The following is a 72089-nucleotide window of genomic DNA, read 5'->3' on the forward strand; positions in this document are numbered from 1 at the left end:
GAATTGTTCGCTTTGATGGCTTTCGATCGCTGTGGTTGATTTGGAAGCCAAAACGAAAATGGTCATGCTCTGGTTCCCACATGATCGCCAGTGTTTTCAACGTTTCCTCGGGGTCGAATCGATACGTTGATTGGGTTCCAATCTGACCAGCAGGAAGCCCTTGTAGAACCTCTATCTTGTTAGAAGTCCACTTCCTCAAGGGAAATCCTCCTTTGGCTAACAACTCGGTCAAATCTTCACGCAGTACAATAGCTTTAGCAATAGAGTCTGCGCCACCAATGAAATCATCTACATAGAATGACTTCTTCACGATTGGAGCTGCAATTGGATGCATGCGAGCTTCATCTTCGGTCAGCTGCTGCACTGCCGTAATCTGGAAAAGTGACGTAACAGCCATTTTACAACATGCATGTTTTCCATTTTTCTGTTAAAGAGCTCGATGAGTAGTACTCGTTAACACCATTTTTGGAAAATGGCGTATACGTCACTTTTTCAGATTACGGCAGTGCAGGGCTCGAGTGGCAAGAAAAGACGAAGGTGCAAGCCCATAGGTTACGGTGAGAAGCTCGTAAGATTGGAGACGTTCGGTGGGATTGAATCGATACTTAATCTTTTGCAGAGGAGTATCTTTCGAATGTACCAGAACTTGGCGGTACATTTTCTCTACGTCTGCTGTCATGGCTACAGGAAATTTCCGATTCCGCACAACGAGATCCAGCAGCTCATCCTGCACAGTCGGTCCCACACATAGAGCTTGGTTTAAGGAGAATCCGGTTGAAGTTTTGCTGGATCCGTCGAAAACCACTCTGGTTTTAGTAGTACTACTAGATTCCCTTATAACAGGATGGTGGGGAAGAAAACATTCGATGGAGTTAGCGACAGTGTTTTCGGGAACGAGTTTCATGTGACCGAGCGACAAGTATTCCACCATGAACTTATCATAATCTTCCTTCAGCTTTGAGTCCTTAACAAATCTGCGTTCTAATAATTCAAAACGGCGAATTGCGGTAGCCTCGGATTCGCCAATCATTTTATCAATGTTTGGCTGCTTAGGCAGCTCAACAATGCACCTGCCATCTTTGGCGCGTGTTACGGTGGATTAAAAGAACTCCTCCCAAGCCTTTTCTTCCAACGACAATGCGGAACGAGTAGTTTTGCCAGTAGTGGTAGCAGTTTTGCAACAGACAGATTCCTGATTCGCCGGAAAAAGATGACTGTCGACCAATTCCGGAAGGTTTTCGGAAAGTTTGATTCGAGCTGCTGTTGGGAAGCAGTCGAATAAGTGTTGGGTTCCAATCACTAAATCGATCTTACTGGAGCGGTTGAAATTGGGATCAGCAAGGAATATATCGTTCGGTAACTGCTAGTCATCAATTGGTACATCCTCCGCAGGGAGGTTTGATATCATCCGCTTCAACACCAAGAAGGATACATCTTTGGAGAAGTTTCCCTTGCAAGAAACAATGTTTGTGGTAACTGAATCAGTGGCATGATCAGGTTTCTCACCGATTCCATGAACAAGCACGTTTACTTTCTCGCGTTTTTGTTTTAGGAGTTGGGCTAGCCTGTCCGTCATCAAGTTGGGTTGCGAAGCACTATCCAATAGGGCTCTGGCAAAATGTTCCTTTCCATAGGCGTCAACGATACGAAGCACGATTGTCAACATAAAAATTGTTGGTTGGGGATTTCGAAGAACGCTGCTGCACTGAACAATGGTCGGTTCATCCAAATTAGACACCGTTTGTACCGAAACTCTTGATTAGGTCCTACAACTTGATGCTTGTTGCAGAATTGGTCTAGATTGGGAAGCTATCTGGGAACTTTCGCCAGCGGGTTTACTGTAACTGGGAAGCTGAACAGGGTGGAGGAGGGTCTGGTGATTTTTTCTGCAAACTCGGCACGTGAATTTGGAGGGACAATCTCGCGCGAAATGATCTTGGCGGAAACAATTAAGGCACAATCGCTTAGAGTTCACGGTTCGCAGTCTATCGGCGAGGGACATCCGTTCGAAAGCTTGACATTTGACTAGCAGATGCTGCTTATCGCATGCATGACATTTGGGGGCAGAGCTTTCAGTAGTGGAATACGATGACATTTTGGTGGGCATCTGCCTACGATAGTTTGCATTAGGATATACTGGTGGTGTAGGATGGGCGGAATGGTTGACGGAAATAGATTCGAGCCCTCGGATGCGCTTCTCCAGAAACTCCACAAGGCATGAGTAGAATCGCTCGCTCGAATCGTGTCGTCGTGAAGTCGCATACATAAAAGGTGCTCCAGCAAAGTGCTCCATGACTCAGTTGGCTCTCCTAACTGCTGAAGGATCTTGATGTGCCTTTGGAAGTCGTCTACAGTTGAATGAAGAGAAGAAGCGGTCTCCTTCTTCATGCGAGGGATGTCCAATAGGTCCGGCAAGTGTCGCTTCTTGAGCAGGTACTCATTGGCATAGCGATTGATCAGTGCCTGCCATGCAAGTGGATAATTGGCAGCACTCATGGCGATGGTCTCGATAATCTGTGCGGCTTCTCCTTTAACTGCAGCACGTAAATAGTGGAATTTCTGAATCGGAGGAAGGTCCTAGTTGTCGTGGATCAATGCTTGGAAAGTATCGAAGAAGGTTAACCACTGCATGTAGTCACCATCAAATTCCGGTATTGAGATAGTCGGCAACTTCAAACCAGCCAAAGTGGACACAGCGCGAGTAGGGGGTTCATTAGGGACATACGTTTGGCTTTTAATCGGAACAGCCTTGGTTGAAAGGAAGGACGGAATTGCAAATTTAAAGCTTTATCTTCGTTGGTTTCCTCCAGGTCCTCCAAAGCTGTCTGCGCATTCTCGAGCGATTTCCACAACAGGTCCAGGTTTTCCAACCGTATTTGTACCTCGAGCCCATCCCGTTCGGCGTTGAAGTTCTCTGCGAACTGCTCAGACCGACCCAGTGATGCGATTAATGTCGTCCTCCGCGTCGTCAGTTGGTCTCTGGTGCGAGTATCAGCCATTACAGCTCGATGGGACGGTGGAAGCGTTTTGCTGAGAATGCCTGCCGAAATGAGAGACCAGATAGATCCAGACGAAAGATAATAAATGCATGGAAGGCTACTAACCTGGTCCAAGGCTTGGAAATGCCTTGTATTTTATCAAAACCGGAACACAGGAGCAATGTGTCTCACGCGACACAAGAAATCGGCTGGTGAGTAGGATTTCACCTACGGGAGTGGTGTTCCTCGATTATACAGGTGGGATTGAATTCGGAAACAGCTTGCAACGGAAAAAGCAACAGGCTAAATCGCATGCATTATTGCCGTCGATCGATCGGTAGTCTCATGCAGAACAAATGATGGATGACTGGATGGGTAGCCGCCACCTTGGTCGGCACACTGCTACTTGGGAACCTCTGAATACAGCTTCACCACCGATGATAGAGATGCATGCAAAATCGGAGAAAACAGTTCTAAAGGCACCCGTGGGGATATGTGTGCAGATTGGACAGGTACTTTACCTGGTGTTTGATTCAATGTGCCTTGAATCAATCAATGCAATATGTTGATGGTAGATTTCTTATCTCAAAAACGATGGCGTCGTATACAATAGGGAGATGGCATCACATAACGCGTGTGCAATTCGGCGGGATATTCTGCGTGGAAGATGGCGAAAGCGGTGGAGCCCACAATCCTGGTCACGGCACCAGAAAAATGTTGGGGCAGGTCTAGGCTCACCTTTATCTGTTTCTGCCAACGCACGAAAAATCGCTGAATTTTTAATGCCGGAAAACTGGTTTAATTCTTGACACTGTAGCAGTCTAGTCATACACTTTCACATTGCCCGGAGGAGTGATATGGCACTACAACAATTCTATAATGCAGTCAAAAGCACTTTATTAACCGACGATTCTCTAAAATGCGATGGTTTAAACGTGGGAAAGAAACTTCTATTATAGGTACGATTGGTTTATTGCGATACGTGCGGTCTGTTCGGTGGCTGATAGTATAACTAAAGAGCTCAGAGCAAGCGTGCACATATAAAGGTCCATTCGAAGATGGAATATTGAGATTTGAGTATGACTAATTAAGAGCAATCTCTACAGTTGCAGGGCTGCGAAATGGTGAGTTGACATCCGGGAAGGGGCGCCTAACATAGCTCACGCTTCCACGGGTCTTCCGATGACAATTGACCGCCAGCTAAGGGTTGCGTACTTAGCTGGAAGTGTAGCCTGGGCACTGTTGTCCTTCTGACATCAGCTAGAGTGAGAGAGTGCGTCCTGTGGGGTCTGCCTAGGATGTGGTGGGGTTCGACAGTGGGCTCTGTTGAACTCCTATAAAAAGCTGCATGTGTCCCCAAGCAGGCCCTATCAAAGCGACCGTGTGCCGCTCAAAGCGCACTAGCCTAGTCCTGGTGTTGGGTGGGACTTTAAACAAATTTGACCCGACTGATCGAGCGTCTGTCCACCAAGGAGGTGCGGCTCCAACAGCGTTTGTTCTAGCATCCTGCGGCTGAGTATGAAATGCTATTCCCGGAAGCTATACCTAAGATGGCAGCCCCATCCCGGTGGATAGGAACCTTGGGCCAACAACCTACTCTTCCCGGAACATCCATTTGTTCGAGAATCCCATAATGAAAGAATACGGACTGATTTTACGGCGACGACTCTTAGCGCGAAACAACGGACACGAATAGGAACATGGAACGTTTTAACCCTAGCCCAGCAGGGTAAATTGGCACAACTTGCCAATGAGGCACGCCGCATCAAGCTTGAGATCCTGGGACTGAGTGAAGTCCGTTGGCCAAACTTTGGAGAACACAGAACGCCGTCGGGACAAGTTCTGCTATACTCTGGTTTACGAGGTGAACACGCTCCCCGGCATCGCGGAGTTGGCTTCCTACTAAGCGCTCAGGCACACTCTGCGCTTATGAAGTGGGAACCTATAAGTGAAAGGATAATCGTTGCCAGATTTAGAACACGGGTCCGAAACCTTACTATAATCCAATGTTATGCGCCAACCGATGCTGCCGATCTGCAAGACAAAGAGAACTTCAATGCCGTCGTAGATAGAATTCCGAAGGGTGATATCAAGATCTGTTTGGGCGACTTCAATGCGAAGATCGGATCCGACAACTCGAACCATGAGCGCATTATGGGACGCCATGGTCTCGGAGAAATGAGCGAAAACGGAGAGCTGTTCGCAGAATTTTGTGGTAATAACGACATGGTGATCGGGGGGTCGCTCTTCCCTCATCGACCGGTTCACAAGGTCACGTGGGTCTCCCGTGACGACTTTACAGAAAATCAAATCGACCACATCTGCATCAGCCGAAAATGGAAACGGAACCTTCTTGATGTACGGAATAAACGTAGTGCCGATATCGCGTCTGATCATCACCTCCTCATCGGCGAAATACGCCTGCGCATTGCGCGGATTCGTCGGCAGGAGGAAAAAGTTGGACGAAGATTCAACACACGCCGACTAGAAGATGCCACGGTGAAACGGTCCTTCGTTGAAGAACTGGAGACGCGTGCTGCAGATATTCCGGAAGGTGGCAGCGTGGAAGACCAATGGACCGCCATCAAGAATGCCTTCATCACTACTAGCGAGAACAATCTGGGCGAACTACGCACCCAGAGAAAACAATGGATCACCGATGAGACCTGGAGAAAGATAGAGGAGCGAAAAGAAGCCAAAGCCGCGATAGAGCGATCGTAAACCAGAGGAGCCAAAGTCTTAGCCCGTCAACGATACGCGGCTCTTGAGAAGGAAGTAAAACGCTCACGTCGACGGGACAAGCGAGCGTGGGCAGACTCTCTGGCCGACGAAGGAGAGAGAGCCGCCGCAACCGGGGACATTCGCCTCCTCTACGACATCTCACGACGCTTAAGCGGGACGAAGATGAATGCAACGATGCCTGCGAAACACGCGAATGGTCAGCTTTTGACCGACCAATTGACCAGCTGAAACGCTGGTTCGAGCACTTCGAACAATTTTTTCAAGTGCCAGCCAGGCCACCACCACCTCGGCATGATCTGCCTAGGATCCGACGTATAACATACGTCAATACCGAAGCTCCATCACTGCTAGAGATTCAAACAGCCATCCAAAGCATGAAATCGAATAAAGCCCCAGGGGTCGATCGCATATCAGCCGAGATGCTCAAAGCAGACCCCATGACATCCGCTCAACTACTGCATCTTTTATTTCGTAATATCTGGAACACCGCAACTTTCCCGGTCGACTGGATGCAAGGTATCTTAGTGAAGGTGCCCAAAAAGGGTAACCTGACTGTATGCGATAACTGGCGAGGCATTATGTTGCTGTGTACCGTTCTCAAAGTTCTGTGCAAAATTATCCTAGTCCGGATTCAGGAGAAGATCGATGTGACTCTCCGGCGGCAGCAAGCCGGATTCCGTGCCGGAAGATCCTGTGTGGACCATATTGTCACGCTCCGCATCATTCTGGAGCAGGTCAACGAATTCCAAGAGTCCCTCTACTTGGTATTCATTGACTACGAATTGTCGACCGTCTCAATCACGAGAATATGTGGGGCGCCCTGAGACGCAAGGGAGTTCCTGAGAAAATCATCGGCCTCATCGAGGCACAGTACGAGGCCTTCTCGTGTAGAGTGCTGCACAATGGGGTCTTGTCCGACCCTATCCGGGTCGTAGCTGGTGTGAGGCAAGGATGTATTCTATCACCGTTACTGTTCCTCATTGTAATCGATGAGATTCTGGTAGATGCGATTGACCGTGAACCAAATCGCGGGCTGTTATGGCAGCCTATAACCATGGAGCACCTAAATGACTTCGAATTGGCGGATGATGTTGCACTCCTCGCGCAACGGCGCTCTGATATGCAGAGTAAGCCATATCAGGCAGGTTTAGTCATCAACGTCAACAAAACCAAATCGTTGGATGTAAACATGGTGACTCCTTCCAGCTTCACAGTAGCCGGGCAACCAGTGGAGAATGTTGAAAGCTTCCAATATCTTGGTAGCCAAATGGCGTCAGACGGCGGTACCAAGATCGACATAGGCGCACGGATCAAGAAGCAAGGGCTGCCTTTGCAAGTTTAAGAAATATCTGGAAAAACAGGCAGATAAGTGAACGCACCAAAATACGAATTTTCAACTCTAACGTGAAATCTTTGCTGTTATACGCTAGCGAAACATGGTGTGTATCAGTGGAGAACACTCAACGGCTGCAGGTGTTCATTAACAGATGCCTGCGGTATATAATTCGGGCCTGGTGGCCTCACAACTGGATCTCAAACAACGAGCTCCATCGTCGTTGTCACCAGAGGCCGATAGCAACAGAAATTCGGAATTGGAAGTGGGGCTGGGTCGGCCACACTCTACGTAGGGGCGGAAACTAAATCTGTAAACAAGCATTAGACTGAACCCAGCGGGACATCGCAGCAAAGGCAGACCCAGAGGCTCATGGCGGCGAAGCCTCAATAAAGAAATAAAAGAAGTCGACCAAAATCTAACCTGGCAACAGGTTAAAGTGATAGCCGGGCAACGCTCAGGATGGAGATCTTTCAAGTCGGTCCTTTGCACCACCGGAGGTGTACAGGATCCATAAGTAAGTAAGTCTACACTTGCAATTGTGTCCTCTCAATCCATACGAGAGAACTCTGTGTCCAACAATTGGTTATGATTTTTTTTCTGATTTCGGTAGTAGATTAATGTTCTTAGGTATTGTATAGTAGAGTAAATAATAATAATAATATTGTAATAGAGTAGACCAGAAGGAAGATGTAGGGACTGAGATGGGTATAATCAAATATATAGATTGAATTGAATAAGAGGGCATATACATTAGTCATGAGTACCAGATGCGAGAGTGACAGATGAACGGAGTCAGATTTCAGTTTTGTGATGTATTTCGCGGGAAGTAGTAGTGCTTCCGAGCTGCTGCGGATCGAGCAGCAGCTGGAAACGGGTTATTCGGATGCAGCCGTCTCTTCCGGATACGACAATGGCAACTACCTCAAATGATGATGATGATGATGGTCCCGCCACATACCCCTACAAGGGTTTGAGCTAGACGAGTTATCTTTAAGATAATTAGAAAAAAAATAACACCACCCAAAAAACAAATCTGACAATTATTGTATAAAATCTTTATAAAATTCTGTATGCTCCTCCTTAGCCGTGCGGTAAGACGCCCTCCTTAGCCGTGCGGTAAAACGCGCGGCTACGAAGCAAGACCATGCTGAGGGTGGCTGGGTTCGATTCCCGGTGCCGGTCTAGGCTGCGAGGCGGCTCTGTCCCAGTGTGGAGATGTAATGCCAATAAGAAGAAGAAGAAGATGCTTTTTATAAAGATATTGTTTTGAAATAATACAAATCTGTAAGATTTTAATACAACAATTGTATTAAAATCTGCCAAAAATTGTATATGCCAAATTATTATACAGTTTCTGTAAGGTTCTTATGCCGAACTGTATTAAAATCTGCCATCCACTAATTAGACACTGGTTAGGTAAACAGACCAATTTGGTTTGCTTTGTCATGTTAATCGAATTAAAAAATATTACGTAATTATTGAACGCTGCTTAAAGGAGGGGAGTGCTCGAAATTATATTTTCTTAGTATTATGACAAAATTCAGCTCAAACTAAGTGAAAAATTTCGTTAAAAGCAAAATTTAATTTTTGGTCCGCCTGTACATGGGAACTGTGACAAATACCTACCTACCTTCGATATTTAATTTTGTAATGGATCCTTTCATTTGCATGTTAGCGAAAAAAGCGACGAGATTAATGCTGTATTTCTTTCTGAATATATGAATATATGTTCAGTGAATTGAAGATGGGAACAGTACAATATATACACTAGGGCAGTTCAAATTTAAAAAATGTTCGAAAATTCCAACTCCTATATGTCTATTAGCATCATTTTGATAATATAGGAGCCCTGGCAAAATTTCAGGCAATTCGGTGGCCATTTAGGGGTGGCACGAAGTCAATTTATGTTTATATGGAAATTTGTATGGGAAAAACTTAAAATTTATTCAAATTTCCCTACAACTCTTAAATCGTGATGAATTCAAATAAACATCCCCAACCTCCATTTTTGGGATCTATTTGAGCTCGACCAGTGGGTGACTCATCAATTTTGGTTTATACTTCCCATGCTACGTTTAGGCTAATTACACAATTTTAGCCATTTATCCCATATTCACACTGTCAATAGAATCGTTCAATCCACTCATAACTAATGTGTTATCCGGAGGTCTCATTTATATGGATTCCAAAAAGGGAGGTTGGGGATGTTTATTTGAATTCATCTCGATTTGACAGCTGTAGGGATACTTGAATAAATTTTACTTTTTTCCCATACAAATTTTCATATAAACATAAATTGACTTCGCGCCACCCCTAAATGGCCACCGAATTGCCTGAAATTTTGCCAGGACTCCTATATTATCAAAATGATGCTAATAGACGTATGGGAGTTGGAATTTTCGAACATTTTTGAAATTTGAACTGCCCTAATATACACCTATACACAATACAAATAAACCAATTAACAACAAATATATCATATTCGTAGCTTGTACTATCAATATTGCCGTATTATTAATCATACCCCAAGTATTAATAACTTTGCAAACTGTGCGCCTAAATGTATCCCCTTCACACTAATAATAAAACTTTTTTACTTCTACTTCACACAGCATTCAGTCGCACCTCGCACCCAGCATAAAAAAGAGAACTTCAAAAGCTTAGCATCGGCCAAGCAATGAAGCTACATGTCGCTACGCAGCTTTTACATCCCTCATACCATGCCATATCATACCTACCGACAAATGAGCATTCCGCTTGGAATCAACTACAAAACTGCCAACCGACCGAAGTGTCCTTTCATGCTCTCTCACTGCTGCGGTAACTTTTCCCTTTTTCCGTTCAGCGAAATCTGCAAATCCAATTCATCGTCTTCACTCGATTACCGCTAGATTTCCGCATGATTGACCGCAAACTCCGCCCGGCGCGCGCGTTCGTTGACTGCTGATACGGCAGAGAGCGCCGCCATTTCCATTCATTTTTAATTTCCGTTTTATAATTAGTTTTCCACTTCGGAACACACTTTACAATCGCGTCTGAATCCCGGCTGGATATCGACGGGTACGCGGTAATCCTTTGATCAGAGCATGTATTCCAATTCTCGGGGACTCGTCGTAGTCACCATTATTGTTGGGAGTTTTTGTATCCGCCGGAGGGCCGGAATCACGCTCCAGCATCACATCTGCTTCGTAGTACAAAAGTTGTTGCGCTATGATGTTTCGAGGGATTATATGCCGTGGAAACTTATTAGATGTAAATTATGACGAATAATTGATAATGGTGTGTTATGATAATGAAATTTAATTTACGAAATTACTCTAATTAAAACTGAGTTTCCTGAGAGGTAAAATAAAAAAAATCCATTCGTATGTTGCATGGCGACATAGCGGACTATAGCAATGTTCGAATCTTGGTCCCAGTCTCAGAAATTTTAAGATGCGAAAAATAAAGCAAGTCAACATAAATCATCAATAAATATCTCGAATTTATTTTCCATTGATGCGAGAAGCTCTAAAGTTTTAATGCTCTCTTATTACCTATGAATTATTTCTGGCGATTCCTGTCCGAAATGCAAATTTTATCGCCAGCTGCATTGCGCCTCCCATTTCCTTCTTATTTTCGTTTCAAACATCAGCAGCAACGGAGCATTGGCCATAGTGCTTCTCAGTGATGTACTTTCCAGTTTCCACTCCAAGATGCAAAACGTCTAGAAGCCGTTAGCAGTTATCGATAATTTTTACAGCCGTCCTGAATGTACCGGGCCAGAGGAAAATAATCCGGAACTATTTGTTTGCATGTTTGCATTTCTTTCTGTCTTGTCTGGCTAGCAGCAACCCAACTGCGCATTTTCATCTGCACCAAGTCTGGACGTTACCCCGAATCGCATTGCCTCGACCCGAGTTTCATTGCACAAATTTTATTTCGGAAATATGATGAAATGATAAGAGATCGGAATAATGCGTATGCCTTCCGTATGAAGAGCGTTCGGCAGGATCGCTGTGGGGCGAGGAGTTAAACGTCATCGAAGTCGTTCAGGTGTTCCATGACTACAGGCCGTTGTGGTTGGGTACCAGAATCTCGTCTATCAAAATGAGGAACAGCAATGGTGATAGAATATATCTTTGTTTCATACTAGCTACGACCCGGATGGGATCGGACAAGACCCTGTTTTGCAGCCCTCTGTACGAGAAGGCGTAAATTCGAATTAGGGATGAAAAAATCAATGTCAGCTATGAATGAATCATTTTGTTTTTTGTTGCGAAAATCAGCTCAGTTCTGGAAAATGGAATGATCTCTTCTTTACCTTATAATACTTTCTACATATATTTCTTCCGACCTCAATTTCCTTTTTTCCTAATTTTATTTTATTACTACTTTTTTTTCGTCGATAACTTTTTTTTTCTTGATTTCAAGGGCTATGGTAGTCGGGTTAACGGAAATCGTGTTAAATGAACTCACCGAATGTCATTCCCACCTATCCCAAGCTGTAGAAGGGGCATTTCACTGAGAATGAAATGTTCGCAATCATACGCCATCAGGAACCATTGACGGCAAAGTAATGTGCAGGATTCGCATCGAAGCGACGACAATCTGATAAGTATCAGCATTGGAAATTATCTGGAGAATGAAAATATTGTGAAAAGGATGTATCGGAGACAGCTTTATAGATAATGAAACGGGTTTAATTTTCTTGCATAGGAAATCATTGCTGTTGCGTAGTTTTGCTAATGTGCAGCAATTATCGTTTTTATAATTTTGTAGATTAATTATTTTACAATTTGAGATAATGTTCGGAAATTTCAACACATAAAATAATGTTTTCAATTAAAATAGTAAAGACAAAAGAAATGTGGAAAACATTTTAACACAACTGTTTCTTTTTACAAGGCAATTTTTTTCAACTTCGGAAAAATAATCTAAAATCAAACGAAATTTTTCAAATTGATTTTTTATGAAGAAAATACAACACCTTTCGTGGCCATCGCTCTTCAGTACATCAGAAAGCAATGACAGCAATCGTTAGGCAATCCGAGCAGACACTCTCGAAACGGCATCGGAATGACACGGAATGCATTTTATGACGGCATTAAAGATGCGGCAGGCAGAGCGCTCTACGACAGCGAGCGCAAATAACGGTTGCATTTAATGTCACTGCCAAGTACCCAGAAGAGAGTGCCATTAGACAGTAGCGCCAGTAGTCCTTGGTACCCAGGCGGAAATGCGCAGATGTGTTTGTCTCTATGAATTCGAAGAAGCAAAGAAAAATCCTGCCGACGTGGCAAGTTCAACACTTTTTGCCATTCTTGTGCACATCGCGACTGAAACGCTGTAAGATCACAAGAAAAACGGAATTTTGCTGGACCATTTCCACTAATAAAGATGAAAAAGGATCGTAGTGTGCCGCGCGCGACGGATGTCAATTTTTTTCGCTGCTTGATTTTGTTTCGTTTCGGCTGATGCTAAGAAACTATTTAAAAATGAAAGCTAAATTGTATACGCTTTATGTTTTTCAATAGTCGTGGTATGCTGTTTAAGTGAAAAATCAAATTATTGCCGAGGACCATCCATCTACTTCGGCTGATTATTGGTGGGTATTCGTCATAAAGCGTCGCATTTGAATTCAAGATTCGCAGGCGCAACATCGAGCACAGTTCTTGCGTAGTGGAAAAATTTGGTGAAATTTTTTCATAATGGTTCTACTTCTTTTTCATTTTAACAAATGAAAAGTTTTATAATTATATAATTTTTTAACTAAATACGTGCTGGATTAGAGAATCCGGAAGTTTGTTTATGGATCCTTTATCCAATTGATAATGGTAGCAGGAACGGGGCTTATTGTGCGAAAAAGTGACCTCGGACTGGTCATGAAATACCAGGCCATCTGAAACGGGTCACTGGAGCTGCAATGGAGCTAGCACTTTCTAACTCCCGGATTAAATCTGACTGTTGAATCATGTAATACAGACAGTTTTCTTCCATAACATCACTGCCAGACAGTGGAGGTTCGATTGGACACACACACCATCTCCACTAATAAAGATGGTATTGTGCAAATTTTATAGACACCACTTTTGGAATATTGAATCTGTCTCATTTGCTTATTGTTTTATTGAAATTGATCCGATCGTCTATTCCGCTTATCATATAGATCTGGCCACGGTATGCAGAAAACAAGGTAGGCTCGTAAGAAAAATGACACCTCAAGAGTGATTTTATCAAATTTTATCACCGCATGTTGGAGTTCAAAAGTAGGCTTGCTGAAACCCTAGAGCGTCATCTCGTTTCAGCTTGTACGAAAATAGCAGTGACGTCGAATGTTTACATTCAAACTGAATGTTTACACACGTACTGAACCTGCCTTGTTTTTGTATGCCGTGGAACAGACATTAATGTTCGAATAAAAGTTTGAACACAATTTATCAGAATAAAAAAAAATAAGACCTTTTTGGTGGAACTGGTGACAACTAAGTTGAACGAACACGTTTGGGAAAATTGAAGTTTTCAGCGCAAACATTTTTTTCTCACCATTGTGCATTGCGTATTGTGGGAGACCAAAATCCGTCCACCTCGTGAGATATCAATAAATTAAAGAAGTTTTAAGGAAATTATGTAATAAATCACTTATCTTATTTTGATCTTATACTTGACAGTGAAGTTTTCGGGAAATTGAAATAGATAGGCTCTGAATAACATAACTAAATAACTAAATTCGCCACTCAGCAAACACGAAGGTGCAGGTGCCATTTGATCGCGTGTTGGACATAATTGTACCGAAAGTAACTGTGTTTAAAATGCAAATAAAATAACATCAACAGAATAACAATAAAAATGAGAAAGGTCGTTTGGCCGAATGCCATGTAGCCGAAGGCTACTAGGCCGAAAGCTGTTTGGCCGAACATACCATTTGGTCTAACAAACCATTCGGCCGAAAGGGTCATATAGCCGATTAAATCATTCGGCCGAACAGGCCATACAGTCGAATTAGTCATTTGGCCGAATAAGTCATTTGACCGAATCGGTCATTTGGCCCAAGGATGTTATCGATCATTTAATAATTTGCGTTCGATGATTTAGTAGTTTGCAAATAACTCATTCCAGAAGCTGAATTTCTAAATGTGTTGTATGGTTGACTTCTAGTGCGAAGGTTTTTCTACAACTCTGCCTAATGGTTCGTTGTTTGAATTCCACTAGTAGCGGAGTTATAGCTACAGTTTCAGTAACTTAGACTAAATGATAACAAAATTCCAATCATTTAGTTTAAGTTACTGCAACTAGCGCTATTACTCCGTTATTAGTTGAATTCTAACAACGAACCATTAGACAGAGTTGTAGAAAAACCTTCGCACTAGATGTTCACCATACAACACATTTTGAAATACAGCTTCTGGAATGAGTTATTGACAAACTACTAAATGATCGAACGCAAATTACTAAATGATCGGTTAAATCAGTGGTGCTCAGCATTTTGTGTGTTTTTTGCCTTAATTTGCTTATCACACAATAAAAATGAGCTTTCATCTTAAAAGTTAGTACTTGGACGAAAGCTTTCAAATATATCTATCAGCAGAGGATATTAAAACGAATATTGGTGGTAAAATCATTCCGTACGACTTGATCAAAGTAAAATTACCCTGCGGCCCGCGGGCCGCACTTTTGTTTTGCTTTGATCGTTTCGTACGGAGTGAATTTAACACCAACATCCGTTTTATTACCCTCAGCAGATAGATATATTTGAAAGCTTTCGACCAAGTGCTAATTTGTATGGGTTAAGCTCATTTTTATGGTGTGAGAAGTAAATTAAGGGAAAAAACGCCCAAAGTGCTGAGCACCACTGGGTTAAATCCTTGATTTGGCCGAATAGTTCATTTAATAGATTAGGACATTTAGCCGAATAGGTAATTTGGTCGAATAGGTCATTTGGCTGAACAGATCAATTGGCCGAATATGTTGTCCGGCAGAATGTGTCGGTTGTCGTTTCACATCTCACTTCTCACTGTGAAAAGTGAGAAATAAAAAGTAAGAAGTGATAAATAGGATACGCAGCGAGAAGTTATAAGTTAGAAGTGTGACGTCTCACTTCTCACTCATCATCTGCTAAGTGACTAAGGAAGAGATGTCCAACTTCTCGCTTCGTACTTCTCACTTAGCCGTGCGGTAAGACGCGCGGCTACAAAGCAAGACCATGCTGAGGGTGGCTGGGTTCGATTCCCGGTGCCGGTCTAGGCAATTTTCGGATTGGAAATTGTCTCGACTTCCCTGGGCATAAAAGTATCATCGTGTTAGCCTCATGATATACGAATGCAAAATGGTCACTTGGCTTAGAAACCTCGCAGTTAATAACTGTGGAAGTACTTAATGAACACTAAGCTGCGAGGCGGCTCTGTTCCAGTGTGGGGATGTAATGCCAGTAAGAAGAAAAGAAGAAGAAGAAGACTACTCACTTTTCATAGTGAGAAGTGAGAGATGAGGAGTACGAAGTGATTAGTGAGACGTCTCACTTTTCACGTCGCACAATCACTTTTCCCAGTGAGAAGTGGGAAATAATTAGTGAGAAATGAGACGTCTCACTTTTCCCACCTCATTTCTCCCTTTTTAAAAGACCTATTCGGCCCAATGATCAATTCGACCAAATGACCTAGTCAGCCAAATTTTTCACAATGTGACGTCACGCATATGAACCTTACGTTACGTTCTGATGAATTTGTTCCATATTTGACAGTTATCGGTGGTTTGTATATAAACAAAGGTTCATCAGTTTGCTGTGGGAGATAGGATGAACCTCGAGAACCTACCACCGATAACTGTCAAATGAAGTTCATTAAATTGACTTTTCGAGGTTGTGTTTATTTTATGTAAAACCTAATTCGGTCAAATGACCAATTCTTTTTTTCAAACTTTTCTAGTTTTTTTTTAATTCTAGATTAAGTTCAACACTGAAAATTCGGCCAAATGACCTGTTCGGGCGGATGACCAGTTCGGGCAACTGGCTTTCGGCCTAATGGTACGGCCTAGTTGCATTCTGTCAAATGGTTCTCAGCCGAATGGGTGACGGTCAAACGACCCATCGCTATTCTAGTATTTAGTTAGTTGTTATGATCCTATGATCCGAAATCCATCTACGGTGGACGGATTTAGATTCAGGAGGTGCTGATGTTGTTGTTGTAGCATCAAATTTGAACGTGTAACAAATCATTTGAGAATTACATTACATCATTTGTCAACAAATTACGGTCGCAAAAGCAACCGAAAGTCATGGACCTCTGTGCAGCTGGAACGGGCATTGAAATCTGTGAGGAATTGAACACCGGTGAGAACAGCAGCCGTAAATTATGCTGTTCCTCGGACGACGCTGATGGCACCTCACGAAACCCGATCTCTTGCCACGACTTGGACCTCTTGCTTCTGTGTTCAATCAACAACAAGAAGAGGAACTGGTGCGACATCTTTTGGATTTAGAAAAGAGGTTCTATGGGATTTCAAAGATCGTTGTTCGAAAGCTGGCTTTTGACTTGGCGGAAAAAATGGTTTGCAGCACCCACTCAACACGGTTAAGCAATTTCCTCAAGCGAAATCCTAAGTTGTCCTTCGAAAACCTGAAGCAACCTCAGCTGCTCGTGCCCCTAAATTCACGGCGGATCGAATATTCAACGCAGATGAAACTGGCGTCTGTACTGTGCGTTTTTACCTGCGTTTTGTATTTTGTAAGAAACAGAATATTAGTTTACCGATTCTTCACAGGTCCCACTTAAGAAAAGGATAAGATAAGGAAGATAAGGAAGTTCAAGCTTCCCCTGGAGATATCTTAGATACCTGCAACTCTGAAAATGAGAAGGATTCAATCGTCAAACCAGCACAGCGTTCCAAGTATCACCAGTGGCAATTCTTCCGTTGCCTAAGATGGTAGCCCCGAAAACCAGCAAACGAAAACGTGGAACAGAGAAAGCAGCTGACATAGCCTCTGATCTGTACGCCGGTATCTTGAAAAAGGCAAAAGCTTTAAAAGATATCCAAGCCATAAAAAAGGAACGAAAGCGGTCTTCGAAGTAAGACCAATCAAAAGCAATGTAAGACCGACACGTCGTGTGATAGCCTGTGTGATACATGTGGTTGCCAATTTTCGGACTCAGATGCAGGAACAGGATAGACTATGTGTTTGGAATGCTTTTCTTGGTTCCACACGGAATGTTACAACAGTCTGCCGGGACTGTTCCTAATTTCCACACATGTTTTTATGCTTTTATTTGCCATATAAATTGATTTTGTCAATGAATTTAATAACGATTGTTAAACATTTGAATTCCTTTTATGTTAAGCTCATGCCAATAAACAATATTTTTGAAATATAAAAACCTCTCTATTTATGTACCCGCAAATGGAGTACAATACATACTGTTAAAACATAGTCAACTTCTTGAACTTCCATTCTTTCAGCAAGTATCCATTTTACCCTTCATAGTGTCCATCTTACCCATACTTTATAGTGTCAATGCATCTTCTTCTTCTTATTGACATTACATCCCCTCACTGGGACAGAGCCGCCTCACAGCTTAGTGTTCATTAGGCACTTCCACATTTATTCACTGCGAGGTTTCTAAGCCAAGTTACCATTTTTGCATTCGTATATAATGAGGCTAACATGATGATACTTTTAAGCCCAGGGAAGTCGAGGTAATTTCCAATCCGAAAATTTTCTAGACCGGCACCGGGAATCGAACCCAGCCACCCTCAGCATGGTCTTGCTTTGTAGCCGCGCATCTTACCGCACGGTTAAGGAGTGTCAATGCATACTCTGATAAAATATGAATATAAAATAAGGCTTGCACATAGTTCATGGTCACTGCACTTATATATCAATTGATTTTCAAAGTTTTTTTAGGGTGTCCGTCTTTAAAGCCTAGATCATTTAGAAATGGGTCACTTTATTTTAGAGATAGTGGCGTTCCTAGTGGTCGAATATGCAAGTTTTTCACAGCGTTTCATAATTAGTAAACCATTCTTTTGGGTCTTTTTTTTCACAGTTTGAAACTAACATGGTTTCAAAATATTCACCATGCAGGAAGAGAAACGATAAATAATTCTGCACAGTCCTGCAAAATCCATCCATCAATGGTACTACAATAGTGGAGTCCAGATCAGCCCAAAAATCTGAATCTATAAAATTGTCCTCAATTAACATTTTATAAAATAAAAAATTGTCCTCAATACAACAGAATAATTTTGGGTGATTATTAATCAGAAACTGAAGATGAAGGGAGCAGTTACCACTGACATTGGCCGTATGAAGAATTGGTGGAATTAGCTAACCAAAATCATGACTGGAGAAGGTGTGCGCCGACTGACAAGCGGCATCGACAGGAAACTGCGAGAATTTCTTCGAAACAACGATGCATGATTCGTTTCAGTCATTGATATGAAATAAAATAATATAACTTTTGTTTCATTATTAGAAAGTTTTTTGATCAAACTGAAAGTTAAAAATAATACACACATTTTAAAGTGCCCCATTCCTAAATGATCTGGTCTTTACCTACTTTTCCCTACCTGTTTCAATGACGAATATTCATTCGATTCGTATTTTCTAGAGTCTTTTTTAAATACTGAAGTGCGTAGGGTGTACGGATTTCGGAACGCTACATGTACATAGCTTTTTCATAGGCATTAGGGCCATTAACCTTTTGTCTGTGCTCTGGGGTCAATATGACCCCAGGCCACTTTGAGTGGCTGCCATTTTTTTAGTTTTCAACCGATTCTCCTAATTTTTGGTAGTTTGGTAAAACTCGCCGAGATCTGTCTCCTAGGTGCAAATTCGCTTGAAAAATCTTGAAAATTTGCGCTACAGTGTACTTTTTTCAAAAAACTTACGTTGTCTGTGCTCTGGGGTCAAATTGACCCCAAATTGAAATTGCTATAACTTTTTTAATGTTTGGCCAATTTTGGATTTTTGGGGCTGTTTCGAAAGATAATTTAATCATCTTTTAGGTCGTTACCAAACATTGACTATAGGTGGGCGGGTACATCGCGGGGAGGGGTTTTCGTAAAAAAGGGTACAAAAACAGTGATTTTTCATGCTTATTTTACTTATATCTGAAAATCCTACCCATTTTGAACTGCATTTTTTCAAAAATGTTATGCAGGAAGGCGTGTCCTTTGACATGAGGCATTGATTAGTTTAGAGCTTGGTCTCTAGGTGGCGGTATATTTGAATTCGTTATTTTAGACTACTCAAGTAATTCCGATATATGGAATTCTCCTCAGTGTAAATATTCTTATCGCACAAATTTGAAATTTGTAAAGATGACGTCTTTAACAAAGTTCGTCTGGTGGGAATGGACTGTCATGTGACGGAATAAATAATTAGGAAATTTACAAATAGGCGGCGCTAGTGTACTTGCAATATTCTTGCATATTTGAAATATTGCTTTAGCTTGAGATCCCTCATACCTACAACCAAGTTGTATTCGGCAACATTGGTCAGGATGTCCAGGACTCCAAAGCGGTGCTCAATATAATGAGCACTTCTTCCTAGATACGGTGCTAATGAGCTGTTATATTTGAGTATTTTGTTGCATGTGAGATCTGATGTATTTTGGTTTGTAGCATTTTTGGCAATCATGAATGTTGTGGTAGAGTTCATCAAAAGTTTTCTTTGCATTCAACCTGCTCCAACGATGCTGCAAATAATAGAATGTGTTCACAGAATATGTTTTAGGTCATTCATGAAAACCCTGGAACTAAGGCCTTTGGGTCTACATGCGTAACCAAAGATTAGCCAATTTGCCGCCTATTTGTAAAATTCCCAATTATTACTTCCGTCACTAGACAGTCCATTCCCACTAGACAACCTTTGGTTAAGACGCCATTTTAACAAATTTTAAATTTGTACGATAAGAATATTTACACTGAGGAGAATTCTATATATCGGAATATCTTGAGTAGTCTAAAATAATAAATTCAAATATACCACCACCTGGCGGCCAAGTTCTTAACTTATCAACGCCTCATGCCAAAGCACACGCCGTCCTGCATAACCTTTTTAAAAAAGGGGCAGTTCATAATGGGTGAGATTTTCGGATATAAGTAAAACAATCATGAACAATCTCTGTTTTTGGTAATTCTTGTACACTAAAACCCCTCCCCGCGATGTACCCGCTCACCAATAGCCAATCTTTGGTTACGACCTGAAAGATGATTAAATTATGTTTCGAAACAGCCCCTAAAATCCAAAATCGGACAAACAATAAAAAAGTTATAGCAATTTCAATTTGGGGTCAATTTGACCCCAGAGCACAGACAACGTAAGTTTTTTTGAGCACAGACAGAAGGTTAAGTAAAAAGCGACAATTTTCCTTCAAGGATCGCAAAACATTAGCGTCGCTGAGCTTCAAATGACAAAGATTTCTTTTCGATTTAGATATTGATAAATTAAGATTTATAATTCTAATTGCTGTAACCAAATCTTAAATATATAAAGGTAGCACACACCAAATATTGAAAAATTTCAATAATGAAAAGCATGTCCACCAAACTCAACAATCAATCATCAAATTGATTCTAATCACAGAGGGTTTTCACATTTTTTTAATTCTTTGCATAGAGTGCAATTAAAATAAACTGAGAAGCTTCCTGCTACCAATTGAATAATTTTTGTCTTTCAACTAAGAGGACACAATATCAGCTCAACACTGCTAGGTTCATTAATCTTTTTATATTCTCTAGACCAAAATTTGCTTTTTCCCGATTGTACCTACAACAGAGGAAGGTGTTTCCACTGCGGATGATTAAGGCGTCTCTGGTTTGGTTTGTTTAGAAAGATGCCTTAAAGGACGCAATTAGCGTAACTGTTGAGATTGAATATAACTCACGTGCTAAGCACCATCATCTGAACGATTTTCCTCCGCTTTTCTTCCAATCACGATAGTTTCTCCCAGCCATTATTGAACACAATGACATCGTTAGTGGAAAAGCTTTCGCACGTGAGTGGAATATTTTATGTGTGCTGACTTTTGCAAAGAGATGTCATTCGCAGATACTGATGAGAAAGTGTCCATCAATTATTATTCATTGAAAGTCAAAAGAATATGTTTTTATTTTCTATTTCAAACTAACACTGCAAAAAAAATAATGGTTTGAATGTGAATCAACACTTTGCCCACATTACGAGTGAAACGGATCCCAACGAATCAATCATAATTAAGCAATAAATAAATACTGACTGCAAAAGTATTCCATTGCCAACCATTGCCAATAACCAATCTGGACAAACAATTAATCATGATATTGATTTCTCATGACATCAAGTCACTCATCCGTACTTTCATGATTGATCCGATAGGCTTTGAAATTGCAGCCAAGTTGCGAAAACAAAAAACACAATTAAAAAGGACATCAAATTTGCACTGGTCCACCCTCACGCAAACCCCGCTCCACCAACGCAGATAATTTCTATATCCCTCACAATCTATGCCCACCAGACCCGTGACATTACCTCATTAATCTGTCATTAAGTCGCTGATTGAAGGGCTCGAGTTACATTCCGGGAATCACACTAATTGCAAATAAAATCAATTTATGCGACGACGCACTCGGTAACGCAAAGTTAATTATATTCGTACCCAATTTGAGCGCCAGCCCAAATTAACTCAAAATTTTAATTATTTAAAACAAGGACCGGACTTTTTCCAGCTAAAATCAGAAAATATGATAATAATCCACGACTTGGATTGACTTCATCTTCTTATTGGTATTACATCCTCCCCTGGGACATTGCTGCCTCGCAATGTTCATTTAGCACTTACACAATTTTATTAACTGCCAGGTTTCTAAGCCAATGTACCATTTTTGCATTCGTATATCATAAGGCTAACACGATGATACTTTTATGCCCAGGGCATTCGAGACAATTTCCAAACCGAAAACTGCCTGGACCGGCACCGGGAATCGAACCCAGCCTACCTCAGCATGCTCTCGCTTTGTAGCCCGCGTCTTACCGCTAGGGCCGACTTGGATTGAATAGGCACGCTAGGGCCGTCTTACCGCTAGGGCCGACTTAAATTGGATTTGGATTGGATTTGGATTGGATTTGGATTGGATTTGGATTGGAATTGGATTGGATTTGGATTGGATTTGGATTGGATTTGGATTGGATTTGGATTGGATTTGGATTGGATTTGGATTGGATTTGGATTGATTTGACTGGATTTGGATTGATTTGGACTGGATTTGGACTGGACCTGACTGATTGACTGATTTGGATTGGATTTGATTGATTTGATTGGACTGGATTTGGATCGATTTGACTGGACCTGACTTGGACTTGACTGGATTTGACTGGATCTGGACTGACCTGACTGGATTTGACTGGACTGACTGATCTGACCGATCTGGACTGGATCTTGACTGACTTGGACTGGATCTGGACTGGATCTGACTGACTTGGACTGGATCTTGACTGGACCTGGACTGATCCTGGACTGACCTGACTGGATCTGGACTGGACCTGACTGGACTTGGACTGATCTGGACTGGATCTGGACTGGATCTGGACTGATCTGGACTGGACTTGACTGATCTGGACTGACTGGACTGACCTGACTGACCTGGACTGACCTGACTGGATCTGGACTGACTGGACTGACCTGGACTGGACCTGGATTGATCGACCTGACTGGACTGACCTGGACTGGATCTGGACTGGATCTGGATCTGACCTGGACTGACTTGGACCGATCTGGACTGACCTGGACTGGATCTGGACTGACTTGGACTGACTGGGACTGACCTGGACTGATCTGGACTTGACTCTGACTGGATCTTGGACGACCTGACTGGATCGATCTGGATCGACCTGGACTGATCTTGGGACTGACCTGGACCGATCTGGACTGATCTGGACTGACCTGACTCGGACTGGATCTGGACTGGACCTGACTGACCTGGACTGGACCTGACTGGATCTGGACTGGATCTGGATCGATCTTGACTGACCTGGACTGACCTGACTGGATCTGGACTGATCTGACTGACCTGACTGGACTGGACTTGACTGGACTGACCTGGACTGGATCTTGACTGGATCCTGACTGACTGGACTGACTGGATCTGGACTGGATCTGGACTGACCTGGACTGACCTGGACTGGATCTGGACTGACTTGACCTGATCTGGACTGGATCTTGACTGACCTGGACTGACCTGACTGACCTGGACTGGATCTTGACTGGACCTGACTGGACCTGGACTGACCTGATCGATCTGGACTGACTTGGACTGATCTGGACTGGATCTGGACTGACTTGACTGGATCTGGACTGACCTGACTCGACTCTGACCGACCTGACCTGACTGGATCTGGACTGATCTGGACTGACCTGACTGACTGGATCTGGACTGGATCTGGACTGACCTGACCGATCTGGACCGACTGGACTGACTTGGACCGACCTGGACTGGATCTGGACTGGATCTGGACTGGATCTGACCGATCTGACTGACCTGACTGATCTGGACTGACCTGGACTGGATCTGGACCTGATCGATCTGGACTGGATCTGGACTGGATCTGACCGATCCTGACTGACCTGGACTGGATCTGACTGACCTGGACTGACTCTGGACTGACCTGACTGACCTGACTCCTGGACTGACCTGGACTGACCTGGACTGGATCTGGACTGACCGACTGGACTGGATCTGGACTGATCTTGACTGGATCTGGACTGACCTGGATCGATCTGGACTGACTGGACTGACTTGACTGGATCTGGACTGATCTGGACTTGATCTGACTGACTGGACTGGATCTGACTGGATCTGACTGACCTGGACTGATCTGGACTGACCTGGATCTGGACTGACCTGGACTGATCTGACCGATCTGGACTGGGATCTGACTTGACCTTGACTGGATCTGGACTGATCTGGATCTGACTTGATCTGGACTGACTGGACTGACCTGACCGACTGGACTGATCTGGACTGGATCTGGACTGACCTGGACTGATCTGGACTGATCTGGACTCGATCTGGACTGACTCCGACTGGACTGGACTGACCGACCTGGACTGGACTGGACCTGACCGACTGACCGACTTGACCTGACCGACTGACTGACCTGGACTGACCTGGACTGGATCTGACCGACCTGGATCTGGACTTGACTGACCTGGACTGGATCTTGACTGGATCGGACTGGATCTGGACTGGATCCTGACTGGACCTGACTGGATCTGGACTGACCTGACTGGACTCTGACTGGATCCTGACTGATCTGACTGACCTGACCGATCTGGACTGGATCTGGACCTGACCTGACTGATCTGGACTGACCTGACTGACCGGACTGATCTGACTGACCTGACTGACCTGGACTGGATCTGGACTGGATCTGGACTGACCTGACTGGATCTGGACTGGATCTGGACTGGATCTGGACTGGATCTGGACTGACCTGGACTGGATCTGACTGATCTGACTGGATCTGGACTGGATCTGACTGACCTGGACTGGATCTGACTGGATCTGGACTGGATCTGGACTGACCTGGATCGATCGACTGGACCTGACTGACCTGGACTGGATCTGGACTGACTTGGACCGGGATCTGGACCGATCTGGACTGACCTGGACTGACCTGGACTGGATCTGGACTGGATCTGGACTGACCTGGACTCGATCTGGACTGGATCTGACTGGACTTGGACTGACTGGACTGATCTGACTGACCTGGACTGATCTGACTGGATCGGACTGGACTGACCTGGACTGGATCTGACTGACTCTGACTGATCTGACTGACCTGGACTGGATCTGGACTGACCTGGACTGACCTGGACTGGATCTGACTGACTGACCTGGACTGACCTGGATCGATCTGACTGGATCTGGACTGACCTGGACTGGATCTGGACTGGATCTGGACTGGATCGACTGGACTGACCTGGACTGATCTGGACTGACCTGACTGACTGACTTGACTGATCTGGACTGACTTGGACTGGATCTGGACTGGATCTGGACTGGACTTGACTGGATCTTGACTGACCTGACTGGATCTGGACTGATCTGACTGATTGACTGGACTGACTGGATCTGGACCTGACTGACTGGATCTGGACTGATCTGATTGATCTGACTGACTGGATTGACTGACTTGGACTGACTTGACGACTTGACTGATGGACTGGATTGACTGGATCTGGACTTGATTGACCTGGACTGATTTGGACTGGATCTGGACTGGATCTGGACTGGATCTGGACTGACCTGACTGACTGACTGGACTGACTGATCTGACTGACTGACTGGATCTGGACTGGATCTGGACTGGATCTGATTGACCTGGACTGGATCTGGACTGACCTGGACTGACTTGGACCGATGACCTGGACTGGATCTGTGGATCTGACTGACCTGACTGGATCTGGATTTGGATCTGGACTGATCTGGACTGGATCCTGGACTGATCTGACTGACCTGACTGACTGACTGGACTGATCTTGACTGACTTGACTGGATCTGGACTTGATCGGACTGACTGGACTGACTGACTGGATTGACTGACCTGGATTGACCTTGACTGGATCTGGACTGGATCTGGACTGATCTGGACTGGATCTGACTGGATCTGACTGGATCTGGACTGGATCTGGATTGACCTGACTTGACTGACTGATTGGACTTGGATTGGATTGACCTGATTTGACTGGATTTGGACTGGACCTGATTGATCTGGATTTGATTTGATTGACTGGATCTTGATTTGGATTGATTTGGATCTGACTGATCTGGATTTGATTGGATTTGGACCTGACTGACTGGATTCTGGACTGACCGATTGGATTTGATTGGATTTGATTGATTTGACTGGATTTGATTGATTTGATTGGACTTTGGATTGGACTGGATTTGACTGACTCTGGACCGACTGGACTGACCTGACCGACCTGGATCGATTTGACCGACCTGGACTGATCTGGACTGGATCTGACTTGATCTGGACTGATCGACTGACCTGGATCTGGACTTGACCTGACTGGATCTGGACTGACTCTGGACTGGATCTGGACCGACCTGGACTGACCTGACTGGATCTGGACTGACCTGACTGGATCTGGACTGACCTGGACCGATCTGGACTGGATCTGGACTGGATCTTGACTGATCTGGACTGACTTGACTGGACTGGATCTGGACTGACCTTGGACTGATCTGGACTGGATCTGGACTGGATCTGGACTGGACTTGGACTGACCTGACCGACCTGACTGGATCTGGACTGGATCTGGACTGACCTGACTGATCTTGACTGATCTGGACTGATCTGACTGACCTGACTGGATCTGGACTGGATCTTGACTGATCTGACTGGATCTGGACTGGATCTGGACTGACCTGATCTGGACTGATCTGGACTGGATCTGGACTGACCTGGACTGACCTGGACTGACTCGACTGGATCTGACTGGATCCTGGACTCGACCTGACTGACCTGGACTGACCGATCTTGACTGACCTGGACTGGATCTGGACTCGATCTTGACTGGATCTGCCACTGACCTGGACTGGATCTGGACTGGATCTGACCGACCTGATCTTGGACTGATCTGGACTGATCTGGACTGGATCTGACTGACTGGATCTGGACTGACCTGACTGACTGGATCGACTTGGACTGACCTGGACTGATCTGACTGGACCTGACTGATCTGGACTGGATCTGGACTGATCTGGATCTGACTGGACCTGGACTGACTTGACTGATCTGGACTGACCTGGACTGGATCTGGACTGATTGATTTGGATTGATTTGATTGATTTGACTGGATTTGACTGATTTGGATTGATTTGATTGACTGGATCTTGATTGGATTGGATTTGATTGATTTGGATTGGATTTGGATTGATTTGGATTGATTTGGATTGATTTGGATTGGTTGGATTTGGATTGGATTGATTTGGATTGATTTGATTGGATTTGGATTGATTTGGATTGATTGGATTGGTTGGATTGGATTTGGATTGGATTTGGATTGATTGATTGATTGATTTGGATTGATTTGATTGATTTGGATTGGATTTGGATTGATTTGACTGGATTTGGATTGATTTGGATTGATTTGGATTGATTTGGATTGGATTCGGATTGGATTTGGATTGGATTTGGATTGGATTTGGATTGGATTTGGATTGGATTTGGATTGAATTTGGATTTGGTTAGGATTGGTTTTGGATTAGATTTGGATTGATTTTGGTTTGATTTTGGATTGGATTTGGATTGGGGTTGGTTTGGATTTGGATTGAATTTGGATTGAATTTGGATTGGATTTGGATTGGATTCGATTTTGATTGAATTTCTCGATAAATTTGTCGGAATACCAAAAAAAAATGTTTACAGCATCAAGACACCTCCTCGCGTTTAATTCCCAATTTTTCTTTCTATGAAAAGTACATTCGTAAGTATTTATCAGTTTTTATTTAAATTCCACCTAATGCTATTCTATGTTTGTCTTATTATTTTAGCTTATGGTACATATAAATAACAGAAAACACGTCAACTTATAGTTCTTCGCTACTAATTATAGTAGTTCGAATTTAATGCGCTGATTGCAAATCAGTGTTCTCGTATTTCGTGTTATCCATTTAAATAGACTCTTAACTAATGTGGGGTATTGTTAACCTAAATTCAGCATTTTGTCAAACACACCTTCTTTTGGGAGAAACCTCGATAGGCGTCATCTGTTGATCATCGCGCTTGTTCAATATGTCCACAAGCAAGTAACAACAATGTGCAAGGTTACGGGGCCAACATATGCAGCCGACGCATTGAGTGACGTTGCCCATTCATATTCCAAAAGAGCTTGCGTTCTTTGCTCAATACTTATCGCGGTATTTTGGTCGACAGATCATTTCTCACATCTCTTTTCATTCATTCACCTTCGACTATTCGTTTCCATTCATCCTCTCCGTTCCACCACCACCGCGCCACGACTAGAGCGCTTTCTGCTTCACTCGCAGATCGGCAAACCAAGGCCCCCGTAGAATCAGGTACTTCAGCAGACGCTTGCCGATGTAGGCAATCAAGGTGACGATCACCAGAGCTGCGGTCAGCAGGGCGCCCACCACGTCGTAGTAGTGATACTGCCAGATTGGCATTTGGGCCGGCTTGTACCGCAGGTGGGACGCCCCCTGGTTCCGGATGATGTACTCCGTCCACCAGATGGCTTTGTCTAGCGGGTGCATCGGTTGATCTCGCACCAGCTTGGATAGCCGTTCGATGTTTCGTTTATATCTGCGGGTATAGCAATAATTATTAGCAGCGTGTTTGAAATTTGAAATTATTGCGATCAATGTAATGCTATCGAAAGAAGGAAAGGAATTGTGCTCATGTTGAAATGAAAATGTTTGCTGTTCTGAAAAGATTTCAGAAGTTTTAAAAGTATTTAATGAGATGCTATATAAACTTTGTAAATGTAAGAAGATTCTGAATTAAATTCATAAAATTGTATGAATGTCACCCAAAGTACATTCAGTTTATATTTAGAGCTCCATGTTTTAGTTAAATTGAAAATATGGGTGTGAAGAAATATTTCACGGTTATCGAACTAACTTCATGAATCTGTTTGGATAGTGAAGCATTTTAAATAACTTCAAAAATCCTCATCTGATTCCTGACAAGTTTTCCTTCCAAATATTTGTTCACATAAGAGCTAGAATTATGAAGCTCCTCTATTATATTATTTCTCCTTCAATTCAATAACTGTGGACTTCAAAGCTGATCGAAATGTGTTGATCAAAATGTTAATCACTTCAACTTCCAGTGAACACCACTTTGATCGCCTTTATGTTGTTTACGTTTAAAGCACTCTTAAGCGAGGGGAAAAGCGCTCCAAAGCGAAGTAAAATCACTAACAGTCTTAATGATTGGGATGATGTACAGTCTATTAATTAACAGTACTATAAAGCGTGCTGTTTTTGCTCTTCAATGAAACGAAAATAAAGCCATCCTTTCTTCACCCAATACCCTTATTTCGAAAAATCACACTTACGTTTTGCTTCCTATCACCTCCACAATCGCGGAGCGTAGGTTCTCCGTCGTGAGGTGTTCCATCCAGATCGACTTTCCGATGCCACGTTCGACCACTTTGTCTCCGTTGCCAAACTGGTCGAAGTTGAACGGTATCACCACCATCGGAACCTTTCGATCCACCGCTTCCTCCATCGATTGCTGTCCCCCTTGAGTCACGAACAGCTTCACGTTCGGGTGGGCTGTGGAAGAATGATAAACGCTCAATGAATTAAATATTTTGGGTGGAGGTTTGTGATGAAAAACACAACAATTTAGGAATTCTGTCGTCACTCTGCTTGGGGGTTTGTCTCCGCGATGTCTAGCAAGACCATGCCGTTAAACCGTGGCTATGATTAGCCGAATGTGACATAACAACTAGTTATGCAATGTTTTGACGGCGTGTAATACATAAATGCAGCGAACCGAAAATATCCACCACACTGATCACACATCAGACCACAGCATTATTAGTGCATGGAAGGAAGGCACATGTTGCTTGACAATGGAATTTTAAAGTTGAGGCCGATCCAACTAGGTTACAACTAATAGAATATCTAATAAATAAAATTCGAAAGATATTGCGGATAGAATTTCCACAGCGCGCTACGTGACTCACTAATTGTGGTCTGGTCCGAATCAGAATCCGGTTGAACGGTTCGATTTTCTTCATTTTACAGAAATAGGTACTTATGGCAAGAGGAATGCTTTTAAAAATATCCTATCTCCTCATATGGTGTGACGAGAGGCTGCATTTCCATACCGTCATTATGGTCACTGAAGAAGGCACGAATAGTGAGTGACACAAGCAGGTCAAATCCCACATACAAAAAAGACATAGGTGAAACTACAAGATTAAGTGGGTGTGATCTTCGTCCGTCGCTTAGTGTTGTGGTGGCCTTTGACATAATTGCCCTGCAATATACTTCGGCAGTAAACAACGGCACTATGGATTTTTTGTTTTGTGATTACAAATTGTTCCATTTAGTAGTTCCTAATACATAATGCTCGATTTCATACTTGGGTGTAGAAATGGGCTAAATTGCTAGAAAATTTGAGGCAGATTACACTGAAATGCATTTTTACTGTACCAATTAGTAGCAAACATTTCTTAATTAAGTAGAACACGCCATTTATCAATAACCGAATTTGTTTCCCCACATTTTCTTTTAGTAGGTCAACTTGAATTACGAATCAAAGAAAGTCGATTTTTGATTTTCGGACGCCTGATTTCCCATAGCGCACACGTTTGTGATGGCAACAATCTCAAGACAGAAGCAACGGTCAACTGGTCGGGGATTTGATACAGTGATAAACATCTATCTATCATATGGTGCTCGAAAAGGAACAAAATAATATATTCATATCTTTTTGTTAGAAGTTATCTATATACATAAAAATGAATTTCTGTCTGTCTGAACCTTATAGACTCGGAAACTAATGAACCGATCGGCGTGAAAATTTTTATGCAGAGGTTTTTGGGGCCGGGGAAGGTTCTTAAGATGGTTCGAGACCCCGCCCCGCTTTGGGAAGGGGGGCTCCCATACAAATGAAACACCAATTTATTCATAACTCGAGATCTAATCAGAGAATAAACCAATTTTAGGCGAAACGAAGTTCGTCGGGTCTGCTAGTAATCAAATAAAGATTGTAAACATTTGATCCGATTTGTAATCATTTGAAGCTGTTTTACGTGAAATGGTATGAAAATGTGTACAAGACACGACCGCCCGACGTAACCTACGAAAAACCTTTTGGGTGCAATGATAATTCTACACACCTAGTGTTATTCGGACGTTAAACGCTACAGACACCATCCATGCGATGCGATGCAGCGTCTCCCTCCACTTTGCTCTTGTGATTCCGCTGATGAAGAGGCAATCAATAAACAGTAATAAAACAATATAAAAATCTCGCGAAAAAAAATTAAATCTCGCGCATAGGATCATAGGGGCGTAACTGCATTGCGATTTCTCTTAATCGATTTTTCCTAATAATAATTCAACTAGATTCAAAGTTACGACCGTAATTAATGCTTCTGGAGCAAGAGACAACCATAATCTATCATCCCGATCCTTAAAATCTACGGCAAACTGTGCTAAAACTCGCTGCATTGATGAAAAGAAAACAACGACGATCGATCAATACAGTTACGCCCCTGTGATACTAATCCTATAAAAAAGCAATAAAATTGAGCATTTTTTCATAAATGACCACTTCTTTAAAAGCGTTTATACCCAGTTCATGGAAAATTTTATCAACTTTATTGTTTTTTTTTGTGTTTTTTGGAAATTTTCTTATTTTTTATTGTTTTCAATAAATTATTTTATAAACAATTTTCAATTTTTCATGGATTTTTTTAAGAAAATTATTTTGAGCTTTTTAGTGGAATGTTTTCACCTGTCATAAGACGAGTTTATACAATCCCATTGAATTCCACCACTTAATTGTATCTGTATTGTCTAAGTCGAGTCAAGTACGAGACACTGAAGACGGCCTTACCTTTGAGGTCGAAATACGTATCTGTCAAGATACAATTAAGTGGTGGAATTCAATGGGATTGTATAAACTCGTCTTATGACAGATGGATTTTTTTTTATTTCATGGAAAATTTTGTAATTGTTTATTGCTAATGTTGATTTATTTATGGAAATTTTGTTTTTTTTGTGGAATATTTTGATTTGTCTATGGATTTTTTTTTTCAATTACAATTTTTGCTTTCAAAAGTGCTAATTTATTTTTGTTTAGTGGAAAATTCTTAATTGTTCTAGGAAATTTTGCATTATTTGTGGAAATTTTATATTTATTTACTGCTCATACCCTGATTCCTTTATTGACAATTTCCTATTTTTGTACAAGATTCATTTTTTTTCTTACAAGATTCAGACTTTGGTGTTGTTGCTATAAGTGATTCAAAATGTACATTATTGAAAATAAATCGATTCTTCTCAGGGCCATATCTTGTTAAAGAGAAAGATGCCCCACGACAAATATAATATAGAGCTAGATCGCTTGGCGACGACAGACATTTCGTCGGAGAGAGACAATGCGATACATTTATTAGCAGACGGCGGCTGAAAATTTCACCATGGTGCGTCTTCATCGCTTTGGCCGGTGAAAAGTGAAATATTTCCACAATAATCTGAGTTTGTTTGTTATTTGTGGTTGAAAATGTAAACTATTGGAAATGAATCGAGTAAAATGATGACGATGTTTCTTCATATTTAAAAGCTTCAAAGCACAATCGCTTGGCAATGGCAGACAGTTCAATTGTATCGATGCCATCGGTAGCAGCATCACAAGCGTGTCGCAGAGAAACGCTGCAATAATTTCAATCGCATATTGACTGAACAATATTTGGATACGAATCGTCCGCAAAAAATGAAATTCGCTCCGAAGTCGCTTACTTCGGTTTTATTGCTATTAGTGATTGTTTGGAAATGCCACAATAAATTCAGAATCACAATTCCCTCCAAGAAAATAAAATGATCGGAAATCTGGCGTCGTTAGCGGAATCAAAAGCGCGCATCGGTGGGGAAGCTATATCAAATGTATTCGCACTGATGATGTCAGTAGTATTTAGCAACCTAATAGTTACCTGGCACTACTATGATCATTGCACCAAAAGGTTTTTCGTGGTTTACGTCGGTCGTGTCTTGTACACAATCCTACTGATTTTCAAAAAAAATTACCCTCTGCCAAACTTACTTTCTACCATTTAAAATGTATGGCCCTGAGAAGGACCGTCTAACTATATATCATGCGGCTTCCAATCACTAGCTCAACAGTAGTTAAACGATAGTAAGAATCTTGCAAGAAAATTGCACTCTAGTGCTGCTGATGCTGACGACGGTGACCACACGACGATTTCCATTGTAACCGCAGCTCACGCCATCGTTAATGTTTATTTCTCTGCCGCAGCCTTTCCGCTCAAGAACGGAGAATGCAGCAAGAACGCCGATGACCATCACTTATGCTGATGACTAACTGCTGGAACCACTCTCCACGAAAACTCATCCAAATGACGCGCACTAATACCGATGCTGGGACCGCGGCTTTCATGTAATCAATAAAGTAAAACCTGTGCTCCGCTTCTTCGAAGAGTAAATGGTTGCAAATAATATTTCCACCCATACCGATAGCGGGCTTATTTTGTCGATTACAAGAAAGCTGCTTTCCCACGCACGAGCCATTGTATCCGAGATATCACGGAGGACGAAGAGCGGTCCCAGCATCGGGATCGGTGAGGGTCGTCGGCAGATTGCTGCAGAAAATTTATGCAAACGAATCTAAGGTTTGGATTTTCACCAGCATTAAATAACCCTTTTCAAGATTGCTAGTCTTGGTAAGAACTGATTGTGTGCTATTTGTGACTTTAGACTCAACGTCAACCAAAGTCAAAATCTAGCGAGAAAATTCCACTTTTCGCCGACGGCAGGCAAAGCGATAATTTGCCGCTGAAACGCTACGGACGCCATCCATGCCAAACGAAAATTTATTGCAGCGTCTCCCTCCGGCATCGTTACGGCTGAACTTTACTGCCGCTAACCGCAAGTCGAGCACATCTGTATATACAGATCTGCTCGACTTGCGGTTAGCGGCAGTATATGCCGTTGCCATGCAATAGTGCTTTGCATTGTAAAGAAAATTCATTTCGGATCAACTTCCTTTAAAACAAATGGTTGGCATGGCAGCAAAAATCTCGGATAAAGTAGACAAAAGACCTCTTTTCTCACCGCGCACGCAGTTCACAGTGGCAGTCCATTCAGTTCACTCGCTGGTGCATTAAAGTGAGAGCTCTATGTAAATGCGATGTGACTGGAAAATACATTCACCTGAAAGAAAAAGACAAGAAATTTGTACCGAGCGATTATCAGCTTCAGCACTAAGGGGAGATAAGTGTGGGAATCGCTTACGGCTATTTTGACGAGCTATCGAGCCACCATCTTGCATGTACAAGAAATCACTTGGAAAATGGGGAACGCCCGCTGAATGTACGCAAGACTTACCTCTGTCGAAATACGTTGTCAACTGATGCGGACCGAAGAAGTCCGCTGTGCAGCGCTCCCAAATTCATACAAGAGATGGCGCCATACCTAAGGCCAATATACACCTCACAATGCATTTTCTTACGCTCCATATTAATTAAAAATAGTATGCGTGATAAAAATCTTACATGGGGTGAAGCGGGGGTCGGAAAACCTAAATAACTTATTCGGCCAAATGTCATAACGGCTAAATCTCTTATTCGACCAAATGTCCAATTCGGCCTAATGTCCTATTCGGCCTTATGTCCTATTCGACCAAATGTCCTATTCGGCCAAATGTCTTATTCAGCCAAATTTCCTATTCGACCAAATGGTCGGGATTCAGCGAAATCGCACCAAGCGCCTTTTAAACTGACTCGTGATATTTTGTTCATAGAATTTAAACGGAAACGAATTCATATCATTTGTTGTTGAATATCCTCAGATGTAGGGTGGAAGAATATCCTATAAGATTTGTGATCAATTAGATTTGCTACATGAACACTTGTGCAAGAAAACGGGTAATTTTTAATTGGCGCTTAGTGCGATTTGGCAGAACCCCGACCAAATCTCCTATTCGGCCAAATGACCAATTCGGCCGGATGACTTATTCGGCCAAATGGCTTTCGGCCAGATGGGCTTCAGCCTAATGGTTTGTTCGGCCTAGTGGCATTTGGCCAAATGGATTTCGGTCGAATGGGTTTCAGCCAAACGACTCTTTCCTGATTGAAACACGTACGGAAAACATTAAGAGCAGTGGCCACCAAAAGAGTTGTACTTTCATAGTTCCAGGAACTGATCACTAACAAGTACGACTCCTATGAGAAAATCTACACCGATGGCTCAGAAGATGGCAGCTGTTGTAGTGGCGGAGCAGTCATGGCTTATGAGCATGTGAGCCACTGAATACTTAGCAATCAAGCATGTTCTGCGTATAATGCTCCTATAACCGCCATATCAAACTTGGCATCATATTCGTTGATCCTGCTAGCTGTTTTGCTGCGCTACAAAGTGTGAGATCCAAACATTCCTTTAAAGTATCTTGCTAAAAATTAAAGGCAGAAATAGAACAGTTGGCTGGATACTAGGCCATTCTGATGATATTGTTAAAAAACAGGGAACAGACTCGCGAGAGACAGCAAGAATGAACACCTCATCAATGTCCCCATAAGCGCAAGATGTCGTGCGCACTATTGAAAACGATATATGGAATACGTGACAAACGAAATGGTTTCATATTCAAGAACAACTAAGCTTAGTCGAACAATCTTATACAAAGGTTCCAGATCGTGCTATTGCATCCAAGCAACGGGTTCTCACTTGATTAAGAATAGGACCTACTTGGCTTACCCATTCGTACATCCTTACCCATAACAGCTGTCCAATATGCAACTGGCATGGAGTTCAAATAACGATTCATCACATTCTGGTCGTATACAGACAGAGGATACCTCTACAGAGGTCTGCTCATACAAATAATATCAACCAATCAATGACTGACACACTCACACAATTTCATGAAATTTTACTAACCTCTTTATTGGCCAGATTCGAATATCACTTTTAATTCATATGACCCAAACCGTCCCTTCTTCGTTGCATACACATGATGTAAAAGCTGCACAGACATACATTGAATAAATGATTTAGTATACCGATTTAAACTGTCTGGAGAACAATCATGCAAACTAAGTGTGACATAATGCGTTGCCGACTAATTCCAGCAAAAATCTTAAACGTTCATTCGCCATTAGTTAATCTGTCCGCTAGGAAAGCCTATTGCATTTAAATCTGTAAATAACCTTCCTACACAAAAATGTGGTACCTCGGGCGAGAGCTACGAACTGCAAAACAAAACATTATATTGATCAAATTAATATGAAGGGAGTTAAGGTACAGGCACGATATCAGTACGATATTGATTTGATCAAACAATTAGTTGATAATATTGATAAGCGTTTATAAAAAAAAGTTTTGGGCTTGTTTAGTAAAAATGTCTTACGACAATGGTGTGATTAGGCTCATACATGTAACACTGTGCTATCAAGATCATGATTTGTCGCTGTTCAGCTATTTTTGACCGCTCGGGATCATATAAGCGCTACATGTAATCTCTAGAAAAAGGCATATTTCTGTGTCATTCAGTTGAGTACACTTCTCATTCATATCAAACGTAAGCAATTAAACGCATTACAAGGTTATTTGCCGGTCACTCTTATTTTTGGTGCAGCACTAGTTTTAGTACCCGTTTAAAACGTTATTAATGGGTATTGCCAGTCATAAACTCCTTGACACATAATAAAGTTAATAACCTTAAACTCGCAATTATAACTGTTTTATTTGTTTACCTTCTAAAGTGTCATTTTTTACACGAGAATTTGGCTTATGGGCGCTTTCGAACCTTTGATAGCTGTTCACCCCTAATGTAAAGTATTACCGTCACGAGTTCAATACCTGCCATAGGATTCAAACCCACTGGGAACACAATTCATATGCTAGAGCTTCATCGTAACTGAACGTGAACACGCCCTCTGAGCCACATAGTGGAACCGTTGTGTTCGTAGTTGCTATTCCATGGCTGACCTAGCGCCATTGCACGAGGAAGCAACAGATAAGAACTCAATCCTCAGTGATCGTGTTTGTATTTTTATTGAGTTGGTGCCAGCCGTGTTCTTTAGTAATTGGGGAGTATCATCCGTTGTCATACAGACCGTCAAATGAATTGTTTAACGGGATGTGACAGTCAGTAGGATCGAGATTCGCTCTGGTAAATGATGTTATAAAAAGAAACCAAAATTTTAATTGTTATTGATTTATCTCTGAGAAAATGATCTCAGCGATAGCGATTTCGGTTATCTGAATGGGTAAAGGGCCATAATCTCATAATTTCAGAAAAGCTAGCCAATGTTGATAATATATTCATTTAACAAAACTGATGATGTGCTGTTGCCTACTCGAAAAAAAGGCCCACGTGCCAGCAACATATTTCGTGCGTTGATGCGTTTGGAAGCGCGTGGTACAAGGTTATATTTTATTTTAAAGCAGCGAAACATAAAGACGGCCCTTGAATTAGTCGATAGGCTCGTTTTGACGTAGGGCTACGTCTTTGTTTACGATACGGGTATTAAGGTCCAATTCAGATATAGAAAATATAAGACCGTCACGAAATAATGCATGGTGTTGAAAGCTAATAATTCAATTATTTCTCAAAAGATTTTAATGATTTTGTCATCAATCCATTGCAAATTTATCTAAGATTCAAAATCATCAGAGAAATCTCATAATTTTCCATAGTAAACTTTTGATTTGTGCCCTGTACTCAAATACTGTTTGTTCTCAAAATCTTTCAAATGTCATATGACTGGAATCATCTCTTCTATCCACCGATTTGTTCGGTCCATACATTACATATGTTCAATTACGGAGTAAATTGGTTGGGTAAATAAGGTAGGAGCGTATGGTCTTCAACGCACTTACAAGGTCAAATGACTCAACACAAAGGATCTGTCATAAATCGTTTTACTACATTTTTAAGCGAATATTTCCAATAAAAATCAAAATTACTAATTACTAATTTTCACTATTATTGGCCGTATTGGAATGATGTTTTGGCGATTGCTGTTTGACAAAATAGGTAGGTATCTTCTATCGACAGCTACATCAACTTTGTCAACGCGTTGTCGCTTCCCCTATATTCAACTGTCGTCCACAACATTGTTCGACGACGTAATCGGTGTAAATGAGCCATTAATCAACCGTTGCACTAGTTTCAATAGCTTGCCTCGCATAGATGTCTTCTAGCTTCTCACGGTTTAGGTGTTCAGCTATGAAGCATCCATTAGTACGGTCACGGGTAAATAGGCTCCATTATTGTCATTTTGACACTATTATCATCGCTCGTACCATGACGCAGTTTATGAACGTTATTTAAATGTCAGCTCTCTCATGCTCTTGATTGTTGATAAATTAATTCCCTCAAAACAAACCTGCACTGAAGTTGCCGGCTTCAAAATGGTAACCAACATCAAACATTGTGCAAACCGATTGATTTACAATGATAATAATTTGTTTGAGTCGTCCTCCGTTTGTATGAACCGCGTAAGTGTGGGCTGTTATCGTGTGAACAGGCAATCACTAGGATTGGTTTATTTATTTTTGCCTCACCCTGGTTCTTCACAAACACGTTGGGATTATCCGTGGTATCAATATTTGTTGTCAACGAATTCATTTTCGGTAGGGTGACATTCTGCATCACATGGAGAATGAGTAAAAATTGTAATTCAAAGTGACAGGCCTGTGTCAGAATATTTTAGACGCATGGACCAAAGTGTCGTATAATCGTACATTTGAATCATTGCATGGGTTGTGTTTATGTTTCCTATTATTATATTCTTGGGGATAAATAATAATGGTTCCCCCAAACACACGTGGTTCTAGCGCTTGGCGACTGCGATTCTGTCACCGTTGGTATTGAAGCGTACATAGAATATTGACTGCAGTGACCCAACGATAGAATCGCGACGACTAGTTGTCGCCATCGTGATGATGAAATCGCTTAGGTCTAGGGGAGCCTTAAAACGTCTCCAACGTATGAATATTGATTCATTGACAAGTACTGAAGCGGAATAATAATCAAGTTCCTAAGTATATGTTGCAAACAAAATGCAATAATTTATGACACGTGTAGCATATAAAAATTGCATTAATTTACTATTTAGTGGGTATCAAGGAGGATTCCCAATATCGGATTGAATCTTTTTTTTATTAAACTTTGTTGATCTTGAAATACTAAGCATATGCGGTATTCGGAAAAATTTCGTTTCAGGTAGTTCGAAACTAAATTTCGCGGAATTTCTTCATGGCGAAATCTGATTTCTCGATTTCGTTTTGTTTCGCCATCAAAAACTAGCTTTGAATGAAATTTAACGGAATTCCGCGGAATTTCTAAACTAATTTAAACTAATATCGTATTTAAAATTTCGGTTGCCCTGCTTAAAAAAATCATAGAGGCTTATTTTAAATTTTGTTACCTATATATTGAGGCTTACTATTTACGTAACCCCATTCCGAGTCGACAAATACGTATTGAATTTTCTTCGTCCTCAGTGTTTTGTTGTGTAAGAGTGAGCACCGTTCAGAAGTTAAGCGAGCATGAAGAAGGCCCTAAGGAAAACAAAAGGTGCAACATTTCACATTCAAACTACAAACTATTTGCAAAATATTTATATAACATTGCAGGCGTCGCTGGGTATTTCTAGAGCTTTGTATGGAATTCGCCAAAGTCCAGAACGGATTGAAAGATCAGTAGAATTGCTGAAAGTAAAGACTCATGATTGCCTTCAGGTTCAGCTCATATTGCCCATAGCAGCTGTTTCTTGCACCTAATGAGGAAGTTAAATTGGGAACCAACAACCAAGTGTTTCAAGTTAGTGTTTGTGCTGCCGCTCGGTAATGAACTACCACAGTTCCGAGTCGAGCTTGAACCTTAATTGAAGAAATCGACGTACTTTATAGTACATCGCGGAAAAAAGGGATAAAACACATGACAAATCGTGACAATTCATATCTCACGCATAGTTTCATAAGAACATAACTTCATTGATCAATTTCTCTTCATCGATTTTTTCTTTCGTGAATATCGCAAAAGATTCAAAGCTACAACCATGATTGTTGCTTCTGAAGCAAGATGCAACCATCCTTTACCACCTCAAACCATAAAATCTATGACAAACTGTTTAAATTCGCTGCATTGTTAAAAAGAAAGCATCGACGAAGAGAAGTCCAAAAATAATATTCGGGTAATTTTGAGGAATTTCAAAACATTCTTCAATAAACCCGAGAAGTTTTTTGATTTTTTTTATTATCTCCCGCTACTCCCACCCACTCTCGACCAGTAGAACATAATAGATAATAAATATTTGTTAAGGCCTTATTGGACTTACAAAAAAATAATTTAAATTGCGTGCATGAGCATTCCACAAAATTTCCGCGGAAAAAAATTGAAAATTCGTTTCGAAAAATTTCGAATTGAATGGAGCTTGATTTCATATCGTCTCGAGGTCTCGGAAATAAATCTGTATTTTGTTTCGTTTTGTATTGAATCAACATAGACATTTTAAATTTAGTTTCGTTTCGTGTATTATAGCATACCCTTATGAAATACATTCTTTCCTACGTCAAGTTCACAGGAGATATTTTTCAACATCAAATACCCTTTAAGTTGAAATAATATTCCTCGTGCTTAGAATTTTGTAACATCTCATGTTTCAAGCAAACCACAAGTTTGAGAAGTATTTTTCCAGATAATCCAGACAGGTTATCAAAAAAAAAATTGATGGATTTCTGTGGTGGGTAACATTAACATACAGTAAGGCAGACCGTTAATATATTCGAGTTCTTTGTAGCACATACTGGATACGCTGTCCAAATGTGGTCAAGATCAGAAAACTAGTAGTTTTATTTATTCTTGCCACACAAGTAAACAAGTTGCGGAATATAGAAAAAAATCAATATTTGTTGATCACACATGAATTTTCGGTAGTGCCTTTGTCGGCTCACAATATTATCGATTTCGTCAGTAGAGAGAAAGTAGCTAATAGTGTTAACCGGATAGGCCACACTTTTTCAATCTGCCGATTTCCTGTATAATGTTAGTTCTGAAGTGAAGTAATAAAGAAATAAAAAAATAAAAATTAGGTTCAAATGATCTGGTGATACGTCATATTTGCAGTTATAGTGGACTGAACTTCATTTGTCATTAGACAAGTTAGTACAATCCCATATAATGTTTGAACTTGATTGTTACCCCACAGATATGTGTTTTGGCCTTAACGGTAAAGTCGTCCTCAGTGTCTCCTGTTTGACATATGCATAGTTTTATGGACTACACTTATAAAATCTGTTAAATCTCCAGGATTTGCATCTGATTTCTCGAGCCAATCCCGAAACTCAGTAACCCAGATTGATCTTTGCAGAAGTGTCGATTTTTTTCTTTCCCGAATGAAATAAGTATAGTGGAATGGAAGAAAAAATACCATTGAACATTTACAAGCTAAACATCAAAACAGTATAAAACCAAATGAGCATGGCATCACGATTACAGTCCAAGCAACCCCAGCACACTGACTGTTTCCTTTCAAGGAAAAACGTGATCGAAAATATTTTGGCTTATTAAAAGCATTTCAAATCTATAAGGTCTTCAGCAAGGTGATTCCACTAATTATTCTTGATTTTTTAGGCTGTTTCTTTCCTGTGATTAATTCACCTAGAAGTGGGAATCAAAATTTTTTTTTTATATTAATTTTTAAAAATCACTCTTTTCGACAATGTGTGGAAAAAGTCATAAGGAAAAACTTTTCTGAAGACACTATATGTCTATCTCTGAATTTTAAAGGTCAAAACTGATTTTTCAATAAAAACACACTAAAAAACACTTTTCTTCAAATAACTTTTTCTTTCGATTTGCCACAATATTCAAATGTTCTACAATTTTGATCACTATGAAAAAAATACATGTTTTGCTAGAAGCATAACTGTTAACTTTTCTGTATGGGTAACAAATGGCATTTTTCCGTGCTAAAAATTACTAAACCTGCGCAGAAATTCGCACCAAAAACACCCCCATTTGAAGGTAAGTATAAAGTAAGCACTAATGAATCATATACAAACCAAATGTTGAGCGTTGTCTCAACTGTGAACGCAATAATAAGAAAAAGAAGGAGAAGAAGATGACGAATGGTTCATATAAAATTTATTTCTTGTTCAGGAGGAGTTAAACATTAAATGTCAAGTTTCTACTCATTTGGGAAAAAAACATTGAGAAATTGATGATTTTTTTTGACTACGCGTTAATCTCGAAAACCGCGTGAATTCTTAAAGTCGTGTAGAAGACGTCTCGCGTAAAAAGCGACTCAAGCGTATTGGGGTGAAGGACAGGAGCTTTTCCGTTCATTTTCAATTCTAACAGAAGGCCGCAATAGTTGAGTTGAAGGTAATGGGTAGAAGGTGAAAATGGAATGGACCTAATTCCCAGTTCTAGCGATTGTTAGAACATAAGAAGCATAGAGAAAGAATCAAAGTTGGTGAATGGTACGGGTCTGTGATTGAACCAACGACCAGCGAAAGAAGCAGAAACGGTAGCCATATGACCATCAATCCTATTCAATTGATAAATAAACTGGAAAACAAAATTCAAAACATAAACAAAAATGTTGGGTCTTAAAGGGTCAACAACTATTTGGGGCGGTCCAGAAACCACGTAGTCATTTTTCAGATTTTCAATTCCTAAGGTTTAAAAATAAACGAAGGTTTTATAAATTTTCTTTAGATCCGTTTAGGCCTCATATCAGCTGTGAGCAAAATGTTGTTGTCAAAAAAAAATGTCTACAGCAATAATAAATCATTTATTGTAGACTAGCGTAAGAAACCCAGCTTTGCCCGTGTGTTGCAAATGTCACAATGTACTAGGGTAAAAGACCCAATAGTGGAGGAACTAAGCATGTTCCACCACTATTTGTTGGTTCACACCAAGCCCATACTTTATTTCACTTACCTCAAGGGTGCACATGGAAGATTATTAATTACATTTGATGCGAAAGGGGTTCTGATTGCAGTAGCATACATCATTGTTACCTAAAATGGTACCTCCAATTATTGGTGCAGTGTTCCAATAGTTGCGGTATTTTTTAATTCGTGTTCCTATAGTTGCGAATCCCATTGTTTTCATATGGGACTCGCAACTATAGGAACACTACCGCAACTATTGGTGCAAAGCAGATGAAAAGATAAGGTATTTTATTGATACTTTACCAATTTTGATGCAAAATCTTAACCTGTTTAGCGAATTAGCGAATCACAATGTACTATTTGCAGCACCGCACTCTAGATCAATTTCCGTGCGTTTGTTTTGTTTTCCTCAACAACTGACCCTAAATTGTATTCTAATGTTTTTTTACATTTCTCCGTCAAATTTACCAACTTTTTTTTAAATACAAACCTTGCGGATCCCAAAACGAATCGATCAGGGAAAATATCTTGCAAATCGGTCAACCCGTTCGCGAGTTAAATCGTCAGGAAGGAAATCTCAACTCATTTTTATTATATAGAAAGATGGCAGAAATTCTCAGGATTTCTCAGGATTTCTAAACCTCATGAAATGTTATTCTACTAAACATTCGTAAATTTCCGGGACAATGATTTCTACAGATTCCCAGAGCTTTCATTCTTCGTTGTTGGTCGAAGATTCTTAATTCTATTGGCATTGAGATGATTGAACTGATGAAAAATCAAGAATGCTCGAATTTTCATTTCATCATTCTCATTTTAAAATTTACAGTTCAAGAGTTTTTTATGAATTTTGAAATTATCTACTTTGTAGAACAGATTGCTTCTGAATCCCCGAAGTAAGCGAAGAATAAATTTTAAATTTTTAGAACATTTGAGCGGAAGTCATTTGGCTAATAAAAGTCATTTGACCGCATGCTACTTGGTCGAATAACACGTTAGACCGTTGCTTCCCAAAGTTGGTGGGTCGCGAATTTTACAGGTTGGGGGTCGTAACCCACCACTTTGGGAAACTATGAGTTAGGCGAAAAGTTATCTAGCCAAGCTCCATTTGATCGAAATGGTTATTAGACCATAAACTTAATTAATATTTGTCTTTATTCCAGACGTTTGAATTCTTAGAGTCGTTCACGTCGTCATCATCAGACGTTTGACCGATGAAGCCATTTAGCGGAACATGTAATTTAGTCGAACTGGCTTCATGGTGCTATTAGTCATACGGCTGAAAACGTCATTGGGCCGAACCGGTCATATCACCTCAAATGTAATTTTGCCAGACAGGACTTACAGCCGAAAATTTTGTTTAAGGAACTGGGCATTTGACCGCACAGGAAATTTGGCCGAAAATGCAGAAAGGCCAGTCACAGCCAAAAATATGAAAAGGGAGAATGAACAGTGATAAGTAAGAAGACACAAATGAGAAATGAGAAGTTAAAAGTAACAAGAGAGCAGTAAAAAGTGATAAATAAGTGAAGAAGTGTGAAATAGGATACAAACCAAATCAAACCAAACCAAATAAATGGAACATCCCATTTTTAATTTCTCATTTCTTATGAAAAGTAAAAAATGAGAAGCGAAAGGTTAGAGGTTACACTTATTCATTTCTCACATCTCACTTTCTACACTTTGGGAAGATCCAATAATTACGCAACGCGAATATTTTGTTTGAGTCGTCACACTTCAGGCAACTCTCATTCCCCCTTTTATCGTTACGTAACTTATGGGTGTTACCTTTGCAAAGTGAGAAATGAAAAATGAGGACGGAGAAGGGGGACGTCTCACTTTTCGCTTCTCATTTCTCGTTTGTCTTTGGGAGTTACACTTTTTATTCACTATCAGCCACGCGACATTTTCTACCAAAAGACTCTTTCGATCAAATAACTTGTTTGGTCAATCGGCATTTTCAGACAAACGACCATTCCGGTCTTATGTTTCGGCCAAACGGCATTTCGAATAAATAACTTTCGGCTCATTGATTTGTTTGTTCAGCCGATTCACCAAAAGTTGGATCCAACTTTCCAACCTAACTTGAAAGAGAAATTAATGAATTCCAACCATGTATAACATATTAGGTATCGAATGTATTCTCTACTTGATGGCTACCAAAAAACATAGAAGTAATTAGCTGCAATCGGTTTTAAATTATAGATGCCTGATACATTTTTCAGGGATAAACGACCAGTTCCCACAATTTCTGACGAACAAAAATTGCACCATTTATTTATTTTTAAGGAAAGGTATATTTCTAGTACAGCTATCAGCCACAATAAAAAGGTACTTTTTTGATTTGGTTTGTCCGCACTGTTCTACGGATCATGTGACGTCAAATTCATATGGTGATGAATATATAATGAAACGACAGAACATACTAAATACAGATGATATGACAAAAATATCTTGCGATTTGCTTCATAAGGGCGTAACTTTTTGTTTCGGTAAAATACTTTTTCTTCCTTTACTTTAATTAAGTGATTTTTTAAGGTAATTAACTCAACTTAATTAGGACTGACAACCGTGATTGTTGTTTCTGGTGCATGATCAAACCATCCCCTATCATCCCGAACCATAAAATATACGACAAACAGCCCTAATTCATTGCATTGCAGTACTCATCGACGAACAGAATCGATCAATGCCCCAATGGTGCTTGGCACACGAAATCATATTATCGTATAGTACATATTACAAACATTCATATGCCGCTGTTTCCATTCAGGTTAAAACGGTGTCAAAATTGATTTGCCCCGAAAATCAATTTTTGATCCACTTTTCAGTTTTGGATTACTTCTCCCAAAAACAGAAACAAAAATACCTTTTTTCAATTTTTGGTTAAAAAAATCCGTTTAATTCCCAAAGTTGCAGAAACTCTCCACATTTATGCGAGCAAAACCAACCGCATAATAATATTAAGGCATGTATTGTTTAATTTCGATAAAACCGTTTGTCGCTCGTAGTCCCTTCTATGCAAAAATATGTATTTAAATGCTCATGAAAACTATGGAAAACATACTTTACGGACATTATTTATCCAGACCATAGATACCATAAACGTTTGCCGCAGCATTTTAATAAAGTTAATAAACGTTTTCATAAAATTAATTGAATCTCGAAAACACAAAGAGCAAAAGTTATAATTGTTTTTTTGTCAAAATTACATTTTTTTCATAAGTCGATATCTCTTGTTGGGGCAGAGCAAAAACATATGTTCACACAGCATTTGAAAGATCAATTCATATTTTTTACCATGTCAAAAAATTGAAGATATATTATTTTTACATCTCAAGTTTTACCAATTTTACTAAAATCATGTTTTTTTCAAGGAAATTGATATAACTCGACAACTGAAGAAGATACAGACGATGTTATTATAGCAAAACACGCGTTTTGAAAAGCATCAAAAGTCTTCAGAAGATGTCATTCGTGAAAAAAAATTTAAATGAGCAGATCATAAATCATGTTTTTTGAAGGCCACCCTAATTCTGGTAAGTAAAATTGCTTTAAACAAGTGAGCTTAACTGCCTATGATCGCATATTTGTAACAATCGACAAAAGTAGGCATGGGAGAAATGGAACGATGAAGTTTGTAATATGCATAAGTATACAAATTTCAAGTAGTAAGATAAGTACCTAGATAAATTATTATACCTACGCATAGTATAAATAGTGTAAGCTGCGATCATTTTCTTCAAGTCGAGTCAAGTACGAGACACTGAAGACGGCCTTACTGTTGAGGTCGAAATACGTATCTGTCAAGATACAATTAAGTGGTGGAATTCAATGGGATTGTATAAACTCGTCTTATGACAGGTGAAAACATTCCACTAAAAAGCTCAAAATAATTTTCTTATCAAATTTCAAAGATTTTCTAAAAATTCCCAAAAATTGCACAAAAATATTATCTAGTTGGAATCTTCGGTAGAAACATTTCCATTACTTAGTATTTGAAAGCCATCTATTATCGAAATTTTTTGTACACAGCGCATGGCGTACCGGCAATAAAGTTTTCCAGTGTTACGGTTATGCGGTCACTTTGCTTAATGTTACAAAACAACTTGGTAGTTTTTTCGAGTTTTTCGGAACAAACTTTCTTATTTCACCTGGTCAGCTGGAAGAACTAGCAATTTGGAGATGATTCATGAGCTTATCTCAAAATTGACAAAAATGCAAATGTTACAAATATGCGATCATGGGCAGTTAAGAGCTACATGAAAAAAGTTTATAAAGTTAATTGGAAAAAGCCGCGCTACAATTTTGTAAAACATTTTATGTCAATATTCCGCAAAACAAAAAAAATATCTTTTTACATTTTTATAAAATGGTCAGCCCTATTTTTGATAGCTCTATAATAAGTATCCAGAACAACTTTGTAGAACAAGTTTTTTTTCTTAAATTATAATTTAGGCCGAAAATGCATGTTTTTTCGTTAATCTTGCAATACGGTGATAATGATAAAACTTATAAAAAGTGCTAAAGCAGTAGATTTTTTATTTTTCACTTTTCACGAATGTCACCTTCTGAAGTCACTTTTCAAAACGCGTGTTTTGCTCTGCTATAATAACATCGTCTGTATCTTCTTCCGTTGTCGAGTTATATCAATTTCCTTGAAAAAACATGATTTTAGTAAAATTGGTAAAACTTGAGATATAAAAATAGTAGGGGTAATGACGGCTTTGGCAGGTTTTGTTTTATTATTGGCAGGGGTTTTTTTCTGACTGATTATGCTCAAATTTGGCCCAAACATTCTTTGCATATCAAAGAATATTGTGGCCAAATTTCATAAAATTCGATCGACAAAAACCCCCCTGCCAATAATAGAACAAAACCTTTTTTTTTTTTTTTTTTGTGACTTTATTAAGGAGACTTTCAGCCCGAGGCTGGCTCGTCTCCGCGAACAGAACAAAACCTGCCAAAGCCGTCATTTCCCCTATCTCCAATTTTTTGACATAATAAATGTCATGTAAACATATTTTTTGGTCTGCCCTAACCGGAGAGATCAACTTATGAAAAAAAATGTAATTTTGACAGAAAAACGATTATAACTTTTGTTCGGAAAAAGATATTAAGCATATTTACTCATCAAAAGTTGCATTATTTTAGCTCTAAAAGTCACCCGAAGACGACTTTTTCAAGAAATCTAAGATCAAGAATAAGCATATGCGGTATTTCGAAAAATTTCGTTTCAGGTGGTTCGAAACGAAATTCCGCGGAATTTCGCGGAATTTGAGCATGGCGAAATCTGATTTCTTGATTTCGTTTCGTTTCGAAAAATTGCAAAAATTTCGCTAGAAAAAACTAGCTTCTAACGAAATTTTACGGAATTCCGCGGAATTTCGAAACAAATTTAAACTTAAACCAGACTTCATATTATCAAAAATATGTGCCGCTGAACAAAATCTTAAAAGTGTTTTCAAAACTTTAGATTATACAAATTTGTCTATTAACGCTTAGTACATAACCCCATTCTCAGTTGACAAATACGTATGCAGTTTTCTTCTATAAAACGTCTTCAGTGGAATACTGATTCAAATTTAAATTTGGTGATATTTTTTTACTATTTGCACAATATGAATGGGGAATCGATCGTGGGACGGCAGCTAGTCCGGGAGAACGCGAAGAGAAAAAAATCTCCCTCGAGTAGCAGAAATTTGTTTAACTAGTGTGCAATCGATCGTGTTGATGCTTATCATGCCAGATAGTGTTGGAGAACGCGAAGTGATAAAACTAAAGTCTGCATCGAAGAGCACAACATTATTTAATGCGGAATCGATAGTGTTGTAAAAGTTTATTAAACGAAGCACATTGGTCATGCGTTAGATTGATTTATAACACAGTTTTCGTCTTCTTGTTTTCAAAATAACTTCGTTTACAATAAATAGTTATTTATTTATTTATCTTTATCTTCAGTATTAACTGTGCAGACTGGTTTAAAACTTATATACTAACTAAAAATTGGCCTTAATCTAGTTTTGAATATCGTTCTGCTACAATTAAAATCGAACCAATCATTGTCGTTGAGGAGGTTGAAGCAACGTCCAAGCGGATGATTTTGCCCAAACATTGTGAAGTGTCAGACAGGCTGGAAGAGCTGACATTGGCGAAACATGAAATTTAACTTGCTGCAAGAGCTCAGGACAGTCCACGTGGTTGTTTATAATGTCAAATGCAAAAACCCTCTGCAAATCTCCACATCGTTGTTGAAGGGTTTCAAGTCGAATCAGTTGGCATCGTTCTTCGTAGTGCGGTAACCTCAAAGGATTATTCTACGGCAATCGACTAAGGGCAATGAACGAACGAAACTGCGTTGGACCCTTTCAATTCGCGTCATCTGGATTTCGTGATAGGGCGCCCACATTTGCACAGCATATTCGAGTACACTTCGCACGAGGCAGCAATACAGGCTTTTTAAGGGGTAAACGTCATCAAAATCTGCAGCGTTCCGGCGCATGAAGCCTAGTACGGCGAAAGTCTTGGCAGTAACTCGTTGCAATATGTTCATTAAAATTCGGCTTGCGGTCAAACGTAACTCCCAGGTCTTTCATGGAGCTCACACTTTTCAGTTCTTTTCCGCATGACGAGTAACGAAAGTTTATCTGCGTTCTGCATCTGGTAAAACTTATTGAGTTGCATTTCGTCGCATTTATCTCCATACCATTTAAACAACACCAGTTGGCTATGACATCTAGATCTTGTTGCAGCGCAAGGCAATCGGTCAATGGTCGAATAATTTGAAATATTTTCAAATCATCGGCGTACATGAGGCGATGAGATCGAAGTTTACAGCATAAGTCGTTCACGAAAATGATGAAAATCAGCGGCCCTAGGTGACTGCCTTGTGGCACTCCGGATGGCGTAGGATATGTATTGGATGAGACAGTGCCTAATTTAACGAAGGATGGCCTACCAATCAGGTAAGAACGCAGCCAAGTGACAATCCAGTCAGGAAAACCCAAACGTTCTAATTTATTTAAAGTTAATCCGTGAGGAACTTTATCGAAAGTCTCCGAAAAGTCGATGTAAATGATGTCAACTTGACATCTCTTCTCCAGGTTAGAATTCAGCATGCTAGTGTAGGTCATCAGGTTTGTTACAGTTGAGCGATTTCGTACAAAGCCTTGTTGGTACTCAGAGATAACAGGTTTAGCAGCCACATACATACGTTCATGAATCAGCAGTTCGAGTGTTTTGGCCAGACAATTAAGAATCGAGATTGGACGATAGTTCTCAACATTATGGGAGCTACCCGCCTTATGAATTGGAGTAACTGCTGATATTTTCCACTCATCTGGGAAGACTCCTAGCGCAGATTTAGTCACAATCAAGTTGCTGCAACCTGTTTTGTCCAACTTGTGCTGCTTGGGAAGACTTCCGTTCGAATTTGATACATTGCAGATTTGCTTCAGGCCACTAGCAATCAAAGTTTCAGTTAGAGTTAACTCCTGCTCGGAAGAAGCGTTGGTTGGCAAGTATCCTTCCACTTCGTCATCATATAACCATTTGAGCCTAGAATGGTCATCGTCAACTACGATTACGGTGTCACATGGGGTAGCTATGTTGGCGATTTGATTTACACAGTCGGAATGCGCAACAAATTTGTCAGGGTCACTGTTCGGCCTCAAGCAAATGCCATAGATGTAAACGGATCTATGGGTGAGCATAACCTACACAACAATCTGCTCAAGTGTTTCACTCTCCGGTAGATGAACCGACAAACTTGTCACAGAGCATTTAACTGCAATGAGAGTTCCTCCACCTCGTTTAGGGCTTCACATGAATCACCATCTCAACTAACCAATGATTTCTTTCCCGTAGGGACAGAGCATTCCTCGGTTTCTTATAACAATGAGTGTTAAACTAATTTTCCGCTCCTAATCCTAAATTGACAGTAAGGAGCATCGTTAGGTATTGGTCATGAATTGGAAGCTCTGAAGAAAGTATACAATAAGAATAACTTTTTTAATTGATAATTAATAAATTAATAATTTAATTTCATTTATCAAGAATATTATTTAATTGGTGAGCTGTACATATTTGCTGTTTCTCGGCCAATCATGATTAGAAACTACGCTATTTGATTATTTGCACAATATGTAAGGAACATTGCTTGATTTGTTGGCATTTCTAGATCTTCGCATAGAGTTTGCAAAAAAAAACCAGAACGGGTTGAAGATCATTAAAATTGCTGAAAGCTGAAAGCTTTCAGCTCATACTGATCATAACAGCTGTTCTCATATGCCAAGGACACACAATTCGTCGAGCTGATTGTATATAAGACTATGGGTCTGTGAAATTCAATCTGAAATACATATCTTTATGCATTTTAGAAAGGTGCACAGGGTTCTTCTAATGAGCAAAAGTATGTTATATATATGTGGACGAATAAGTAGAAATAAGTTTTGGCTGTTACGCCCTTTTCAAATGTTGGTCTAGTAGTATCAATTCACTATCTGCGTATACGCCTGGCAGATGGGGATACATAATTGAGTATCCCACTAAATAAAAAAATAAATCTATGCATTCATTTTCTAATTTTGACTAAGCTCAATACTATAAAACCACGCTGACAAGACAATATATGTAGTATTCTTCAGCATAATTACATAATTCTTAAGTGAACTAAGGTTTTAAACGAAATTTGAATCCGTATTTAAAAAATCCCACAATTTCTTTATTTTTATATGCTTACTGATATAAAACTGGTATAAAATTGGTCAGATTCTGGAGCACACGCTCCACGATGAATTCCTTTGAAAGCGGCACAAATGATGGGGTATTGCCTTATCGCTGATTTACCACATGCGGCGAGAATGCGGCGACTTATGACTGCCTCTTCTGTTATTATAACTTTATTGGTCCAAAACAGTTATTTGACTTCGAAAAAGTGAAATCAGAATTGCTTACATAATGTAAAACCAATTCAATAAAAATTCCGCGGAAAAAAAATAAAATTTCGTTTCGTTTCGAAAAATTTCGAAATAAGTGAACCTTGATTTCGTATCGTTTGGAAGTCTCGAAAGTAAATCTATATTTCGTTTCGTTTCGATCCGAATCAACATAAACATTTTAAATTTCCTTTCGTTTCGTTTCGTTAGGAAAAAATGTGTTATCGCATACCCTTAATCAAGAATACTGTTTTTTGAGGTACACCCTCCAATTAGGTAAAATCACTCTAAATCAGCCAACTTAAGAGCTACAGATAAAGCTGTTTTAGCAAAAATTATTGGAATAAGCTGCGCTACAACTTTGTAGAATATTACATATCGGGACCGCTTTGCGATTTGGGCGTAACTTATTTTGTAAACAAACATTGGAAGACGAATTCCTGCTAAAACAACCATTTCATGAGGAAACCACGGTATGGATCCGACAGATTAAGCTTTCCTCTACCAGATAAGGGAATTAGTTCAGGATGAAAACGCTTGCATTCTCCGGAATCCATGAAGCAATGTTTGTTTATAAAATAAGTTACGCCCAAATCGCAAATCAGTCCCGATATCAGTATTCCGAGAAATAAAAAAAAAATCTATTTTTTTATATATGATGGGCCATCCTATTTTTTGATAGCACCATAGTGATGGCCTTACTATTTCGAACAATTTTGTAGAACAACACTTTTTTCTGAAAAATTTAGTTTTGGCGTAAAATGCATCTTTCCCCGTAAATCTGTATCCTGGACCATAGTGCAGTATGGAGCAACATTTTCTCGAATATGCGTGTTAAGTAGATACTTTTCTGGTATGTTGATAGGCTTTTAATGGAGTTGATTTTTTTTCCATAAAAAACGTTAGATTAAGTGATTCATTGGAGTAGCCATTTTAAAATGTTGATGCGCTTGTACTTAATAAGTGAGCAAACCACAATGTCGCAAACCAGAGAATGTGTCAATTGTGCATTAAGACTCTTAGAAATGAAATAATATAATCTCGTTAATTCGTTAACCATAAGAAACAAACATAAAATTCATATGACTAAACAATTAAAAAAAAAAAAGGTACACATAAAGTATCTTCAGTAAATCTTTATTTCATTAAGATTTCAGTATCTGGAGGAATGTATCGGATTTTATTGGTCAAATATTGAATTGAATCGCACCTTTGGGGAAACTACCTAATAATTAAACCGATATCTCTTAAAATCAAATAGCAATAATGTTATACAGGAAAAAACACCGTGCGTTGATGAATGAAAAAACCCTGATTGATCCACCTAGTGATGTTGGTGCCCTCCACGTGAATTAAATAAACTTAAAAAACTTCTCTGAAACATTTTTAAGCGCGTTTTTTTTTTAAATAAAAATTGTTTTTTGGGCTTTTGATCACTTTTGATCCATTGTTCGATCTGACCAATTTTCAATAAGAAACAATGTCAGGATTCCCCGTCGAATGAAACTTATTGCGAACAAATCGATTAAGGATGTTTGCAAAAAAAATACAAGTGCGCACATAAATTCCAAGGAAACAAATAAGAACTAGACCAGCTTTTTTTTAAATTCAATGGCAAAAACAAAAAAGGATTTTCTTCAATTTTTCGGACTCTCAGGTAATATAATTTTTAGGTAAGGGCGCTAAGCCATGCTACGGCTCTGTATATTAGGGTGGCTCAAATCAGTATGAAAAAAACTTTTTTGAAATTTTTCGATGGGCCGCCCTCTTATTCGGTTCTATTTGATGCCCTGATGCTCTGGACAAATTCGGTCAACGTTTGGGCGGTGCTAAACTCGTTGGAAGTTTATATGCAAACAAGTATGCAGAAACATCCAAAAACAGTGATTTGCAGTTAGACGGCACAATTTACAATGAAGAACTATGATACTCATTCAGATCCTGAAGAATTTAATACAGAATGTTATGCTGAAAACCGCGAAAAGATTAGTGTTTGCCCAGCGAAGTTATTAGCATTTCTCTGTAATGGGGTTCGAGCAAATTTCGTTTCTTTTACCTTTGAAAAGAAATAAATTCACCCATATAATACTCCAGTAAAATGCTAATATCTTTGCCTAATAAACTCTAATATTCTCGCGGTTTTCAGCATAATATTCTGTATTTAATTCTACGAGAACTTAATGAGTATCATAGTTCTTAATTGTAAATTGTACCGTCCAACTGCAAATCACTGTTTTTCGATGATTCTGCATACATTTTTCCATATAAACTTCCAACGAGTTCAGCACCGCCCAAACGTTAACCGATTTGGCTGAAATTTTGTCCAGAGCATCAGGGCATCAAAAAGAAACGAATAAGAAGGCGGCCCATCAAAAAATTTGAAAAAGTGTTTTTTGAGCCACCCTACTATATATACAGGCTACCAAGATGAGCCAAATGCTTAAGGATCCGAACTTATTGCATCCTCGTCCACAGTAAGAATAAAATCACTTCGCATCAAGCGATTCTTCAATTATAATAATGGAGCAATGATCTTCTGCAGTGCAATCACTTAGTTGTCAAAGTTTGGGCAAAAAACCCCTAAATAATCCAACCTGGTCCATTTTCAATGGGAAACAATGGTACACAATTTCTCTAGTTGAACTTGTTGCGAACACATATTTACATATAACCAGACATCACCTAAATTCATCGAGTTGAGTCGATTGGTATATATCACAATCGTTACACTTGAGTGTACGAAAAAGGCAAATACAATCACTAGTTCTCCTGTTTTTAACTTAAAACTTGATATTTGTTGCATTATCTGTTGTCATCAGCTCGTTAAAAACGATTGAAAGGAAAAATATCTTCTTAGTGTTTTGTAACACTTTTAAAATTATTATTCGATAAATCGATTCACATTGTCTGTGAATATTTTAATTTTCCTGGTCTAAATATGTTGTTCAATGAATTAGTCAACAATGATTCACTCTGTTTAGCACATTTCCAAAGAAGGTTGTTCATATTGCATAATTGGAGCGAATTTTGGCGCCGCAGACTTTGACTCACTTTACACTCAGCGTCAACTACCTTTCCCTACGTAACCACGTGCCCCACACACGTGTTAATTGTTTTATAATTATAAGCACAGTGTTAATCACTGAATTATGTATCCACAGAAGAAAAAAAATCATGCACGTAATGCGCATCACCGTTGCATGTCACGCGATAAACCTACCGAGCAGATCTTGTTGTGGGAACCACTTCGAAATCCTTATGTTGCTGGTACCGTTGAGGTTCACTACACTGTCGCACTTCCACAGAATATCGTACTTCAACGATTTGAACGTGTCTACGAATATTTTCAAATTTCTTTCATTGATCGAATCACTGCGTATCAGCGTGCCGAGGCTGAAATAAATCACCCCATGGGTGGATCGGTCCAGGTAGCGCTGCAGGTCTTGGGGTAACGGTTTCGGAGGTTTCACGTGCAAAAATCCCAGCTGTATCGCCTGCGGGACGATCGGCCGGATGAATCCCATCGTGGGATCAACATTTGTCATCAAGAAGTCTACTCGTTGCATCAGATCGATTGATTTGGAGATGTTGCCTCCGAAATTTTGCTCAATTATTTGATCGTACTTCTCGAACTCCTTCGGTATTAAATAGTAATCGATGAACATTTTAGTCACAACTGCTTCTACCCGTTCAAGGAAGTTTGGATTCATTGAAAATTTGTGGTTCATCTCTGGATGGGCAACCACATTCATCACATTTCCGATCACCTGATGAGCCATCGAAATGGAATCGATTGATGTGACTCCAATCATGGGCACGTTGAATAGCTCAGCAAATGCATAGAATGGTGTCATCTGGAAGTACTCCACCAGCAGCACATCAAATTGCTCATCGTTAGCATTTCTGATAAGAGCTTGCACTTCCGGATGGGCCAGCTCCGCTTCGATAAATCTTTTTGTCACTTCCAACAGCCCCGCAGCAATGTCCAAAGAGTTACAGTTCTGCTGTCGCATCTTCGCTACATCAAAATTTTCTTCCACTATCTTGTGCGCATAGTGCCAGTTGATTTGCGTAATGTTCGGATTGTCCGTTTCGAACGGATCCGGCGTCATCATGGTGATGGAATGGCCCCTCTCCAGAAGTCCTTGGACCAATGATCGGAACACAATCTGGTGGCTTTTGGCAGGGGCCGGAAAAATTGCCAATATCCTGGCACCATCACTGACACTGGCCACCGATATCAGCACAAATAGCACAACGAAACCGAGCACCCGTTCGGTCAGCATTTTACAGCACGCGCACCGCGACCAAATAATGACTGAAAGATGCGTTCGGTTTGAGATTTAGTTATATATTACAGCGTACTACAATAGAGCTCCTCCATTAGCCAGCGTATCGGTGGCTTCGCTTCGAAAGTGTCAATGCGTCTAACCGGCATCAGTACGCGGCGGCGCTGCTACAGCTGTCTTTTGATCGGTAACGAACATTTTTTCAGAGCCATCAAACAAACAACCGAAAAAAAATCTCTCACATTGCTCTCGGAATGGTGTGTAACTATTTATTCATGTGTTAGATACCAACAAGCGCGGGAAAGGGTGGCTCTGGCTGGGTCAACGGCGAGCCCATCCTGCAATGCTCGAACCGAGAAAAGAGGGGGTTGAGGGTGTTAAGATAAAGTCGTGGCATGGGGTCAATATGTTAGTATTTTCGCTGGAAAATACTGCATTTTTGATATTTCAAAATAGTTTGGTCTAAATTCATTCAGTACATGGACAAAACTTTCGAACAATACTTATTTCGTTTACATTAGGATTCAATTCAGAACATCAACGATGTGTAACGATGCGATTCGTATGGGACAAGGTACCATTTTTGTCCGGAATTCTTGGCACTTTGTATGAATTGTTATAAAATTTACGTAAAGCATCAATAAGTAACTTCAGTGCCTCTAAAAAAAACTTTAAAAAACACACAGGCTAATCAGCCCAGTTAGGCTGATACATTTATCGTTTATGATATAAAAAAATCTATGGTTAGGGTATGGGTCGCTTCATTCTCATTATATAGGGTAATTCGCCAAATGTTGAACGGCTATTTTCTTCGCCTATTGTTGAACGCACGTGCATTTCTTATGGGAGTTCAACAATAGGCGACAAAATTAGCCATTCAACATTTGGCGATTTGCCCTATTTCAATTCAATATATTAATTTTAATTCATTAACATCCATTTTAATTTTGTTTCTGAGTTTGTGTATAACACATTTTCATTTTTTAATTTCGTCGGCCTACTTTTTCACGGCAGTGAAGACAACGAACCGGGCCCTACTGATTTACTGCCCACTCGAGCTAAGGCAGTACTATCAGACATTTCCCATCTTATAAACTGCCAACGGAGCCACCTGTGATGGAACCCAACCCACTAAAGTGATATGCATTCCCGGTGATGCTTAACCGTATGTTTATGAATCAAATTAATCCAGTTGTTTCTCTTTAAAAATGATTTTGTAGTTGATGTAATTTATTAGACAACTGATGTAGTCTTTTAAATTATTGATCAAAATGAACGAGTAATTGACAAAAAAAAACCAAATCAATCCACCTAGCGGTGACGATGCCTTTCTCGATTAAATCGTTTGGTTTCGCCTTAGTGTGATACACATCATTATAAATATCGAGGAGCTGAGTCGATTCCCAACCAGTAGATAGTAACAGAATTATATCAGAACTTGTGATTCTGTTACAGCAGTTGTTATAAAACATGTACCATAAGTAGTTGAAATAACAAAAATTGTAACAAAATCTCTTCTAAATATCTTATTTATTGAACAAAAATATAACTCGAGGTGTTATACAATACTGATGAACATAGCTTATATAAATTATGTTATTGAAAAGATTATGATTATCCACAACATATTTCAAGTAATGTTATTTGTAACACATATTGATATAATTGTTATGATTAACTGGTCGGTCGGGTTGGCATATAACATCATGGGTCTCCAAGACTTCTTTAAAAGGTTCGATTTTGGAATGAAATAATAGCCTTTCGGTACAACTTTGTTGTACGAGAAAGATAAAAAAACCTATTTGTTATCACTACTAAGGGAAGATCCATTTATTATGGATTAAATCATTTTGTATAAATCAGCTGAAAATTTTGTATGGACTTTTCCAACTCCCGGTCTCCTCTCCCTTTAAGTGGCATTGCGCGGCCGGTAATAAAATTAATCAGTTCAGTGCGTGATCTCTCTTGTTTCGAGGCGGGCTTGGTAGTCATATGGCTACTCCATCTGCCTCATACGCAGGAGGTCAATCCTAGGTCCGTTCCATTCTCCTACTTTGTATCTTTCTCTTTATTTCTCATGTTCTAGCAATCGCTAGAACTGGAAATGGACTTCCATACCGTTTCCATTACTATTCCTATACCTTCAATTTGAGTATTCTAACAGTAATCTGCTAGAATTGGAAATGAACTTATAGAGCTCGTTTCCTACATCCAATTAGAAATTCCATCAGTTACCTTCTCCTATCTATCACATTGGCAGCTCGTTAACCAAGACGGACCTCTGCCTCTCCAACCTAACCCAGAAATTCCAACAAATTCCGCATGAACTCGTGGCAAGTGCAGAGGTATATTCGGCTTGCAGTGGGCGAGTGATTGCATCATCATTTCCTTCCCTTCCCTACATTGACTTGCATTCTGACGTGGCAGGCGCCAGTATGACCTAACAAATGAGATCACCAGTACTTGTACATTGAAGATGTGTGCTAGTCCCAAGCAAACATCTGTTGGTTCCCTGTGCAAGAACAGCCGATCTGGTCATAATGGAGTAGCAACTACGAGCAGTCAATCAAGCTCAAGCTCAAGCTCCCGGTCTCCTCTCCCTTTAAGTGTTATGTTATTTATGAATGCACCCTAATATATACTCTGGAATTAGTATTGTTTATTGCACAAGCAAATAATTTTTAACATTCAAGTATAGTTATTTGAGCAAATTACATTAAAGTGTGCATATAGTTTTTAGATTTGTTCAAATTATGAGGCACCCAATTGTTGTGTTTTGACAGGTCAAGTTAGTTAAACAACACAGTTGAATTTAATTGACTTGCCAAAAGTTGTTCATGTTTCTTGTCATTCAATTGATATTCACAAAAGTCTTCAATTCGCATTCAATTTAAGCGACTTGTTCAATTCACTTGCCTTGCCTAAACTTAGCATATGACTTAATAATAATATAGTGGAGTCGCTTTTTATGCGCTTTTAAACCGACTGCAGTGTACACATTTTCAATGGAAATACTTATTGTAAATTCTTATTTCTCACCCATGGTCACAGTATTTGTATAAGAAGCTTACATTTATTGTATTTAAACCGCACAGAAACGCATATGCCAAGACTTTATACTAAAATTGTAAGATTTCTCGCTTAACTTTTCAAAAAGCCCCAAGTAACCTTTTTTTTATGAAATAATTTGAATATTAAGCATATGCGGTATTTCGAAAAATTTCGTTTGATGTGGTTCGAAACGAAATTCCGCAGAATTTGAGCATGGCAAAATTTGATTTCTTGATTTCGTTTCGTAAAATTTCAAAAAAATCGCTAGAAAAACTAGCGTTTAACAAAATTTAACGGAATTCCGCGGAATTTCGAAACAAATTTAAACTTGAACTATGCTTTATATTATCAAAAATTTTGGCTGCGCCGCTGAACTAAATCATAAGACTGTTTTCAAAACGTAATGTTTACTATTGACGCTCACTATATCAGTGATCCCCAAAGTGCGGCCCGCGGGCCGCATGCGGCCCTTGAAGCCGTTTCCTGCGGCCCGCGAAGGATTTCAGAATATACACTACATGTGGCCCGTTGATATGCATAAGAAACGCTTTTCATCATACTCAGTTTTTTGTTATACTCAGGGAATCTATCAAGTTCACATCATTACGATGTATAAGCACCATCATGATTAATTAAATTCATCACTTCATAGATGTTACGTAGGCCAACAGCAAACAACAATTGGTATTGCCCGGGCTAAGAAAATAGCAAATTCGTCAATTTTTTTCTGAGATTCAAACGGTCAAAAATAGTCAAACTAATGTTGTCATATACTGCTTTGAAATGAGGAAACTTTCAATACAAGGAGGGTTTGGCGAAATTTAAATTTGCTTTATTTTTAACTTCAGAAAGTAAGCTGAAGATTAACGTACTTTACGCTACCGTCGTGCATGGCTTTTTTTTGACTGCGAGAGCTACTTTGGTTTTTTGATTTTCTAAAAAAAACTAAGCGGAAAAAATACCAAATTTGAAACAGAAAGTTGCCATCCAACAATCCAAACAAACATCCAACCAATCAATACTGTGATAATGGCAATTTGAGAGTAATTTACTTTATAATTTTTGATTCAAAATGTCCAAAATAGCCTCCGATTTATCAACGATGGTACCTAAAATATTTAACAAAGTCAAGAATTTTCCCAAGCTCCGATTAGTTGACGAATAAAAGGTTTCTGAAAAATTCAATTTATCGGAAATCTGGAAACAAGGCACATAGTGCTGAAATCGATTTATTCGATTTCTATTCAAAACTACTGATAAGTTTTCCTGGCTTTGAAACATGTTTGTCGTTATTTGATACGACAAGCTATGATCAATGGTGGCTCGAAATCTCAATTTTTATCTATTCGGTCAATGACACAGAATTGTGAGATTTCAATATTTTGACGGCTTAAATAGGAAATAAAACTATCAGTTTATTTATTTCATGCATTTCCGCGCATTCATTTTGCATATTTAAAGTCCTTGGACGGATGGAATGAGGTTAAGGAATCGTTACTGTTATGTGTAATGAACAATAATCCTTCAACAAAAATTCAAAATCTTAGAATCTTAAAATGTTCCGCAAACTATGCTAAAAACATGTTGTTGCGAAAAGATTTTTATCATCTTTAGTATTAACTGCGGTGATAAAACCCGTAGAATAAAATGTTTTACAAGTATGTTATTGAAAGAAGATTCATCGCACAAATTTTATTGAAATGTGAAATAGATATTCAAAATAATTTATTAAGCACTAAAAATCTACATGAAATGAAAATCAAATCATGCAAATAACTGTGCCCCGCTTCAACAGTTCGAAACTGCTATGCGGCCCTTGATAGTAAGCATGCTGGGGACCACTGCACTATATAATCCCATTCTGAGTCGATAAATACCTATTCAGTTTTCTTCTGCAACACTATTTCAGTGTTTTGTTAGAGATATAACGAAAAGTATCTTTAACTATTCTACCCTATTTTTTTACAAAAACGATCCGACTCAATATTCAAGACGTCAGGCTACAAGTGTAAATGTAATTAATAAGATTAGTATAACGTTGTCTATGAGGCAAAGCCGTCCCGTGGAGGAGAAATTAACTCAATAATACCTTGATTATAGTTCGACTGCGATATATGTATGTTCTTATGTTCTGGCTTTTTCAGTCTGAAAATTATTCAGACGGGTTCACATTTACATTGCCCGACGTTTCGCCCCGTTTATTGAGTCTTTTTCCTTGAATGCAAATGTGAACACGTTTGAATAGTTCTCATACTCTGTTATTGAAATACCAAAGGCATCACAAATTATTATTCGTTTATTGGTATTGAATTACCTAAGCACGTTATGTCTATTTTTGGTATTATTTATTGGTATTTTACCTCTTATGCATGGCTGGTTCATACCAACTTCCGAAGTCTTTTTCGGGCCCCTCTTTCTTATAAAAGGCCGATTTCTCCATTTTCAAATCGGGATTAAGCGCATGGGTAATCACCGCTTAAGAGTTAAGAAATACAACATTTCAAACAACAATTTCAATCTTACCTAAAAGTAAGAATAAAAAGTTCATAGGATTGAAGATATTCCACATAACACTCAATATTCGGAGAATCATCGAAATATTTGGATTGATTTGAAACACGGTTTTCGTCTTCGTGTTTTCAAAATAACTTCGTTTACAATCAATATCTAGTCGCTTACCAAGGTGGCTTTGAATGAATTACCTTTTTCACTAACCAACGATTCCTTTCCCGTGGCGCTCACGGGGATGGAGAGCATTCTCCGGTCTCTTATAACAATGAGTGTCAAACAAATGTTCCTTTCCTTTCAAATTATTAAGCGATTAAGCAAAACAAAAAATTTAAGGGGAAAGATCAATTGGTGCAATATGCATATTTGTTGTTTCTTGGCCAATCATGATTAGTAACTGTGATGTGTACATTTAATAAAGCTAAGCTGTTCTTTGACTATTTGCACAATATGCATAGAACATCGTAAAGTCGTGAGCATTTCAATATTTTCGCATGGAATTTACAGAAAAATCCAGAACAAGTTGAAAGATCAATAAAATTGCTGAAAGTTCTTTACTCATACTTTACTCTTAGCTCATACTGACAATAACAGCTGTTTCTTGCACTTAATTAAAGTCGGTTGATTATGGAAATTTGGCAAAAATTTTAGCATGACTCATATGCACAAACACATATACAAGGACAAACAGACAATAGCTCAGTTTGTCGAGCTGATTGCATTTAAGACTATGGATCTCCAAGCCTCCTATAAAAAGTTTGAATTTGGAAGGAAATAATAGCCTTTTGGTACAACTTTATGTACACTCTCGGCCAAAAGTTTGGGTTCACCCTTCAAAATTATAGGCAAATGGTTTTGGTCGTACTTTCGCCGTCTTACATCTGATTTCGGGTATTGTTAGTTCGATACCATGAATATGAGTAGATCTTGCATCGTAGGTATTTTAAGCTAACAATTTCTAATTTTTATGTGCGTTATAATACTATTTTTTCTTATATTTATGTTGTAAAAATATGTTGATTTTTCTCAAAATTGAGCCCACAAAATTTCGAAATGGAAAATGAAATGGAACTCTATTTTATTCATCTTTGAGGGGCATTGATGACTTTTCGGCGGAAAATTTTTGTTTTATTTTCAAAAATCAAAAGGTTTACTTAAGTGCATAATATACATCGGCCATAAGTTTGGGTTCACTCTCCTGATATGCGATTTAATTCAATTTTAGCCGAATATTGTCTAAAGTACAGTTCTTGATGTTTTGTTTGGAAACTTACTTTCTTCAATGTATATTTTGCCTGAATTTATGCTGAAAAAAGGGTGAACCCAAACTTTTGGCCGATGTATACTATGCACTTGAGTAAATATTTTGATTTTTTCAAATAAAAAAAATGTTTCCACCGAAAAATCATCTTTGACCCTCAAATTAAAATTGGGTTCCGTTTCCATTTTTATTTCGAAATTTTGTGGGCTCAATTTTGAGAAAAATCAACATATTTTTACAACATAAATATAAGAAAAATGAGTATCTTAAAGTAATATTCAAGTACATGAAAAATTGAAAATTGTTAGCTTAAAATACCTACGGTGCAAGATCTACTCATGTTCTTTGTATCGAACTAACAATAACCGAAATCGGATGTAAGACGGCGAAAATACGACCAAAAACTTTTGCCTATCTTTTTCGAGGGTGAACCCAAACTTTTGGCCAAGAGTGTATGATAAAGAGAAAATTATTCTATCATACCTGTCAAACTGCTGCCGTAAAAACTTTGCGATCACATTTGTGAAATACAATCTATATAATAAAAATGAAATGGTCTGTGTTCGTATCCGCATAACTCGAAAACGGCTGGATGGATTTTCTCCATTTCTTCAGCAAATATGACCGTTATCGTTTCCGACGGGTTTATATGATATTTCCTCAGTCGAAAATCATTGGTGAAGTTGAGTAAATCGTGAAAAACTAAAATAAACAAAAGAGGTCTGATAAGAGATAACCATTTCTACCTCACTACCAGTGCCACGTACAGTTGGTCACAAAACTGTTATTTGACTTTGAAAAAGTAAAAAAAGAATTGCGTAAATAATGTTAAACAAATTCAACAAAAATTCCACGGAAAAAATCCGTTTCGTTTCGTAAAATTTCGAATTAAATGGATCTTGATTTCGTTTCGTTTCGTTCCAAATCCACATAGATATTTCTAATTTCGTTTCGTTTCGTTAGGAAAACTTGTGTTATCGCATACCTATATTGAATACTAGCAGACCCGTCGAACTTTGTTTCGCCTTTTATGATTAGTTCTTGAGTTACGCAGAAATTTCTCTTTCATTTGTATGGGAGCCCCTCTTTCCATAGAGGGGAGGGGTCTGCAACCATTTTAAGAACCTTCCCCGGCCCCAAAAACCTCTACACACAAATTTTCACGCCGATCGTTTCAGTAGTATCGGAGTCTATAAGGTTCAGACAGACAGAAATTCATTTTTATGTATATAGAAGAAGAAGATAGAAGAATTACAACCAACAGACTAATATGAAAGCTTCTGATTGCAGTACTCAAAGGGAAGATCCATTAATTACGTAACGCAAAAATTGGCGATTTTCATTCCCCCATCCTTCCTATGTCACACTTTTTGTATAAAGCCTCTAAAATTTTTGTATGGACTGTCACACTTCGGGCATCCCCCCCCATCTATTCTAAGCGTTACGTAATTTATGGATGCTCCCAAACTAAATTTCGAAAAGTTAAGCGAGATTTGTCCCCGAGCAGGAAAGATTAATTCAATAATACCTCGTTCTGTTACAGATACCATACTCTGTTATGAACTAATCTTGCAAAAGAGGTAAAATATCAAAATTTAATATGCAAAATATTTCAGGCATAACAAACTCTTTTATTACAATACCAAACGCATAATAAATTATTATTCGTTTGGTATTGAAATACCTAAGCAAACCTAAACCTTGATCTTCTACGTTCTCCAAACTATTCTGGAGTTTGGATCAAACGGTTTACCTGGTCAACCGGACTCGACATAAATCTGACATCAACCAGTCTTGTTCATACACCATTCCTTGTACCTCCGCGCTTACTTTACATTGCATTTATACCCAAACCAGATGTTCTAGGTTCTCCAAATTGTTCTGGAGTTTGAATCAATTGGTCTACCAGATCATATTGAAATTCTCTCGATCTGATCTGATAAATAATTTTGGATCAGTTTAATAATGTACAAAGGAAAATTAAAATTCATCAATTTTACAATCAAACCTTCATGCCAAACACTGTCAAATGCTTTCTCTATATCAAGAAGAGCAACTCCAGTCGAATATTCTTCAGATTTGTTGAGTCGAATTAAATTCGTTACTCTTAATAACTGATGGGTGGTTGAATGCCCATGGCGAAAACCAAATTGCTCATCAGCAAAAATAGAATTGTCATTAATATGAACCATCATTCTAGCTGGCAGAAACATTGATTTCTTGCACACGGTTGAACAGTCCAGTGCCAGCAATGTACCTTCTTCAGCAAAGTCTTTCGGAATCCTTCAGACTATATGCAAACGCATTGACTGACGTGATTGATGATAAGTTGAAGCCGATAGAAGCAAAAATGCAAAAAAGTTCGTTTTCCCATACTAATCTTCATATAAATTTCAAACGCGATGCGGAAAGCGGGAACGCAACCAATCGAGCCCATCTTTTGCATAGTTGATTAGGGTCTCAAAATGAGTTCTTGACCTTGTCCTTGAAACCTTGATCTCACTTGCTTGGATGAAGTTTACGTTTTTCCATACAACTGCGCCCCAATCTAATATACAATAGTTAAGCACATCCCTAGTAACATTTTGGTTTTATGCTGGTTTAATAGATTTGGAAATAATGGATAATCAGGGTTTTTGAGTATTGTTACTACTTTCGACCACTGCTGGAACACGACGAAAATGGTTCTGAATATCTTTTTAAAAGACTCATGCTCAATATCACCAAACCTATCAGCTGCAGGGGAGGTAAGGTTAAGACGGACAGGGTGGGTAAAATGGACAGGGGTCCCGTTTGAGCTAAATCGTTACAAATTTGGCACTCTATCAAATGGATCTTATTGTTTGTTTCAAATTATGAGTAGGACATGTTTTTTTTTTTAATTCAAAAAATGAAATCTATTCTTCTTCTATTCTGAATAATGTAAACTAAGGCAAAATGCCATGGTGATCTAACTTTTGATGAGCAGTATTTAAGCGTTTAAAACAGAAATGGCCAAAAATAATCCACCTGATCCTCAAGGACCTCAAACTTAGTCTATTCAAAGCTTATGCACGGGTTAAAATGTTGATTTACGTCCAAAATTAATTTTTGACGTAGGACTTACGTCTTTCTTTACTATACTGGGTGTCATTTAGATTTTTGGAAATCGAGAGCGTTACGCTGGAAGGGAAGATTTCGAACGTTACTAGCGCCTTTATCTTTCAATGGATTTTTAAGATTTATATATAAATCGACTCGGACACTCTCCAGCAATTTGCCTATTTCATTGAGACATAAAATTATTAATGATAAACTATTGAAAATTTCAATTCTTATCAAAGCCAGCAAAAAGTTCATATATAACCAATCCCGTGCATTCCTAACACGGACATCAGAATTCGGTATGTCATGGGCCTTCGGGTCCTCCGCAAGATTTTCTTTGTGTACGAAAGAAGCAGTGCCTGCCGTGTGCGGGTCATTACAATTTGTAACAGCAACGCGTACTGACGTGCTTTTTGCTCGCGCCTTTTTCGTTTCGTTCGTTCGCTGTGTTTACCTACACAGCATGCAGTCGCCAGCGGGAGAGCTGTCGGTGGGTAGTGGGACTGCGAATATGCATAAGTAGAGGGCGGCTTTGTTTTTTTTTTTTTTTTTTTTTAACTAATTTTATTTGCTAATTATCTAATACATGCATTCATCTCTTAGACTAGGTGTTCCGTGTTTTCTTAACACTATCATCCTTATTTGCTATGTTACGCTTTTAGTTATTATTAATACATTTCAATTGCCTCTGGCAGTTAGAATTTTTCCTCTGGTTGAATTGAACCATGTAGGAATTACAATGTTTTCAACTTAAACTAAACTTAACCTATTTTATACTAAGGGTACAAGGAGTTAATCGTTGCAATAGAAGATTGCAACGATTTTTGTCTAAAATTGGAAATTATTTTGTTGGACATTTGTTGCAATGTCTCAATATTAGAAATTCTATGAAGTTCATTGGTACTATACCACGGAGGCAACTTCAGAATCATTTTCAAAATTTTATTTTGAATCCTCTGGAGTGCATTCTTTCTGGTATTGCAGCAACTAGTCCATATTGGCACAGCATACAACATGGCAGGTCTAAAAATTTGTTTGTAAATCAAAAGTTTGTTCTTAAGACAAAGTTTTGATTTTCTGTTTATAAGTGGATATAGGCACTTAATATATTTGTTACATTTGGCTTGAAGGCCTTCAATGTGATTTTTAAAAGTTAATTTTTGATCTAGCAGAAGTCCTAAATATTTAGCTTCGCTAGACCAATTAATTGGAACCCCATTCATAGTGACAATATGTCTGCTAGAAGGTTTCAAATAAGAAGCTCTCGGCTTATGTGGGAAAATTATAAGCTGAGTTTTGGAAGCATTCGGGAAATTTTCCATTTTGCAAGTAAGTGGAGAAAATATCCAAACTTTTTTGCAATCTACTACAAATGACACGAAGGCTTCGCCCTTTGGCTGAAAGGCCCGTGTCATCTGCAAACAAAGATTTTTGACACCCTGGTGGTAAATCAGGTAAGTCAGAAGTAAAAATGTTATACAATATGGGCCCCAGTATGCTGCCTTGGGGGACACCAGCCCTTACAGGTAATCTATCAGATTTAGAATTCTGATAGTTTACCTGCAGTGAGCGATCTGATAAATAATTTTGTATCAGTTTAATAATGTACAGAGGAAAATTAAAATTCATCAATTTTACAATCAAACCTTCATGCCAAACACTGTCAAATGCTTTCTCTATATCAAGAAGAGCAACTCCAGTCGAATATCCTTCAGATTTGTTGAGCCGAATTAAGTTCGTAACTCTTAATAACTGATGAGTGGTTGAATGCCCATGGCGAAAACCAAATTGCTCATCAGCAAAAATAGAATTGTCATTAATATGAACCATCATTCTATTTAAAATAATCTTTTCAAACAGTTTGCTTATTGAAGAAAGCAAACTGATTGGGCGATAACTAGAAGCCTCAGCTGGATTTTTGTCCGGCTTCAAAATTGGAACAACTTTGGCGTTTTTCCATTTATCTGGAAAGTATGCCAATTGAAAACATTTGTTAAATAAATTAACCAAAAAGGATAAAGAGCTCTCAGGAAGTTTTTTGATAAGTATGTAGAAAATACCATCATCACCCGGGGCTTTCATATTTTTAAATTTTCTAGTAATAGATCTCACTTCATCCAAATTGGTTCCCAACGAAGGGTCAAAACATTCTCTTGATTGAGAATGTCTTCGAAGCTCCGTGTAACCTGATCCTCAATTGGACTAGTGAGACCTAGACTAAAATTATGGGCACTCTCGAACTGCTGTGCAAGTTTTGAGCCTTTTCGCCATTTGTTAATAAAATTTTATTTCCCTCTTTAAGCGCTGGAATTGGCTTTTGAGTTTTTAAGAATTTTGTTAATTTCAAAAGGGTTTCGAACTGGGATCCAACTTCGAGACATTATTCTCAAAGTTGGTATTTCTCAGAATAGCGAAACGTTTTTAATTTCATTTTGCAAATCTCGCCAAATAACTTTCAACGCGGGATCGCGAGTTCTTTGGTATTGCCTTCTTCTCACATTTTAAGACGGATTAGTAGCTGAAGATCGTCGTCAATAATAATGGAGTTGAATTTAACTTCACATTTTAGGAATTGCAATGCCTCTAGCTTCGACAATTAAATTTGTCAAAGATACGAGAGCATTATCAATATCACTTTTGGTATCGAGAGGAATATCAACATCAAAATTCCTATCGATATACGTTTTATATAAATCCCAATCAGCTCTATGATAATTAAAAGTAGAGCTGATTGGATTATAAATGGCTTCTTGTAAGATTTCAAATGTCACAGGAAGGTGATCAGAGTCAAAGTCAGCATGAGTTACCAATTGGCCACACAGCTGACTTGAATCCGTTAAAACTAAATCAATTGTAGAAGGATTTCGACTGGAAGAAAAACAAGTTGGTCCATTGGGATATTGAATAGTATAATATCCCGCAGAACAATCTTCAAATAAAATTTTACCATTGGAATTGCTTTGAGCATTATTCCATGAACGGTGTTTGGCATTGAAGTCACCAATTACGAAGAATTTTGATTTGTTGCGAGTCAGAATTTGAAGATCAGCTTTCAACAAATTCTTTTGCTGCCCATTGCATTGAAAAGGCAAGTAGGCTGCAATGAAGGAAAATTGTCCAAAATTTGTTTCAACAGAAACTCCCAAGGTTTCAAAAACTTTGGTTTCAAACGAAGAAAATAATTTATGTTTGATACGTCTATTAATGACAATGGCGACCCCACCACAGGCGCTGTCAAGACGATCATTTCTGTAGATAAAATAGTTTGGATCTCTTTTAATGGAGAGTCCTGGTTTTAAATACGTTTCAGTTATAATGGCAATATGCACATTATGAACTGAAAGGAAGTTGAATAATTCATCTTCCTTACCCTTTAGAGAGCGGGCATTCCAATTTAGAACTTTCACACAATTATTTGGATCCATTGAAACGGAGTCCGATAGCAATTTTTTGTGTGTACTTTATACCAACCTGAACAGCTTCAGGAATGGTATTTGCTTTGAACATTGCATCAATCATGTGATGCAATTGTTCAGTTAAAAAATCAAAATCGGAAGCAGTCATGCTACCTGAATCGGCAACATGACCGTTATTTTCCGTTGGGACATGGGTATAAACCTCATTTTCAGAAGAGAATATTTTGTCTACCAGCAGCGATGTTTGCATACGTAGGTACATTGGAAAATTGGAATTTACTGAAGTGCTTGCTATACGTTGACGAGCGGCAAAATTTGTTTGTGAATTGTAGTGGGTATGAATTGCTGGACCGGTAACCGGTTTCGAAATTTGAGCGTTTGAAAAATTCTACCCGTCGAATCTGGGATCCGATTGGAATTTCCGTCATCAATTTTGCACGGAATTCAAAATTTTTTGCGTGAAGGGCATTCCCAGAAATTGGATTTATGATTGCTCCCACAGTTTGCGCACTTAAATTTATTGGAATCTTCTCTCACAGGACATGCGTCCTTGGCGTGAGAGGTTCCACCACAAATCATGCATTTAGCATCCATGTGACAATGTTTGGTTCCATGACCCCACTTTTGGCACTTACGGCACTGGGTAGGGTTTTGGAACTTTCCCCCAGGCCTGCGGAAATGTTCCCATGTAACACGGACATGAGACATAATACAGGCCTTTTCCAAACTTTTCATATTATTTAGTTCACTTTTGTTAAAATGAACTAAATAAAATTCTTGAGAAATGCCCCTCTGGGAAGTTCCAGAATGGGATTTCTTTTCATCTTAATTACTTGGACTGGTGAAAATCCAAGTAATTGAGAAATTTCAATTTAATCTCATCCAGTGATTTGTCATCACTGGGAGACCTTTCAAGACGACTTTGAACAATCGCTCAGTTTTGTCGTCGTATGTGAAGAATTTATGGCGCTTCTCAGTTAAATAGTGAAGAAGACGTTTGCGATCGTCAAAGGATCCCGGCAAAACGCGGCAGTCACCCTTCCTAGCAATCTGAAATGAAACCTTGATCCCCTGAAGGTTACTCAAAATCTCATTCCGGAAGCCAGAAAACTCGGCAACAGATACCACAATTGGCGGAATCCTTTGCTTTTTCGCATGAATCGAATCACCTGGGCTAGAGGTAGATTCGATTTGCTCTATTCATCATGAATCAAATCGAACTGATTGCTCAGTTCGATTGGAGAAGAATTATTTCCGATATTAGAGTTAGAAGGAATATCTGAATTCTCCAGCTTCCTTCTATTTTTTCCGCGCTTAGGCAGGACGGTCTTGAAACCTTGTTTCTTTGAAGGAAGTGGAGAATTTAGAGACTCCCCTTCCTCTTGTTTTTATTAATGCTCATGGCTGAGCGTGGAGACGTGACCTTCTAAGAGGTTTTTTCCCAGAACGGTGTCCCTGCAGGATTACCACCGCTTGTCGGAATTTTACTTCCGCAAACGGGTCCAACGTAAAACGAAGGCACGGGTCCTTGCAAAGATCGTAACGGGATCAGTGGGTACAAATAGCGCTAAGAAGCACCGTTGAAATTAAAATAGCTTCGGGTAGTATTAAAAACTTCCTTCCGCAAAGAGAGAAAGAACCGCACAGCACGAAAGCACGATGCGGTCTGTAGAGGGCGGCTTTGTTTTTATTCTGTGCTTGATGATGCTTGGATGCAGTGGTATCGGTTGCGATGGATGCAATCGCCCATCGCATCGCTCGGAGTTCACGGCTAGAGGCCGATGACGGCTGAGGCAGCGATGGCAAAGGTGGTGAATGAAGATGAATAAAACTAGCACAGAGAGATTTGGTCTGCTTATCCACGGAAAGTTATTGGTTTCATAATCCACACCACATGATACCGGGATGGGTACGAGTCATGGCATATGTTAAGTTAAGTTGTGCTTGATACCAAACGACACGTATATTAAAACATGATTATGCATACTACAACAGTTCTGATTCCCCAGCAAAAAATCAACTACACTGATGAAAATAAAACTTGAATAAAATAATTACTTTCATTCATTCGCAGAAGGCATCAGCAATTAACGCACAATCAACACAAAAGCAACGAAATTGCTGCTCTATTTCTTTGTTGGAGCCAAAACATCAAATAATTTTCGTTGACGTATTAGCAGCTGTTTCTTATTGTTGTGATTTTTTTCCAGCAGTAAGCACGCATGTTAGCAAAAAGAAGCAACGAAATTGCTGCCTTATTTCTTTGGTTGGGAAACGGGACAGTTCCCCTAAAATAGCACATTTTTCACAAGTCTGAAAATTTTAATAATAGAATTTTTAAGCTTTGAATACTATCGTTAATAAGAAATCTATAAATGCCCTACATTTGCAAGAGTAAATAAGGACTTGATAGTTAGAAACAAAGCATTGTTATACATACTACAAAAAAAATCACAACAATTATGTATTTAATTATTACTTTTATTTCTAGAAGTTTTGAATAAACAAATCTTATATACATAAAAATGAATTTCTGTTTGTCTGACCCTTATAGACTCGGAAACTACTGAACCGATCGGCGTGAAAATTTGTACGCAGAGGTTTTTGGGGCCGGGGAAGGTTTTTAAGATGATTCGAGACACCTCCCCCCTTTGGAAAGGGAGGCTTCCATACAAATAAACCTTAAATTTCTGCATAACTCGAGAACTAATCACATAATAAATCAATTTACAGCGAAACGAAGTTCGTCGGGTCTGCTAGTAGCTAATAATTCTACACAGCATGGATGCTGTTGTTTCCAATATCAATACCTATAATCAAACTCTATAAATCCGAAAGTTAAAAGTTAAATGTAAATACGTTACGTTTATACAAGTCCTACGTCTTCTCGCGGTTA

At 39.4% G+C, this 72089-nt stretch overlaps 1 protein-coding gene across 1 annotated transcript; it reads right to left on the minus strand.

The window, feature by feature from the left end:
- Nucleotides 1-27507: 27507 nt before the first annotated feature.
- Nucleotides 27508-55999, minus strand: LOC134213193 (UDP-glucosyltransferase 2-like). Its single transcript, XM_062691903.1, has 3 exons — nt 54805-55999; nt 29100-29319; nt 27508-28342 (listed from the first exon to the last, which is right to left on the minus strand). The coding sequence occupies exons 1-3, from the start codon at nt 55868-55870 to the stop codon at nt 28042-28044; spliced, it is 1587 nt and encodes a 528-aa protein (XP_062547887.1). The 5' UTR covers nt 55871-55999; the 3' UTR covers nt 27508-28041.
- Between the last annotated feature and the right edge of the window lie 16090 nt (nt 56000-72089).

The sequence above is a fragment of the Armigeres subalbatus genome, chromosome 2 (genome assembly GCF_024139115.2).
Source record: "Armigeres subalbatus isolate Guangzhou_Male chromosome 2, GZ_Asu_2, whole genome shotgun sequence".
NCBI classification, from domain to species: Eukaryota; Metazoa; Arthropoda; class Insecta; order Diptera; family Culicidae; genus Armigeres; species Armigeres subalbatus.

What these genes read in the sequence shown, in the direction of transcription:
- LOC134213193 (XM_062691903.1), bottom strand. Translation starts at nt 55,870, where the DNA reads ATGCTGACCGAACGGGTGCTCGGTTTCGTTGTGCTATTTGTGCTGATA. An exon ending in CCCACAACAAGATCTGCTCG is followed by an intron (nt 29,320 to 54,804) that starts GTAGGTTTATCG and finishes ATTCTTCCACAG; the next exon opens with CCCACCCGAACGTGAAGCTG. An exon ending in GAGGTGATAGGAAGCAAAAC is followed by an intron (nt 28,343 to 29,099) that starts GTAAGTGTGATT and finishes CTATACCCGCAG; the next exon opens with ATATAAACGAAACATCGAAC.